This window comes from Magnolia sinica, chromosome 1 (genome assembly GCF_029962835.1).
Source record: "Magnolia sinica isolate HGM2019 chromosome 1, MsV1, whole genome shotgun sequence".
NCBI classification, from domain to species: domain Eukaryota; kingdom Viridiplantae; phylum Streptophyta; class Magnoliopsida; order Magnoliales; family Magnoliaceae; genus Magnolia; species Magnolia sinica.
Genome location: NC_080573.1, coordinates 117146648 through 117218736, shown reverse-complemented (window position 1 = coordinate 117218736; position 72089 = coordinate 117146648). Strand labels below are relative to the sequence as shown.

Sequence of the window (72089 nt, the reverse complement as noted above, 5' to 3'; positions counted from 1 at the left end):
GGTGTGGATAGAATTCATACATCTTGTTGGCCCCTTAGTGGCCCATCGGAGCCTCATTCATCTCATCCCCCATCCAACCATTGCATCCCCCATCAAACCATCCATTCATCTCATAAAATCATCCAAACATCCATCAATCCATCTATCCAACCATTCCATCCATCTATATATCCAGTCATCCAAACATCCATCCATACATCCATCCATCCAACCATACTATCCATCCATCCAACATCCGACCATCTCATTCATACATCTGATCATCCCATCAATCATCAAAACATCCATCCATCCATGCCATCTGTCAATCAAACATGGTTGATCTTGTGATTGTCGGTGATGTGCAACATTCGATTGTTGATTGGAGACTTAATGAAGTGATGCACGATGATTTCCACCATCCGATAAAGGATTGGAGGTTGATCGGATGGTCAACAACACTTTCTATATATCGTTCGATTGTTGATTGGAGGTCGATCAAGCGATTGTCGATGTGCACCATTTTATCGTCAATAGGAAAATTGATAACAAGATTTATGTTGGTTTGTACCGTTCAATCATTAATTGGAGGTTCATCAGATATTCAAAAACACTTCGTGTCGTCCGATTTGTTGATTAGGAAGTCGATCGACCGATCATTAGTAATGTGCATTGTTTGATCGTCGATCAGGAACTTAATGAGGCAAATACGCTGGTTTCCACTGTTTAATTGATGAGCACACAGACAAATGAAGGAAAAGTATTCATAAAAGTACACATGCAGATAATTTAAGAAGTTATTGCAAATACTCTACCCTTTCGCAATGAAACTACATTCGTCGTAAAAAGATTTAGTTGGTATTTGTCGCAACGAGTTAACCTCGTCGTCATTAAAACAAACTATTTGCAGCGACTTTTGTATCGTTGCAAAAAATAATATTTTGCCACGCCACTCAATTCGTCGTATAAAGTGGACATTAGCGACGATAATGGAAATGCGTGGTGAAACGTCTTTCCCACTATAATTTTCTCGGGAGAAATTGGTGGGAAATGTTTTAATGACGATAATTATAACTCGTCGTAAAAACGTCAACTATTTGCGATAATTTAAAATATTGTTGCAAATGCTCCAATATTTCGCAATGAAACTATGTTTGTCGTAAAAAGCTTCAGTTTGTATTTGTTGCAACGAGTTAACCTAGTCGTCGCTAAAACAAACCATTTGCAGCGACTTTTGTGTCGTTACAAAAAATAATATTTTGCCACGACACTCAATTCGTCGCATAAAATGGACATTAGTGATGACCATGGAAACTCATGGCGAAACGTCTTTCCCACCATGTAATTTTTTTGAAAAAAATTGATGGGAAACGTTTTAGCGATGATAATTATAGTGCATCGCAAAAACGTCGACTATTTGCGATGATTTACAATGTTGTTGCAAATACTCTAACATTTTGCAATGAAACTACGTTCGTCGCATAAAGTTTCAGTCTGTATTTGTCGCAACGAGTTAACCTAGTCGTCGCTAAAACAGACTATTTGTAGCGACTTTCATGTCGTGGCAAAAAATAATGTTTTACCACGACACTCAATTCGTCGCATAAAATGGACCTTAGCGATGACTATGGAAACGCGTGGCGAAACGTCTTTCCCGCCATGTAATTTTTTCGGGAGAAATTGGTGGGAAACTTTTTAGCGACGATAATTATAGCTCGTCGCAAAAACGTCGACTATTTGCGATGATTTATAATGTTGTTGCAAATACTTTAATATTTTGCAATAAAACTACGATTGTCGTAAAAAGTTTCAGTTTATATTTGTCGCAACGAGTTAACCTGCTCGTCGCTAAAACAGACTATTTGCAGTGACTTTCGTGTCGTGGCAAAAAATAATATTTTGTCACGACACTCAATTCGTCGCATAAAGTGGACACTAGCGATGACCATGGAAATGCGTGGCAAAACGTCTTTCCCGCCATGTAATTTTTTCAAGAGAAATTGGTGGGAAACGTTTTAGCGATGATAATTATAGCTCGTCGCAAAAACGTTGACTATTTGTGATGATTTACAATGTTATTGCAAATACTCTAACATTTCGCCATGAAACTACATTCGTCACAAAAAATTTCGGTTGGTATTTGTCGCAACGAGTTAACCTAGTCGTCGCTAAAATAGACTATTTGTAGCGACTTTTATGTCGTTACAAAAAATAATATTTTGCCACGACACTCAATTCGTCACATAAAATGGACATTAACGATAACCATAGAAACGCGTGGCAAAACGTCTTTCCCGCCATGTAATTTTTTCAAGAGAAATTGGTGGAAAATGTTTTAGCGACGATAATTATAGCTCGTCGCAAAAACATTGACTATTTGCGATGATTTACAATGTTGTTGCAAATACTCTAACATTTCGCCATGAAATTACATTCGTCGTAAAAAGTTTCAGTTGGTATTTCTCGCAACGAGTTAACCTAGTCGTCACTAAAACAAACTATTTGCAGTGACTTTTGTGTCGTTGTAATAAATAATGTTTTCCCACGACACTCAATTCATCGCATAAAGTGGACATTAGCGATGACGATAGAAACGCGTGGCGAAACGTCTTTCCTGCCATGTAATTTTTCGGAAGAAATTGGTGAGAAACGTTTTAGCGACAATAATTATATCTCGTCGCAAAAATGTTAACTATTTGTGATGATTTACAATGTTGTTGCAAATACTCTAACATTTTGTAATAAAACTATGTTCGTCGCAAAAAATTTTAGTTTGTATTTGTCGCAACGAGTTAACCTGGTTGTCGCTAAAACAAACTATTTGTAGCGACTTTCGTGTCGTTGAAAAAAATAATATTTTTCACGACACTCAATTCATCGCATAAAGTGGACATTAGCGATGACCATAGAAACACATGGCGAAACGTCTTTCTCGTAATGTAATTTTTTTGGAAGAAATTGGTGGGAAACGTTTTAGCGACGATAATTATAGCTCATCGCAAAAATGTTGACTATTTGCGATGATTTACAATGTTGTTACAAATACTCTAACATTTACAATGAAACTATATTCGTCGCAAAAAGTATAATTCAGTATTTTTCGCAATGAGTTGAACTAATCATTGCGAAAGCTACTATTTGCGACAACTTTTGTGTCATCATAAAAAACTTTTTTTTACGACACCTAATTTGTCACAAAAAGTGGATATTAGCGACGACTGGTTAAGATCGTTGTAAAAAATTCACACGAAAACTTTTTGCGACAAGTTCTGCGACAATAATTGAAGCTCATCGCAAAAAAGTTAACTATTAGCGATGATTTAAACTGTCATCGTAAATAATCAATTTTTTGCAACGACTTGAAATGTTGTTGTAAAAAATTACATTTCCCAATGAAATTAGACTCGTCACTAAAAAAATCATTGCAAAAAGTCTAATTTGTTGTAGTGCAGGTTGGGTTAGACTAAGCCCAAGCACAACTAGAAACTTAAGAGCCAAGGCCAGAGCTCAAGCCAAGCCCATCATAAGCTTAACTGTAGACACCCCACCTAAACCACAAAGACACTACTCTTAAACCAATTGGTTATACCCTGATAAAGTTGCACACAACCCTTCAATCAGGGCCATTGATCAACACTGCCAAAATCCGGTGTCTTAGCTACATTCTGCTAAAACTATACTTATCCATCAAAGGGAACTTTGAAAGTCAGGCAGAAAAGAAACATTGGGCACAAACCCCTTTTCAAAAATAGTAAACGTTTCAGATCACTCGATTTATAACCTTATAGCTTAAAATCAACCGTGAAATGCTAAGAAAAAGAGGAAGGAATGCCGCTTCTAAACCAAAACTAAATATTAGCATATCGTTAGCCTGTTGTGAGCCGACGACCACCTAGCACCCTTTCTCACCAACCAGAGATCTTGATCCCCTCTAACAGATCCTGCATGACCGAATTTTGACAAATATCCACTATTAGCTCACCAATACCCAATAGTTTGGTTCTATAAATTTGACCCCCAAGTGCTTGGTTCAGCAACATTAGAAAATCCTTAGGGACCAAGGAAAGGTCAAGAACAAGCCTGTAAAGTGGGTCTGCCATCTAGAAAGTTCAAATTGCCATATCCATACGTAGATCCTGCTCAGCACAGTGAAAGCAACTATGGAAAGAAACCTTTCAGGGAAGGTCAACTTATTCAAGAGTAGGGTCAAAATTAGGGATGTCCACCCATCCATTTTGATAAAAAGGTGTCTAGTTTCCTTTTTTTTTTCTTTATCACATCTCAATCAAACTCAGAACGCAATCCATTCCTTATATTCCAGCATATTGTCTGCCATCTTATGTATTTCTAACCGCATTTATTTATGTCTACTTGTCTATTTATATTATTCGACTATCCGATGTTGCTTGATTTTATGTAACAATGTTAGAAATCATGTCATTTTTTGCCTGTCCTGTCCTCTTGTGAGAATATGCGAAGCATGGCTAGACATATAATATCATTACATGTAACACCTTGAATTTTCACGGACAAAGTTTATACTCGTGCCTGAGAAAGCCAGATGTTAATAATGTATAAATTGGATGCTTTAAAAATCGTACCTTATATATATATATATTAGATCAGATCTAGATACATTCTCGAAGGTAACATTCACGAGAATAAATTTGACTGTAATGATTATTTCATCAAAGTAAAAGAAATCAAATAAATAATCAAATGCCCTCTCAATGAGAGTTCATTACATTTGTCGAGTTCGCAGCAGAAGTATAAAACTAAATCATAAAGCTATCTTCTTATTCTTTCAGCATAATCTTCCATAGGGAGATGGTGACCCGTATCCTAGCCCATACCATTCCATAAACTTTCGCGGTCCTCCCAGTGGAATTCCGACGACCCGCAATGCATGGATAGCATTGGCGCATGCTCTTGAGTCACATCCTGTAAACCCGAGCCGACTCAAAACGGGACCTATGTCATTGCAACCGCGCCGTCGCCGCGGTTCCGACGACGCGTCTTGTGCGTCAATGCGACGCTCAGATTATGAGATCCGACCCGTGCATTATCTCGGTCGTTGATCGCTTGATCGTGGGACCCACCTATCCCTGTTGTTGTACTTTCCTAGAAACATAATTACTATGATGTCACCCTAGGGGTGACATCACCCTACCCTACCCCTAGCCCTAACCCCTTACAAGCAACCACCCCTTCCCTTTTCCCCACAAGTCAAACTCATTAATTGCCATCACATCTCTCTCCCTCCCTCTTTCTTTCTTATTTCCTAACAAGAGGGAGCTCCCCACGTCCATGAGAGCTCTCCATTTCCAACCCTTTTGCAAGCTTTCCACCCCCCAAATCCAACCCTCCAAAATCAATCCCAACCATTGAATCTTGTTCCCTTGGAGCTTTAGATCGCGTTGGCGGAAGAAGTCTAAGAAGATCTTGAGGTGGGTGCTTCTCTCTCTCTCTTTCTCATTTTTGTGTGATATGTGGCCCACTCGGATGGACTCCCCCTTGATGTATGTCTTATTTAAACCGTCCAAGTCATGTAGACCCTACCTTATGGTGGTGGAAACACACAAGTATCAGATTGATTTAAATCAGGTGGGCCACATTCATGTGAGGACCCACCTTGATGACATGTGGGCCACGTCCGCGTGGGACCCACCACTGTGTTTATCCATGCTGTCCAGCATCCAGGGACGCTGGACGTGAGGGTGGCTAACGTGAAGTGTGTGTACTGGCATGGGCGTGTACTAACAGCTAACAAAAAAAAGAAATTTCTTTTAAAGTTTAGGGTGGGTCACTCATACAGGCCCCACCTTGATGTATAGAACTAATCTACATCGTCCACCCATTCTTAGCCTATTTTAGGCGTTGAGACGAAATTTGAGACCGATCTGATAATCAAGCAGGTCATACCATAGGAAATAGCGGTAATACCGTTAAAACCCACATTGAATCTTCCATTCGCCTAGAACACGTTACATATTGGTCTCATTTGGTCGATCATGGGCCGTAGAATCCGATGGCTGGGTCGGATCGAACTGATGTGGGCCCTACCACAGAAAAACAATAGAAAAACTGTTTTTTTTTTAAACAAAAAAAATGGCAGCGCTGACGCTACTGCAGAGCGTTCGCAGGCAGCGCCTGCGCCTGACGCACGGACGACCGGGCTGGGCCTCACGGCCACAGCTGTGGGCCTCACCGTGATGCGTTTCGAACATCAACGTCGTGCATTGGGTGGGCCCTTAGGGCAGCGGCCCCCCTGCCAAAAATCAGCCGTATACGGAACTCAGGTGAGCCATACCAGCTAAAATCATGTGAGGACATGCCTAAAACATATAAAATCACACGGTGGGGCCTACCTGAAATTTGGATGCGGCTGAAACTTGGTCTGAACCCTCAGTCAAGTGGGACACACATAATGGGTGGGCTGGATTTGCGAACCACATTACAGTAGGCCCCTAGTCAGTTTAGATGGCAAATAAATATTACAGTGGGCCCCCTGGTCCACGTGACCTTATGAACGGTCTGGTTGGCATACAAACATTGCGATAGGCCCTAGGTCTATGTGACCTTGCCAATAGGTTGTGTGCAAATTAACGTTAGGGTGGGTCCCACCAGCAGTTGACGTCACCAAATTCTGTGGGACCCACCTTGAATTGCTTCAGACCGTCCATATGCTGGTGCGGAGCGCACCATGATATGTGGGTTTTAACCCACCCCACGTGTGGAATACACATTGATGTGTATGTGTGTGTGTGTGTGTGTGTTATATTATATTTTATATATATTATATTATATTATATAATATATACGTGATGGTGGGCCCTACGTTGGACCCACCTCTGCCTTTTTAAGTGCAGCAAGTTGCTGCCTTTTTAAGTGCAGCAAGCTGCATGAACATCAGCTATATTGTTGCTCCTCTTGATGGCAGTAGGCCGCAGGCCCCACATTGATGTATGTATTTCTCCACCGTCCACTGTTTGGACGGTGGGGCCCACCATAATGCACACGTTGTATCCATACCGTCCAACCACTTGTGAGATCATTTTATGGCATGGGAAAATGAGTGAGTGAGATCCCAAAGTTCAAGTGGACTCCACCATTTAAATAGTGGACAGCGTCATCCACCATTCAAAATTCCTAAGGGCTACAGTAGTTTCCAATTAAGTTGATATTTGTTTTCACTTCATCTATCCATACGTTAATTTATGAATAGGTTGGATCTCAAAATACATCAATGTGGGCCACACCATGCAATTTCGCTGTGGTATGGTACAGATGATCTGTCGACTTGATATTTTGAGGGTCATGTACAGGGTCCACTTGTTATGTAGTTGTGACCCATTTAATAAGACCCATTGTGATATATTTTCAGTCGATTGGAGGCCCACCTGTAATTTATATTTTAGGCCCACCGGTAATGTATATTTGAGGCCCATATAATGGGGCCCACCTTGAATCTGATGCCTATGGGCAAGGCCCATTATGATACGTATTAGGTCTATGGGCAAGGCCCATTGCGCTATGTATAAGGCTCATTGTAATGTATTTGAAACCCGTGAACAAAGCCCACCACATATGTTCCACCCTAACCGTCCAGGTCATATAGGGCCAGCCTCGATGTATGTTTTACTCACACTGTCCGTGGGATGTGTGACCCACTAGATGTATGCATTCTATATCCACACTAACCATCTGGTGGGCCCATCTGCTGCATGTGCAAGGCCTACCTATTGTGCATTTGTGCGGCCCATTGATGCAACCCACTTGATGTGCATGAGCCCCATTAGTACGGCTCATTGATGCAAGGCCCGTTATGATATGTTAGAGGCCCATGGTTGAGGCCCATTAGGATGTGTTTATGGCCCATTTGGTAAGGCCCACAGAGATATATTTTTGGCCCATATGTCGAGGCTCATTGCGACGTATTTTCGGCCCATATGTCGTGTCCCCTTATGACATGTTTCCAGCCCAGTTATCGAGGCCTGACTTGATGTATATAAGGCCCATTAGTGCGGCTCATTGATGCGGCCCACTTGTTGGATTGACGCCCATTGATGCGGCTCAATGGTGCGACCCACCGTGATGTGCATATTAAGCTAATGGTGTGGCCCAATGTATCGACCCACCGTGATGTGTAGGCCCACATGCTGCATTTGTAAGGCCCACCTATGATGACTATTTGAGGCCACCTGTTGGATACTTGGGCCCACCTTATGTTTGACTCTACATAGGCCACTGTTTGTGAGCAATGATGGTTGAATATCCACATTGATGGGCAATGACGGTTATATGTCCTCATTGTAACCTTCCCTTAGGCCTTGTTAGGCTTATTCTCTTCGTGGGTTAATCCAAATAAGTGGGCCCCATTCGCCATAGACAGATGGCTCCATACTATCGGATTGATATAACCACGATCGAGAGCCGATCTTTACATTATTGTTGATTAGTTGTCCATTTATGAACCCCTCCTTGTTTATACATGTTGATTATCGGTACCGATTATCGAGGCTGATCCCGAGTGTCGATTCCGAGTATTGAGGCTGAATATCGAGGCTGATTGTTGAGGCCCAATGCGATGTATATGCGGCCTGTATTTGAGGACCGTTGTGATGTGCATTCAGGCCATGTTTAAGGCCTAGTATGATGTATATGAGGCCTATGCGATGAGGCCCATTGGGATGCATTTGAGGACCAGGCTATGGAGCCCATTACGATGTATGTTAGGCCCATGAGAAAGGCCCATTGTGATGTATTCATGGCCCATGATGCATGACCCATTTAATGTATTCGAGACCCATGTGTAGGGCTCACATGTCGTCTATTTGAGGCCCATGAGCAGGGTCCGCCTGTTGTGTATATGTGACCCTTGAGTAAGGCCCACTGTGTTGTATATCAGGCCTTTATGTAAGGCCGTGGGCCCATTGTATGTTTGGCTCTATGTGGGCCATTCCTTAAGGGCAATGTTGGTTAAATGTCCACATTGTCGAGGTCAATTGTCGATGCCGGTTGTTGATACCGATTATGAGTATGTGATAGCTTAGCATCATGATACATGCCCATACGCATCATCTGCATGTTTGTTATGAGATGTGGTTGATCATTGTATATGTCATTGAACATGTTATTATGAGACTCCCTAATAGGCAGAGGTTATCTCACATGAGTACGCAGTATATGCAGGATTGATGCATGACTGGATTGTATGATTCATGCATCTCGCATTATGATTACTGTACGCCCTAGCGACACCAGGGCCGTAGCCTCCACAGGCATATCGTGGATGGCCAAATGGGACATCAAAAATGTTTGGTTCTAGCATACGGGCGCCATAGATGTCCCTGGGTGAAAGTCTCTAAACCTCCATGGCCAGGAGACGCCCCAACGTTGAAACCAAGTGGATACATGAGCGCCCGAGTACCGAATACCAGGAGGCCGCGTCTCCCACTGTGTCGTGGTCGGTTGGGAGGGGGTGTGGCCTTACCCGCCCGAGGGTAGGTGCAATACTAGGCTGAGTTTGATCAGCTCGTGAATGGGTCCGCTATCGACGTGCCGGATAGGTATTGGCAGACTATTGGCTAGGCGGATAGTGAGGTTTCTTACTCTCACTTGGACTGTGCGGCTGAGAGAGCGACAGTGCCATTTGGAGTGTACTAAACCTCGATGATGATCCCAGAGATGAACTGTACTGATATGTGGATTTAATGAGCAGGAGTTGCATACTCATTCATGCATTCATTCATTCACTATCCACTCGGGTTGGTGGTGCGCAACTATTTGTTATGTGTGCCTTCGCAATGGCCAGGATTTCGGTTGGGGCGCGCGACTAACCTGAGATCAGGAGTTTACCACATTGAGTCTGACTATCCAAACTTTTGGTATGGGACTGGTTTGGATAGAAGTCCCTTGTGATAGACCCTATAGCCTGCGATACTACGTACTATCATCCCGACTTCACACTCCAGTATGGTCATTCCATTCGCACCGCATATTGCATAACATCTGCGGCATACAACATTTTGAGTTATTGTGTCTCTGCATTTATATGGCCTAGGTACGGGTGACGCTATTTGTGTTACTCATCGGAAATGTATATTGTATTGCATCTGATATTTGGCTATCTATGATTCCTCATTTGCATAGTTGTTCTACATTGCATATTCTGACATTGATTGACTTATGGAGTTGTCCATATTTTCACTTACTCTGTTATCGTATGATTTATGATCTTGTCAATATTCTGTTTACTATGATAATTCATGCTCTTATCAGTATTTCTGCTTATTTCAACATTATACAATTTATGGATTACTAGTACTTTCGATATTGTGTGATTTATGGCATTGTTTCCTCGGCATCTAATATTTGGCTCGCTTTGACTCCTCATTTGCATAGTTAATTTGTGTTGTGTACCCTGATATTGTATGATCCATGGACTTGTTAGTACTTTCGCTTAATCTGATTACTCTGATATGAAATACTCTAACATTTTGCAATGAAACTATGTTCGTTGTAAAAAGTTTCAGTTTGTATTTGTCACAATGAGTTAACCTGGTTGTCGCTAAAATAGACTATTTGTAGCGACTTTCATGTCGTTGAAAAAAATAATATTTTGCACGATACTCAATTCATCGCATAAAGTGGACATTAGCGATGACCATAGAAACACGTGGCGAAACGTCTTTCCCATCATGTAATTTTTTCGGAATAAATTGGTGGGAAACGTTTTAGCGACAATAATTATAGCTCGTCGCAAAAACGTTAACTATTTGCGATGATTTACAATGTTGTTGCAAATATTCTAACATTTGCAATGAAATTATATTCATCGCAAAAAATATAATTCAGTATTTTTTACAATGAGTTGAACTAATCATTGCAAAAGCTACTATTTGCAACAACTTTTGTGTCGTCATTAAAAATTTTTTTTACGACACCTAATTTGTCACAAAAAGTGCATATTAGCGACGACTGGTTAAGATCATTGTAAAAAATTCATACAAAAACTTTTTGCAACGATAATTGAAGCTCGTCGCAAAAAAGTTAACTATTAGCGACGACTTAAACTGTCATCGTAAATAATCAATTTTTTGCAACAACTTGAAATGTTGTTGTAAAAAATTGCATTTTCCAATGAAATTAGACTTATCACTAAAAAAATCGTTGTAAAAAGTCTTATTTGTTGTAGTGTGGGTTGGATTTGGGTTGGGTTAGACTAAGCCCAAGCACAACTGGAAAGTTAAGAGCCAAGGCCAGAGCTCAAGCCAAGCCCATCATAGGCTTAACTGTAGGCACCCCACCTAAATCACAAAGATACTACTCTTGAACCAATTGGTTATACCCGGATAAAGTTGCACACAGCCCTTCAATTAGGGCCATTGATCAACACTGCCAAAATCTGGTGTCCTAGCTACATTCTACTAAAACTATACTTATCCATCAAAGGGAACTTTGAAAGTCAGGCAGAAAAGAAACATTGGGCACAAGCCCCTTTTCAAAAATAATAAACGTTTCAGATCACTCGATTTATAACCTTATAGCTTAAAATCTGCCATGAAATGCTAAGAAAAAGAGGAAGGAATGCCGCTTCTAAACCAAAACTAAATATTAGCATATCGTTAGCCTTTTGTGAGCCGACAACCACCTAGCACCCTTTCTCACCAACCAGAGATCTTGATCCCCTCTGACAGATCCTGCATGACCGAATTTTGACAAATATCCACCATTAGCTCACCAATACCCAATGGCTTGGTTCTATAAATTTGACCCCCAAGTGCCTGGTTCAACAACATTAGAAAATCCCTAGGGACTAAGGGAAGGTCAAGAACAAGCCTGTAAAGTAGGTTCTACCATCTAGAAAGTTCAAATTGCCATATCCATATGTAGATCCTGCTTAGCATAGTGAAAGCAACTATGGAAAGAAACCTTTCAGGGAAGGTCAGCTTATTCAAGAGTAGGGTCAAAATTAGGGATGTCCACCCATCCATTTTGATAAAAAGGTGTCTAGTTTCCATTTTTTTTTCTTTATCACATCTCAATCAAACTCAGAACGCAATCCATTCCTTATATTCCAGCATATTGTCTGCCATCTTATGTACTTTTAACTGCATTTATTTATGTCTACTTGTCTATTTATATTATTCGACTATCCGGGGTTGCTTGATTTTATGTAACAATGTTAGAAATCATGTCATTTTTTGCCTGTCCTGTCCTCCTGTGAGAATATGTGAAGCATGGCTAGACATATAATATCATTACATGTAACACCCCGAATTTTCACGGGCGGAGTTTATACTCGTACCCGAGAAAACTAGATGTTAATAATGTATAAATTGGATGCTTTAAACATCGCACCTTATATATATATATATATATATATATATATATATATATATATATATATATATATATATATATATATATATATATATATATATATATATATATTAGATCACATCTAGATACATTCTTGAAAGAAACATTTACGAGAATAAAATTGACTGCAATGATTATTTCATCAAAGTAAAAGAAATCAAATAAATAATCAAATGCCCTCTCAATGAGAGCTTATTACATTTATCGAGTTCGCAGCAAAAGCATAAAACTAAATCATAAAGCTATCTTCTTATTCTTTCAGCATAATCTTTCATAGGGAGATGGTACTCTAGGTCTTCAATCTGTACATCACCTGCATCATTTGTATGTTTGGAGAGGGTCAATACCCTACTCGTAGTGATGGTTATCCTTTAAGATTAACAATAATTAAAGAAATTCATAAAAGTAATGTAAGGGTTCTGATACATCCCATACTCCACTAATACGAGGGTATTATCATGCGTAAACCACCTACATGAGATGCATGCCTAGCAAAGCGTGTGCGGCGCATCATACATAGTATTCATTACAATATGGAATACAATTCATAGAAAACCTGGATCGCCCCACATTCTCACACTACGGAGATTCACCCGCATGTCCAACGCTGCCATGGATTTACGTGAACACCTCAAGGAGCACAACACATAGTCAGATGAATTACGTGACACGATTTGTTCATGGAGTGACTATTTGCGATATCCAATCCCGGAAGTGATGTGACACTGCATTTGCGAATTACACACATCAATTGTGTACCACTACCCAAAAACCCATTGAATTACGTGACGACTAAGAAGGTCTCTACCCAGAGCGCATTACGTCCATGATAAAATATTTGAATCACTACTTGTGATACCTCTTAACACATTACTTGCACTTATAGAGAACATAAGCCAAATCATGAGAGTTTCAAAATATCAAGACACATACCCAAGCTTCAAAGGTAAATACACGAGGCCAATAAAGTAAGAAAGAGAGTAGTAATTAATGGCTAACTTACAAAGAGAAGAGTGACAATGGTCAACTCAATAATAAAAGGATAGTAGCAATGGCTAACTCAACAAATACAAGAGTGGCAATGGCCAACCTGAATATGAAGGAGAGTGGTAATGACCAACTCAATAAATAAGAGAGTGGCAATGGCCAACTCAATAAAGAGAAGAGTAGTAAGGGCTAACTGAACAAATTGATAAAGGCAAGGGCAAGGCCTGTATCCATCGCTCCATATAAATTTATAAAGATTACTTGTAATTGACATCATATCATAATTTCCAAAAGGGTAGATAATTGTTGATGATAGATTAATTGTATAAAAAAATCATAGCATCGTGAAAACATAGTATGTAACAGGTAAGATAAAGTATATCAACTTAAATTTTCATAAGCTTAAAGGATAAAACCCTCACCTTAGGTTGTTGGATCGTCTCCTACTAAGTTAGGAGCTCAAAGATGTAACTTAGGGCCAAATTCTACTCTAACTCACCTGGTTTGGATCATTTGTGTTAGTTTATGATTAGGTTTAGTAAGTCTTAGGAAATTGGATTTAAAAGAAAAAGGAGGAGGGATCAACTAGATTAGATCCCAATCTTCAGCCGAGTCTTCTCATCGAGTTGACTCGTTTAGGCTCGATCTAGATAACCTTTACGGGTTTGTCAGAAAAACTAGCGATTTACATGGAAAAGATCAGGAGATCTTTACCTTAGGGCATTAGATAGACCTGGTGTGTGCTCAAGAAACTAGGCGATAGCTGAACGCTCCTCCTTCTTCTTTCTTTCATTTATTCGTTCATTCATTCTTGCTCTCACATTTCTTTTCTTTTCTTTCTTTCTTTTGCTTTCTTTCTTGAGGATAGAAGACCGCCGGAGTTAGAGCTCCCTTTCTCTCTGCTCTTTATTCCTCTCAGCAATGTCCAGTTAATGGACTTTGGAGTCAGAAGATCGATTCAGAGAGTCGAACCCGACTCTCTCTCCCTTCAAAATCCTCTGTCACTGTGTTTTCTCCCATCATCGGATGGGTTGTAACGACCCTCAATTTTTATCGTGAATTTCAACTTGAAATAGGATCAACCACCCCACTTAAAACCAACAGTCCAAGTAAAAGCAATCAAACACTCATCAAGGATAAATCTCTAAGTATGATCCCTTACAAGAATAGAAGTGGGTTGGTCCTTAGTTCAGGGCAATTCATAAACCCTATAAGAGGAACAGACAGCTCAAATCCCATTCACAAGTAATCAAAACTTACTAGAACTTCGACCCTTAGCCGTTTAAGGACCTTTCAAGACTGATGGACGGTGTTGATCGGCCTAGATCTTGATGTGGACCCCACATCGGATATGTGCGTGTGCACAGATAGTGTGCACACGCCATGCACAAGACAAAAGTGTTGGGTCAAACGAGCGTTGACCCAATAGAAAACCAAAATTTCAGAAATTCTCCCACCCGTTGCGTGTTCAAACCTGACCGTCCATTTGATGATGTGAATAACCATCCATTCGATCCCAGTAACGAGATCCAAACCGTCCGTCTTCTAGACAGGGTCCCACAGACCCTAACCATGGCGAAACCCACGGTCGGAAGACCACTTAAGCTCGGTCAGCGACCAAGCAGGCGTTGCAAAGGGGAGAGTGCTGACGAGGAGGAAGAATCCACGTCCGTTGGTGCACTGGCAAATCTAGTCGTTGGAGAGCGGCGGACGACAGCCACGCACATAGCAGCAACCTTGTCACCCCTACCATTTTCGGTTTTAGTTCCCTACTCAACAAAAAGCGAAAAGAATCCTTTCCATTCTTAGCAACTACCAATCCCAACCATCACTCGCCCTCTGGAAGCTTCATCCGAGTAATCTGGGGCGTCCAATCTAGGGCTGCTCGAAAATCTCGTAAGGAGAGCCGAGATATTGGCAAGTCGCAGCCACGTCTTGAACTGATGCCACTATTAGCAAGATGTATAATCAACAACCCTCCTTTCACCGTGAGATGGACCCCACACTACTTTTAGACCATATTAGGACCGTCCAGACGGCCCTGATCTGATCTAAGAATAAGCCGCCCAACTAGAAAATGCCATTATCGTCTACCATCTTCTTCAAACCGACTGTGGGACCCACTCTCTGTGATAGCAACCTCCTCCTTGATCCAAGCCGTTTATCGTGTGGCCCACCCCATTTAAAGTCCATCAGGGATGAATGTATGAACTTGTGCACACATCCAGTCGATAGAGAGACGACTGATGATGGGTTTCTTAGCACCTTTTTCGCTAAAAGTGCACAACCCATCTGATTATCCGTGGAAGCGTCTGGAAATAGAATGACTATATATAGTCGTGTGTTAGGGCGAATCCCAAGGTAGAAAAAAAGAAGAAAGAAAATAGTAAGATATCGAGAGAGATCGTTCGGGCGTCGCTGGAGCGAGTTGCAGGCTTGGTAGCAACTCAACTCACTTGAGTCATTCCTTACTAAGGGAAGACCGTGAAAGAGAGAGAGAAGAAAGATAGGATCGAGAGGGAAGAAGAAGAAGAAAGTTGAGAGAGAAGAAAGAGATACTAAGAGACAAAGAAGGCGGGAGAGAGAGATAGAGAGAGAGAGGCAGCTGCTGGCACCGATTTCAAGCTGCTGTTGCAACTTGTGTAAGACCCGTATCCTAGCCCATACTATTCCGTAGGCTTTCGTGGTCCTCCCGGTCGAATTCCGGCGACCTGCGACGCGTAGACAATAGTTGCGCGTGATCCTGAGTCGTGTCCCGTATATCAGAGTCGGCTCGACTTGAGACTTGTACCATTGCAACCGCACGGTCACCGCGGTTCCAACGCCACGACTCGTGCACTGATCCAATACCCTGGCAGGGAGATATGGGCCGACATTTAGTTTAAGGAAAACGCCGCGCGTTTGCAATCCCAAGAGAATCTCTACAACATGTCAAATCAATCAATCAATCAATCACCTCATGTCAAGTACACACACCCATGCTTTTTTTCTCCACAAGTCAAGCAACCACCAAGTCAACTAACCTCTCACCTCACCCATCACTCACCTCACATCACCCATCACTCCTCTCCTTACATCCCATTCTCCCTCTCTTTCTCTTCACACTTTCCAAGCAACCAAAGAGAGCAAAAAAAAAAAACCCCACGTCCAAGCTTCTCCATGTGAGAGAAATGTGATTTTGGTGGCCCACATTCCCATTCCAAAACCCATCATCCTAGCCACCCATTTCTCATCTTCCACCATCAAAGAAGAGCACAAGGAGATAGGTATTCCAACGGACCAAGAAGATCGACGGTGGGTGCTTCTATAGGCTAGATTTTGTGTTTTTATGATGAGCCAAGTGAGGCCTACCAATCAATGGTATGGATCTCACTTTGGACCATAAGATGTGGCCGATGGCCCACCTTGATTATCGTTTGATGTATGATTGAATGCAAGGGAGGGCCCATAGTGTCGGGGTGCCTCCGTCACACGTGTGTCCCACTTTTTTTTCTCTCTCTCTCTGTCCCTCTCTCCTTTTCATTTTTTTCCTTTCTTGTGATGATGTGGCCATGTGGCCCACTTGGATGGACCCCACTTTGATGTATGAAATTCCCATGCCCTCCAACCCCTTCTTTGGTGGCCCATATCCATAGGTGGGGCCCACCTCAATGTATGTATTATGTCCAAGACTGTCCAGCGTTAAGGGATGCTGGACGTTGGATGAAAAACACAAATATAAGCTTGGTTTAAAGACATTTGGGGTGGGCCACTTGTATAGGCCCCACCTTGATGTATGTATCCAATCTACGCCGTCCATTCCCTTCCCAAGCTCATTTTAGGCGTTGAACCAAAAAAAAAATGAAGCTGATCCAGATTTCTGGTGGGTCGTAGCAGAGGAAACAGTGGTGTTAACTGTTAAAATACACCCTACTACTTCTGTATGTCAAAACATGCCCAATGTTGGGCTTGATGAATTGGTAATGGACTGTAAAAGCTATTGGGTGAGTCGGATTCGCCTGGTGTGGGCCCTACCACGGAAAAACCGCAGAAAAATGTGATTTCAAATATATATATATATATATATATATATATATATATATATATATATATATATATGCATGCCTAGTAAAGTGTGTGCGGTCCATCATACGTAGTCGGGCGGACGGACAGGGTCCCACGGCTCCAGCCGTGGGCCCCACCTTTGATGTTTACTTGTCATCTAATCCATTCATATAGTGGGCCCTTAGGGCAGTTGACCACCCTCCAAAAGTCAGGTCCATCCAAGACTCAGGTAGCCCACATTATAGGAAACAATGTGAATTGAACTCTACCATTGAAACCCTTTTTGGGTCCACAGAAGTTTTGGATCAAGCTGAAATTTGTTGCTACTCTTCATCTAGGTCTGCGTGACCTTATGGACAGAATGGATGGCATATAAACATTATGGTGGGCCCCACGTGGGACCCACCATTGATGCATGTGTTGTGTTCCCACCGTCCAGGCGGACGGTGGAACCCACCATGATATATGTAATGTATTCACACCGTCCAGCGGACGATGGAGCTCACTTGGACATATGTGTTCTGTCCACACCGCCCAAACCTTTGGCCGTGTTTGGACCGGCCCATTCCATGGGATTAGATTGCATTTGGGTGGATGGCATTCAATGATGGCTGCGTCCGTGGATTGCTGGCAATCCCATGGGATTGCTCCAATCCAGGCAGAATTTTAATGTGCTTGATTGGCACGCCCGGCCATCCCAGGATTGCTCCTTCCAATCCCTTCCAATACAATCTAATCCCCTCCAGTCTGCTCGGCCAAACAGGCCTTTAATGATGCATGTGTTTATCTGCACTGTCCACTGTTTGGACAGTGGGACCCACCATGATGCATATGTTACCTCCAAACCATGTATCCGTTTTGAAAGATCATTTTATGGCATGAGATAAAAATAAGACATACCTATAGTCCAAGTGGACCCCACCTTGGTATATATATAAGGCCATAGGATTATGCCCATCTTGATGTATTATGGCCCGTTGTTGGGGCCCACTTGAGTATAGACATAGGGCCCAATTGGTATGGCCCATCTGATGTACATAAGGCCCATGTGATTAGGCCCATTCGATGTAATTGTGGCTGTTGTTGAGGCCCACCCTGATATGAATGTGAGGCCCATGTTATAAGGCCCATTTTGATATATTTAAAGGCCCATGGGTTATGGCCCATTGCAATGTACATAAGGCTCGTTGGTGAGGCCCATTAATGCGGCCCAGTTGATGAATGTAAGGCCCATGTGATACGACCCATTTGATGTATCTAAGGCCTATGGGTCAAGGCCCAATGAGATGTATATAGGTCTATTGCAATGTGTGATTCCTTATGGTTTGTGTAATGATGTTTTATGACGGGCCATGCCTAGGGAACAATGTTGGTTTGACGTCCACATTGTAATAATAATGTTGGTTAAATGTTCGCATTATGACTCTCCTTAGGGCCCATTGATAGGCCCATACTTGTTAATAATTCATCACTTTGTAACATGCTTAGTATATCTCCATGATTCATGCCCATACGCATCATATGTATGCTTGATATGAGGAATGTTTGATTATAGCATAAGCCATTGGGCTGAGACATTTACGGGACTCCTTATGAGATGGAGTGCCTCACATGATCGCGTGGTACGCGCAGGATTGCTGCATGACTGACGGTGTGACTCATGCATTTCGCATTGTGTGTCGTGATCACTGCAGGCCCTAGCGACATCAGGGTTATGACTCTACAGACACATCATGGATGGCCGTATCAGATACCGAAAATGCTTAGTTCTAGCACTGTGGGCACTTAGGATGTCCTTGGGTGAAAGTCCCAAAACCTTTTTGGTACCAGGAGATGCTCTAACGTCTAGACCGAGTGGATACACGAGTGCCCGAGTGTCGAATACCAGTAGGCCGCGTCTCTCACTGTGTCGTGGTCGGTTGGAAGGGGGTGTGGCCTTATCCGCCCGAGTGAGGGGGCTATAAGCTAGGCTGAGTTTGACCAGCTCGTAAATGAGTCCGCTATCGACGAGCCGGGTAGGTATTGATAGACTACTGGTCAGGCGAATAGTGAGGTCTATTCCACTTGCTCGACTGTGCAGCTAGGGAGGAGGTAGTCTGTGTGGAGTGTATTAGACCCCGGTGATATTCAGAGAGGAACTGTATTGATATGTGTACTTGATGAGGATTGGCATGCTTGCTTTGTATCTCGCATATGACATTTGGTTACATAAGCCTCGCATCGCATGACCTTGGTATGGCCAATAGCATTCATGCCTTGCATCACATCGTTTTGGTACAGCTGATTGCATTCATGGACTTACCGCATACTTCCGCATTACTCTGATATTGTAGACTTGGCACTTGCCTTGCGCACACACTTACACCACCCTCTAAGCTTTTGTAAGCTTATACACGACCGTTGCGTGCAGGTGTCGTTGGACAGCAGTAGCGTTGAGGCAGGAGTGCGCATTTGATCATTTTGGAGCCTTTTGATCACTTTGTATTTCTTTTTTTGCATTGTACTTAAAGTTTTTGATATAGTGGATATGTGGTGTTATTGTTTTGTGACTTGGTTATGCTCGTGGTTATGCTCCATTACAAAAAAAAATTAAAAATTCATACTGAAAATTCTCCTTGTAAGATCCCAGGATCGGAATCTGGCGTATGGGCACTGGGAGCCGAGAATGGGGTACTACGGAGGCTGTCGGCACCGGATTCGGTGATCGAGAATTTTGTGAGCCCGTTTTCCAAATTTAGGGCGTGACAACTTGACTCGACCATCCTAGCACGATCGGACAGCTCTAGCAGCGTCCATCTATCGAGAGTCGGAGAGAAATCCAACCAGCTCATAGAATCTCTCCAATCCGCAAGCAATAGCAGGTAACCAACTGCTATTCTGTCCATTTTCTTTGTAATCGAGTCATTAGCGAGTCATTTGTTTACTGACTCAGCCAATCTCGAAAATGTAGGATAGGATTCTGAGTAGCAAAATTAGTCTGAACCTTCTCTACTCTACCGGTTTGCCTCGATCTCCTTCACTATCATGTAAATTCCAACAGTTGGTAATTATACTGCACTCAACTTGTTCACAAGTTAACTCGAAAAATACCCAACCGAGTCAAGCTCGTGTTATCTCCAAGAAGCCACGTTTGAAACTGGCCAATAAGGCCCTTGGAGATATCACTGATTCCCTGGGTTAGTTAACCCAGGGACTGATCGCAAACGATCCCAACCGCCCTCTCATCTCTATGCTCAGTGTCTAGACTGAGTTGACTCAGTAGTGACTCACTAAAACCCGGGAATGACTTATCCAGGTATCACTTACAACAGCCCTCCTTAAGGAACAACCGTTCCTTCAACTGGTTTTGAAACAGGCAAACTACCTAAGGCCGTACCCAACTAGTTGAAAGTTGAGAAGTCCAACCGAGTTAACTCAGTTGTGACTCGCTAGAGTCTTGTAACACCTTATTCATGGTTGCTTACAACCAAAATCCTAGAAGGATACTTACCTTCTATCGGTTTCAAATCAAATAAGTGAAGAAAATCTCAAATCACCCATAGTCCATGCATGAACTTGAATGGTATTTGATGTTCATTTACCTTGAATTAGGAACTCATAAACTCGAGATTTAAATCAAGAAGAACGTCCGCTCAAGGTGAGGGATATCCCACATGGCTTCCTAATTTCATTAAATCCTAAGACAGTTTAAGCTTACATGTGGAAATACCTTATGATTGTGCTAATATTAATCTTGTTTCCTTTAACCTTGAATTGTCATTGATAATCATGTAGAAATGCTTTAAATCTTGTTACTCTAATCCATTTTATAAGGATTGTACCACACTCATTATGCGACATTTGAAATTGTTTACATACATATACACTTCCACTAGTAGTTCTAAGAGGTAATAGATCTTGTTTCCATGAAAAGTTTGCTCCATTAACTCCCTTTATATGCTGGATTAGTTTCAAATCGAATTTAATGAAGTATTTGAATATTACAAATAATAACTTGGTTCTTTAGTTTCTCATGTGGATGCGGTGAACGTGAGTTATTTCATTAACTTCTATCACTCAAGACCTATGATTAATAATCATGTGGTTATGATTTAGAATTGCATTCTTTATGCTATCCTAGCAATTTCTCAATTTGTGCATGGTTTTATTAGTGGAGGAAAGAATCATGATACCCATACTCCTATCTCATACGATGTACAATGAACACCAGGAGTGGGATATCTCCTTTCTTAAGATGTGCAACAAGTTTATTATAAATCTAGTATGCTTGAAAAGTCTTATTTATGGGCCTTCATTTGGACCTAGATAAAGTAAATGTATTTATGTTATATTCACACTTGATTGTTTGATATCCTATTAAAAGACTGTGAGCTTTGACCACGTTTATGAAAACATTCTTGTTACTCTTATGAAGTGTACATGTGTATCATGGTGCATGACATATGAGCTTTTCCGAGTGCTCAATGTAAGCCACACTCTGTTTAATTTGTTGCAAGTCCTACGACTTCAGTTAAACTCCCAGAGCATGTGCATTTGTGCCACTTTGGGCACTCTTACTTTACATGGTCTTTTTCGGGTGGTTAGTTTTCCTTGGGCGTACCTTTGTGTACTTTTTCGGGTAACTAATTCTCCTTGGACGATCTATATTACATGGTCTTTTTCGAGTGATTAGTTCTCCATGGGCGATCTATATTTATGGTCTTCTTCGGGTAGCTAGTTCTCCTTGGGCGTACCTTTGTGTACTTTTTCAGGTGGCTAGTTCTCCTTGGGCGACCTTTTATTTTGACAACTGGATGTGCATCCCCAGATCTGTAACTTGAGCATACATTCATACATCTATACATTTACATTCAAGTTTATATTATCCTCATCATGATTGAATATGTGTGGTTTAAACTACTTTGGAATGACATGATATGCATGAATCCTTGCGGGAAATTTCCAACTGAGTTTTCACTCACCCAATTGTGCGGTTGCACCAAATAGATACAGGTATGATGGAGGAAGATGGTGCCTATGATGATACCCCTAGCGCAGCTGAGGAGGAGTATGGAGAGGAGGAACCATTTGCTGAAATAGTGAGCTATTGGGGCTCAACTGATAACATCGGATATATTTACTTTCATGTTCCAGACATTACCTCTGTTTTGCTTAGTTTGAGAATCGTAATTAAAAATCTACTGCTGTGGGATCTTGCTTGCTTCTTTATTTCCACTCACATATGTTGAACACTTTTTAACAGTTTATATAGTAGTTACATTTTGATGTTATGAAATATGTTAGACATTAGATGAATGGTAGTTACATAGTATGACGTAATCCTCGGGATTCTCGTACTTGGGCGATCATCCTCGGGTTATGAGAATCAGGGTGTTACATGAGAGGAATTTATAAGTGCATGAGTCTTACACTTCTTTTGCGAAATCCTTACACGGTCTCTGTCGCGCAGCCAAGAAAAACGGAATGAATTTCCTTACGCAGCCTTCGTTTTTGCGCAGCAGAACAACGGCTTGCGACTTTCCTTTTGGTCTTTTCTGTCAACATGGGAGGAATCAGATCGTTTCTTGGAGGGGGTCGGAACTTCTGCTTGTGTATGTTGGATGGTTGGGATGAGGTATAGGATTGTGTAGAAATATCTAAACATGAGGACAATTAGCGTCGGAAATCCCGGACGCTAATATAGCGGGTTTCGCACGTTGCGACCGAGCAACACGACCTTCTTTCTTTTCTTCCTTTCTGGCCAGCTTGGGAGGGATCAGAATCTCCCTTAGGGAGGTTTGGACGTTTCTAATCAGGTCCAAATTATCTTTTCCAGACTTCTTACGCAGAGAAGTTTGAAACCGCGTTAGTTTCTTGGCACCGTTTGCGGACAACTTTTGCTGCGTAATTCTGTTTTGGTTGTTCGGTTGGCTTGGTGTGACAGGGATTAGGTTTTGGTTGGACTCGTCCCGTGAACACATTGGACGGTTTAGATCATCTTAGATGATCATGATGGTGGGCCACCATGGCTCCCAAAGGACGTTGTCCGTTCAAGCCTCTCGCCGCAAAAAAATAGGGAGAATTGTCGGGTTTTGATTGGTGGAAACTATGTGGGATTGGTCGGGCCCATCGATCCAACATGATGGTTGGTTCAGATCTTCTAGAGGAACGATCATGGTGGGCCACCACTCATCCCAGCGGACGATGGTTATTTTAAAAACCGCTGTTCGTGGGAAATCTAAAGAAAAAGAGGAGATTTGTTAGGTCAAACCAACCTGACTTTCCATTTAGTGCACCGCTAGTGCATGTGTACCGTGCACATGCACTACAAGTGGGGTCCACTTGTGATGTTTGCAAGTGAATCCACTCCTTTCATATGAAGGAAAATATTTGACTACGACTATCTACAAGGTTTCTTCACTCAATTGTCACCAAAATCAATGGTTACAGGCTGATTTGTCAATTAGGTCATTTTTTGTCACGTCCCAAACTCGGAAAACGGGCTAACAAAATTTCGATCGCCGAATCTAGTGCCGACAGCCTCCGTAGTGTCCCATTCTCGGATTCCGGCACTCTCATGCCAGATTCCGATCCTGGGATCCTACAAGGAAGATTTTCAGTAGAATTTTTTTTTGGTAATAGAGCATAACCACAAGCATAACTAAGTCACAAAACAACATCACCACATATCCACTAAATCAAAAACTTTAAGTACAATGCAGAAAGGGAAATACAGTGTGATCAAAAAGCTTCAAAATAAACTGATGCGCACTCCTGCCTCAACGCTGCTGCTGTCCAACACTACCTGCACACAACGGTCGTGTATAAGCTTACAAAAGCTTAGAGGGTGGTGTAAGTGTGTGAGCAAGGCCAGCGCCAAGTGTACAGTATCATAGTAATGCGGAAATATGCGATAAGTCCATGAATGCTATCAGCTGTACCAGCTATATGATGCAAGACATGAATGCTATCGGCCATACCAAGGCCATGCGATGCGAGGCCTATGTAGCCAAATGTCATATGCAAGATGTAAAGCAAACATGCCAGTCCTCATCAAGTACACATATCAGTACAGTTCCTCTCTGGATATCACCGGGGTCTAATACACTCCACACAGACTGCCTCCTCCCTAGCTGCACAGTCCAGCAAGTGGAATAGGCCTCACTACCCGCATGCCAATATCGGCCCGACTCATCGATAGAGGACCCATTTGTGAGCTGGTCAAACTCAGCCTAGCTTATAGCCCCCTCACTTGAGCGGATAAGGCCACACCCCCTTCCAACCGACCACGAAACAGTGGGAGACGCGGCCTACTGGTATTCGGCACTCGGGCGCTCGTGTATCCACTCGGTCTAGACGTTGGAGCATCTCCTGGTACCAAAAAGGTTTTGGGACTTTCACCCAAGGACATCCTAAGTGCCCACAATGCTAGAGCCAATATTTTCGGTATCCGATACGACCATCCACGATGTGCCTGTGGAGGCCACGGCCCTGATGTCGCTAGGGCATGCAGTGATCAAGTCACACATATGCGGAATGCATGAGTCACATCGTCAAATCATGCAGTAATCCTGTGCGTACCACGCACTCATGTGGGGGCACTCCGTCTCATAAGGAGTCCCGTAAATGTCACAGCCCAACGACTTATGCTATGATCAAACATTCCTCATATCAAGCATACATATGATGCGTATGGGCATGTATCATGGAGCTATACTAAGCATGTTATAAAGTGATGAATTATCCCTACAATGCAGATGGGCCTAGAAGGCCTACACACCACAAGTACGACCTATCAATGGGCCCTAGGGAGAGTCGTAATGCGGACATTTAACCAACATTATACTTGCAATGTGGACGTCAAACCAACATTGCTCCCAAGGCATAGCTTGCCACAAACCATGGAGAAATCATGCATTGCAATGGACCCTAAGGACAACCCGTTGGGCCTCGATCCATGGGCCTTAGGTACATCAAATGGGCCGTATCACATGGGCCTTACATTCATCAAATGAGCCACATTAATGGGCCTTACCAACGGGCCTTATGTACATTGCAATGGGCTATAACCCATGTGCCTTAGAATATATCAGAATGGGCCTAATCACATGGGCTTTACATTCATCAATTGAGCCACATTAATGGGCCTTACCAACGGGCCTTATGTACATTGCAATGGGCTATAACCCATGGGCCTTTGAATGCATCACAATGGGCCTTGTAACATGGGCCTCAAATACATTGAATGGGCCCCATCACATGGGCCTTACATGTATACCAAGGTGGGCCACACCAAAATACAAGTGGTGATGATGATTTCCACCATTAAAATCCCTAAGGCCCACCAACAAATATATATTATATAATATATACAATATAACATGTATAATATAATATATATATATATATAAATATAAATATATATATATATATATATTATGATATATATATATATACACACACACCACACGCACGCACACACGCACACACACGCGCGCACACACACGCGCACAGCAGGGGGTCCCACCGTCCAGGGTGGACGGTGCGGACGAACACATATAGCAAGGTAGGCCCCACCGTCCGTCTGGACAGTGGGCAGCAACACATACATCTCTGTGGGTCCCATGTGGGGCCCACCATAACGTTTATCTTCCATCCAACCCATTCACAAGGTCGCACGGGCCTGGAAGAAGAGGAAAAAATGAATTTCAACTTGATCCGAAACTTCTGTGGCCCATAAAAGGGTTTCAATGGTAGAGTTCAATCACCGCTGTTTTCTTATGGTGTGGGCTGCCTGAGGTCTGGATCTGACTGATTTTTGGAGGGGACCCACCTCAAGGGGTGGTCCACCTCATGGACGGCGTGGATACAAAATATACATCATGGTGGGGCCCACATGAGGGGCCGTGTGTAAGACCCGTGTCCTAATCCGTACCATTCTGTTAGCTTCCGCGGTCCTTCCGGTCAAATTCCGGCAACCTTCGCACCGAATTCGGTGTTTGCGCACGATCCTAAGCCAGGTCCCGCGCACCGACGTCGGCTCGATCTGAAACTTATGTCTTGACGATCGCGTCGTCGCCGCGGTTCCAACGCCGTGACTTGCGCACCGAACCGATACCCAGGTAAGAAGATGCCGATCAGCGTTTATTCCGAAGAAACACCGCGCGTTGCGGATTTCGAGGGAATCTCTACACAATAAGTCCCATCAATCATCATTAAATGCAACCTTATCTCAAGTACAACAACCCATACCTCTTTCTTCACAAAGTCAACTCTCTCTCTCTTCACCCATCCCTCCTTTACTCACTTTTCAAACAAACCCATGCCCCATTAATTACACCCATCACTCCATCACCTCATATCACTCCCATCCTCTCATTTTCTCTCTCATTTTCTCATATCTCTCCAAGCAACCCCAAGCCCCAAACGTCCAAGCCTTCTCTCCCAAACCACAAGTGTGGTCCACCTTCCATCATCCATCTACACCCTCCCATCTCTCATCCCCACCATCAAGAGTTCATCATCCTCCATCAAAGTTGAAGCTGAGGGGCATTGGAGTCTAAGGGACCAAGAAGAAGGAAGATAAGGTGGGTGAATTGTCATTATTTTAAATTTTAGGGCCCACTTGTTGGTGGGACCCATTTGGATGTATGTGATGTATTCAAGAGGGCCCATAGTGGCGGGGTTCCTCTATCTCACCTTATATCTCTCTTTCTATCTCTCTCTCTCTCTCTTCCTTTGTGATGGTGTGGATCCCACCAATATGTGTTACATCTACCCGTCCATCTACATTAGACGGTGCGGCCCATCTTATTGTAGGTGATGATCCACACCATCCACCGTTTAGGTGGGTCAAATGCTTTATATATGTAAATATATGTTATATTTTATATAATATATATAATATATATAATATAATATGTATTATATATATAATATAATATAATATATATATATATATATTATGTATAAGTATTGGTGGGCCACATCTACGTGGGACCCACCACATTAATGTATTCATGCATGCCGTCCAGCGTCCCTGGACGCTGTGATGGGCTGTGCTCTCGGGCTAGCCAAGAGGAGTGGTGGCCACTCATACAGGCCCCACCTTGATGTATGTATGTGATCCACACCGTCCAATCTATTCTCCAGTATTCTTTAGGCGTTGAGCCAAAATTTTAAGGCGATCTGATCATCAGGTGGGTCATACCATCTAAAACCATGTGAAGACATGCCAGATCATAAAAAGGTACTCGGTGGGACTCACCTGAAGTTTGGATGCAGGTGAAACTGGTTCAGAACAGTGGGATACACATAATGGGCGGGCTGGATTGTGAATCACATCTCTGTGGGCCCCAAAACAACAAAAAAAAAAAAAAAAAAATTTAAAGCAGCAGCGCTGCTGCTGCTGAGTGACGGGCGGACGGACGCTGGGGCCTCACGGCTCCAGCTGTGGGCCCCCACGGTGATGAATTTCGATCATCAACCCCGAGCATTTGGTGGGTCCCCACGGTTCATCCGTTCACGCCAAAAGTCAGCTGTATATGGAACTCTGGTGGGCCACATCATTTGAAATCATGTGAAGACATGTCTAAAACATATAAAATCGTTGGTGGGGCCTACCTGAGTTTTAGATGTTGCCGAAACTTGGTCTGTACCGTCATTTATATGGGACCCACATAATGGGTGGACTGGATTGTGAATCACATCTCGGTGGGCCCCAAAACAAAAAAAAATATAAAAAAAAAAAATAATATTAATAAAAACCAGCAGCGCTGCTGCTGCTGCAGCGACGAGGGGCGGTCGCTGGGGCCTCACGGCTCCAGCTGTGGGCCCCACGTGATGTGTTTCGGACATCAACACCGAGCATTTGATGGGTCCCCTTTGATTATGGTCTGTCCCTAAAAATCGACCGTATACTGATCTCAAGTGGGCCACACCATCCAAAAAAAAAAATAAAATCAGGTGAATATATGCCTAAAACATATAAAATTGTTGGTGGGGCCTACCTGAAATTTGGATACGACTAAAACTTGGTCCGTACCCTCTGCCAAGTGGGACACACATAATGAGTGGACTGGATTTGGGGACCACCTCCCAGTGGACCCCCTGTCCATGTGAATATAATAATAGTTATTATAATAATAAATATATATATATATATATATATATATATATACATTTATAAACATGCATTACCATGGGCTTCCCTGGCTGTGTACACAGCTCCCCAGTCCAGTGGGCCCTACCCCAGTACCATAAGACCCTTTGAACGGTTGAGTGACAAATAAATATTACAATGGGCCCTACCTTGGTCCACGTAATTTTATGAACAATTGGGGTAGAAAATAAACATTGTGTTGGACCTTAGTTGGGTGGAAAATAAACATTATGTTGGGTCTTAAGTGGGTGGAAAATGAGCATTTTGGTGGGCCCCACTTAGGTAAGTATTGTCAACCGCACCCTCTATTAGTGTGGGCTCCATCATAATGTATGTGTTTCATCCAACGGCCCAACTATTGTGGAGATAATTTAAGGCCCATTATGGAGGCCCATCTTCATGCATTAGTGGTCCTTGTTGAGGCCCACCTTCATTTGTATTAGGCCCATATTATGAGGCCCATTGAGGCCCACCTTGATATAGATATGGGGCTCATGTTAGGTAGCCCATTTGATGTATTTGGGTCCTTGGGTCAAGGCCCAATTAGATGTATAAAAGGCCCATTACAATGTGTACTTCATGGAAGGCCATTCGTTGGGAGCGATGTTGGTTTGACGTCCACATTGATAATGTTGGTTAAATGTCCGCATTATAGCTCTCCCTAAGGCCCACTGATAGGCCCAAACTTGTGGTAAGTAGGCCGTCTAGGCCCATCTCCATTATACCTAGGACCCATCTCTTATTACATGTTTAGTATAGATGCATGATTCATGATCATTCGCACCATATGTATGCCGATGTGAGGAATGACCGATCATAGCATAAACCTTTGGATAGACGTTTATGGGCTCCCCGATAGGCGGAGTTGCCTCATATAAGTGCATGGTATCTACAGGGTGCATGAGTGATAGTATGATTCATGCACTTGCATTGTGTGATTGTAATTCTTGTATGCCCTAGCGACATCGGGGATGCCTCCAGAGATACATCGTGGATGGCGGATTGGATCACAGGAAATATTTGGTTTAAGCATACGGGCACCATAGATGTCCCCGGTGAAAATCCCTAAACCCGATGGTACCAGGAGGATGACTCCAACGTCGAGACCGAGTGGATATACGAGCGCATGAGGGCCGAATACCGGGAGGCCGCGTCTCCCACCGTGTCGTGGTCGGTTGGAAAGGAGTGTGGCCTTACTCCCGAGGGTAGGGGCAATACTAGGCCGAGTTTGACCACTCGCGAATGGGTCCGCTATCGACGTCGGATAGGTATTGGCGGACTATTGGTCGGGCGGATAGTGAGGTTTCTTACGCTCATTTGGATTGTGCGGCTAGGAGAGCGGCAGTGCCATTTGGAGTGTATTGAACCGCGGTGATTATCAGAGAACTGTACCGATACATGATGAGGATTGGCATGCTTGAGTTGCATCTTGCATCGCATGGCCGTATTATGGCCGATAGCATTCATATCTTGCACCGCATAGCCTTGGTACGGCTGATTGCATTCATGTGCTCACTATCATGTTTCCGCATCACTCTGACCTTGCATTTTGAGCACGTTTATATTGCGCACACACTTGCACCACCCTCTAAGCTTTCTATAAGCTTATGCACGATTGATGCGTGCAGGTGACGCCAGGACGCAGTCGCAGCCATAGTCTCGCCGTAGTTGGACCGTGCAGACGAGCTTCTGGAGTTTTGTTTCTTTTATCACATTGTATTTTCCTTTTCTATCGCATTGTACTCAAAAGTTTTTGATCTTAGTGGATTTTGTGGTGGTGTTCTTGTGGTTATTGTTTGTGGGTTATGCTTTTGTTATGCTCATTATGAATCAGACTGATGACTTGAAATCCTCCTTGTAGTATTCCAGGATCGGAACCTGGTGAATGGGTGCCGGGATCCGAAAATGGGGTTCTACGGAGGTCATCCTGGGGGGGCCCACATGAGGGGCCGTGGGTCCTTGCACGGACGCCCGCCTACACGCGCAGGCAGCGCCTGCGCCTCTGGCGCTGTCAGCGGCAGCAGCGAAAGCTGCTGCCCTTATATATATATTTTTATTTTTTTTTAAAATCACATTTTTGTGTGGTTTTTCGGTGGTAGGGCCCGCATCAACAAAATCCATCCCAGCCATTGGACTCTGTATCCTGTAACAAGTCCATCAAGTCCAATATTGGATATGGTTTGGGGTACAAAAACATCAGGGCGGAATTCAACAGTAGAAAATACCGTTTGTTATGCTAAGGCCCGCTAGGACATCGGATTGAGCCCATTTTTCAGCTCAACGCCTGAAATGATTTAAGGCATGGAATGGACGGCGTGGATTGACCACATATATCAAGGTGGGGTATAGACCAGTAACCCACCCCAAAAGCTTGTGAACCAAGCAATATTTGTGTTTTCATTTCAGTCCAGGGACGTCCCTGGACAGGGACGGCCTATGCATAGTACATGCACAAGGTGGGCCTTGCTCCTGTGGGCCACCAAATGGATGAATGGTAAGGATAAAACATACATTAAGGTGGGGCCCATCCAAGTGGGTCACATGGCCACCCCATCACACACAAAGATAAATAAATAAATAAATAAAAGAGAGGGAGAGAGAGAGATAGAGAGAGAAATGGGACACGCATGATGGAGGGCTCCGCCACTATGAGCCCTCCCTTACAAGTAATCATACATCGAGTGGGTCCCATTGCATGTGGGCCCACCAAATCAAGGATCAACGGTGGAGATCCCTTCTCCACCAAAATGAAAGGTCTAGATGACCCTTTACAAGCTAGAAAATAAACATCATGATGGGGTTCATAGAGAATGGCCCCATCACGGAATGATCATGAAGATCAAGGTGGGCCATCGACCACATCTTAAGGTCCCAAGTGAGATCCATACCATTGATCGGTAGGCCTCACTTGGTCCATCATCAAAACATGAAAAACCTATCCTATAAGGCACCCACCGTCCGATCTTCTTGGTCCGATGGAAAGCCGACCTCCTTGTGCTTCACTTTGATGGTGGGAGATGAAGATTCAAGGGCTAAGATGGAAGATTTTGGGATGGAAAGTGGGCCACACTACTCACTTCTCTTTTTCTCTCCTTGGAAAAATGTGGACGTGTGAGGCTTATGGGTTGCTTGGAATTGGTGTGAGAAAAGAGAAAGAGAGAGAGAGGGAGATAAGGAGAGGTGATGGGTGTGATGGGTGAGTGATGTGAGGTGAGGGATGGGTGAAGTGAGAGGTGGTTTGACTTTGGTGGGAAAAAGCATGGGTTGCTTTACTTGTGGAGAAAGGTGATGTGTACTTGACATGAGGTGATGGATGTGATTGATTGATGGGATTGATTTGACACATTGAAGAGATTCTCTTGGGATTGCAAACGCGCGGCGTTTTCTTCGAAATAAACGCCGGCTCACATCTTCCTGCCAGGGTATCGGATCGGTACAAGAGACGCGGCGTTAGAACCACGACGACGGTGCGGTCGCAAAGGTACAAGTCTCGAATTAAACCGACTCAAATCTACAACATACGACTTAGGGTCGATCGCAACGTCGATTATACGTCACAGGTTGTCGAAATTCGACAGGAAGGATCGCGGGACTCGATGGAACAGTACGGACTAGGATATGGGTCTTACACTTTTATAACGATCTAAGGGCTGAATTTTGATGCGTATATTTAATTTATGATACATAGTCATGGTGTAAATTTCACATTAGACAGATCGTTGGAAACATGTGATTTAGACTTTAGGGGTCCAGGTTAATGACATTTTCGTAATTATTGTTGATTTAAGAGTTTTGTGAAATTTAATGGTTCTACATGGCTGCATGAGGTTTCCTAAACGTTTCTTACAAATGAATTTATATCTGAATCATTATGGGTAAAGAGTTATTCGTTGATTTATTTAAGGGAAGGTACATATGTTGAATCACTCGATGGATGATCTTGTCTTAAAATCAACGGTCAGATGATTTGATCTATAAATGAAGATTATTTGCAACGGTTATATTTGTGTCAGGGAAAGGATGTAAGGTTAGGGTAGTTGGATTGGTATTGTACAAACATATATATTACGTTAAATTTCATGGTAACACTCGAGAACTTTCAATGCTTTGTATTGAAAAGTTCAGGGTGTTACATTACAAATCTAAAATTTCCTTCAAAGTTACATATCCCTCAAAGTAAAGACTGCATAGAGTGTGAGCAGGAGCGGGTACCTAACCCCTTACTCTTCTGTAACTGAGACTCTTACTTAGAACTTTGTAGTTGCATGCCAATCGCCGGAGTCTTTTTTCAAGTTAGGGGTTTCACTACCCCTTTTTCCCAAGGCGGGTTCGTGGACTCTAGCTGATCATGGACACATGTAACTAATGGTGACTAGGAACGGTCAATTATACCCATTTTCGCCCTTGAAAAGGTATTGCACCAAGGAAATAAAAACAACTCAACGTGTGTGTGAATTCCCTCCCTCTCTCCTCACAATGGACTGTGTCAGGAAAATGAGGGTTGAACCAACGAGCGCCCGTATTCACACTAACATAATAGCTAGGCCCAAGCCCAAACCCCAACCCCAAACCCCAAAAAAAATAAAAAAAAATGGTTGGGCATATACCCGACCCACTCCAACTTGACTTAACCCAAAAATTGATAAAATCCTCATTTACTCTTTGAATTTTCCTAATTTACCTACTTATTAAATGGGCCACACATGCACAAAGTAGTAATCATTTTAAACGAACCAAAAAATTAAAAAAAAAAAATTGTTATGCATTCAATGTAAGATCGTTGTGTAAGGATTAGAATACCACATATTCATTGGACATAATACAGTACATATAAAGTATAGAGTTGAACATGGGGCTAGGCTGTGTTAGCTTGTATTAAGCCATGCATGCAAGCTAGTAGGTCCAAGCCAGCCCAATGGGCTTGTTGGGTTGGGAGGGCTACCCAATGCATTGCACTTAACCAATACAATGGGTCCAAGTCCACTTCAAAGCCAGGTTGAGTCAAGCCATCTGGCTCATTGTCACACCACTCATCTACTGGCTTATCAAATATCTTATAAATACTTGGATGTGAAATGCTGGTGAGTGGTAACAACATAAACTCCTGACATTTTCTAATAAAAAGTAATATGCATGTGCTCTGGAGAAGGAACTGGAGTGAAATGGACAGAAATGTCCTTTACTTTTTAACCTGCTATCTTGACAAATACACATACAGCTTTTTCCTACTCCAGCGCGTATTCAATGGGATTGCTGTAGCCGCTGGTCACGGACAAATGGACAATTCCGTCCCCATTGCCCAGGCCATGCGCTCTAAATTATTTCACCAACTTGTTTGGTAGCCAGTCACTTTTGTTTTGCTACGTACGCATGGTGGGCCACCAGTTAGCCGGCCAATCATGATACTGACAGTCACACTCAATGTGAAGCGTTGGATCCACACAACCTTGGGACCCTGGTTCAACCCTTTTTTTTTTTTTTTTTTGGTCCTTTTTACTCGTTCGATGAATGTATCATGGCTAGGGTTGAAAGTTGGGCGGGTTCAACTAGACCGACCCGTGACCGTGACCGACCCGACATTGGGTTAGGTTTAGGTAAGATGTATCAAGTCCGGTCTTAGGCTTGGGCTATATAGACACCAACGCAATAAAAATTGGGTCAAGCTCAAGTTGAGGTCTTGGGTTGCCCGACCCAATTCAAACCCGATTAATACGTAAGTTACTTATAAATTATAATTGAGTGTAGATCATTTGTGTTGAAGGCATAAGAAATTCTAGTGCTATCAAGTTTCATTCGTTCACATCATTTTCGATGACTCAAGCTAATAAGATGAGCTAGGTCTCTCTATTCTAAATAGATTGTGTGCCACATAACATGACTTTTAAAGGAATAATTGTCCTATATTTTAGCTTGTTTGTTTAGAAAAAATGAAATTATCTATATGATTAATAAAATCATATATAAAAAATAAATGTGTATTGAAATATAATAAACTAATATAATAATAAAAATATTAGTGTATCGACCCGACCAACCCGACTAACCTGACCGAGCCCGCTTGGGTTAAGAATTTCCAACCAAAGTTCAGTTGGATTAGGTTCTAGGTACAGGAACCTTAGGTTGGGCTAGGGTTGAGCACCAACCGGACCGACCGGACCCATCTCAACCCAACCCAACCAACTTTCAGCCCTTTTCATGGCCACGCTATGAACTTCCTAGCACGTGATGGGGGTTCATATATCAATCAGGACCGTCCATTCATCATTTGGCGTTGGGACAGACACATGAACCTATAAATCAACTGAAATCGTCAATTAGGCCCAGCCCAAACTCGTTGCGCCAGCAAGCAAACAATGCACTAAATCCCATCCATACAAAAGTTAGCAATTCTTTCTACAACCGCTCATTTTCCATGCTATGGAGTCTGATGGTTAGATTGCCTGATTAAAAGGATTACCTAGAATCATAGGCAATACACAATCCGCTTTATTTCTAAAATAATCGTGTCCGTCCACTTTAACGCCGTTGATAAGACAGATTGTTAGAAACATCGTATGATTTTTTTTTCCTTTTGTTTTGTTTTTAACGGTGACCATGTCTGATCCAGATAGACTGATGGACTGTCCAAGAATGCCTCTGTCCCGAGCGAAATACAATAGGAAACTGGAAAAGGGACAACTGAATCCAACAAACTAAATCATGGATCTTCCATCCAAACAATCCAAATCTATTAAATTAAAAAAATGAAACCCTAGCTGCCGTACGGTACGCACCCCAGCGCAATTTATCGACAGCCACCTCAATCTTCCGTCCCCTTCTAGACTGTACTCGACTCCGTTTGTGGCCGCGCGTGAGATTCGGATCCTTCCGACGGATGCTCGGTCGTCGACTTATCCTTCCCCACATCAGCTTCCACGTGGCTGATTTCCTCTATCCTGCGCACCACCTCCTGGATAGCAGGTCTTTGATCCGGTACGGTGGACGTGCAGGTCAACGCAATCTGGAGAGCCTGCACCATCTCCTCCTCCACCAACGGCCCCTCCCGCACAAGCTCCACATCAAAAACCTCGGCCGTCCATTCCTCGCGGACCACCGACTGAACCCATCGCGGCAGATCGAACCCATCCTCCCCGATTATGGCGAGCGTGGGGGCCTTCCCAGTCAGAAGCTCCAGCAGCAGGACGCCGAAGCTGTAGACGTCGGACTTGAAGGTGGACTTGCGGGTGTCGACGAGCTCCGGCGCACGATAGCCTGGAACGCGGTTGGGAGGCGTGGGGGTGCCACAGAGGGTGTGAAGGCCGTAGTCTGAGAGCCGGGCGGATTGCAGACCTGGGGCGAGGAGGATGTTGGAGGACTTGAGGTTACCGTGCACCATCTTCCTCGATACGTGGAGGTGGGCCAGGCCCTGGCCTGCCGCGATGGCGATCTTTAGCCTGTGGGCCCAGTCAAGGGGTGTACGGCCAGCGCCCTTGCTGCCTGTAGGGAAATTGAAATTTCAAAATCATCAGTGGATCAGGTTCAAAGTAGCGGGGCCCCGCTAAGTGGTCCGGCGTGTGCGGACAAAAGCAGAGATCCGCCCCACGCGTATTTTAGAAATGACGCGGGAAGACTTGTGGACAGGTAGAAAGGGAAACGGAACACTTTTTACTAGGGCTCTAATGGGCCGACTTCTGTCTAAGCCCGCCGGACATTCAGCCTAGCCCGTGACGGGCTGAAATATCCAGCCCGATTCGGCCCGGGACATTTACACAAAGCTCGACGCGAGTCCGCCCAAGCCCGAGCCCTGAGTATCTCTGTGAATAGTGATACTTTGGTGTGCCAAATGAGTGAGAGAAAGAAAAAAGAAAAAAAAATGATACTAGGCTTAAAAAGGCCTATCAAGACGGGCCGGGTTTATTGGCATTTGGACGCTAAGCCCGATTCGGCCCAATTAGCTGGAGCTCGAGTGTCGAGCCTAATAGACCTCTCAAACCCGGCCCAATACAAGCCAAGCCCGAAGGCACTTCGAGACTACGTTGTCCGTTGACAGCCCGCCCTACTTTTTCCCAAAAAAAAATTGAGAAAGAATGCAATCCTCTACAAGAGGATATATAGCTCAACAAGTAGGGACCACCATGAGTTACTGATCCAGATCGTTGGTCTGATGGGACCCAGTGATCATATACTATAACTCTAGCCAATGAAATAATCCCAACCTTTCAATTAGGACCCGGAACAGAGACGTATAACAACGGTCTGAATTGGTAGGTAAGAATTTCCAATCAATGCAACTTTTAGTCTAGGACCCATTGGAAGTGGGTTTTATCAATCCAACGGTCCGGATCAGTCGAACATTAGCCCCCGCTTGCACAACTGAAAGCTCGAGCATACTGTACACCACTTAGGAGGAAAACACCAAATGGATAACGAGAAAGCACTTCTTCAATCCTCAGCCAATGGCATGGTTGGGCACAATTGGACTTGGAAACGAACGGAGTCCGATCAATTAATCAGGACCATTGATTTAGTTCCAGTGTATATAAAAATTCAATGTCCAGAATCATCCATTCAGTAATCCTGCCTTCGATTGCTTGAGCATCCTGTTAAGGAGACCTAGGGCCATTCACTTGGTATGATTTTTTAAGTGGTGATCCCTCAAAAGTAGGTTGGAGTGAATGGACGGTCCAGATAGATCGATTGAAGTGTCCTCGAACCTAAAAACAAAGGCTGGCTTTCATACTCGGCCGAGTGTCATTTTCGGAATAGGTTTCCATCCTATTCAAAGAGGAATCCGATGTGGAAGTGTAACGCAAAGGCGTTAGCCCTTTAAGACAATGTCAAGGCAGACAAAACTGCTTTCAAAGGGTAGTTTTATATTTTTAGTAGAAAGATGGAAAAATCAGGGTATAGTGGGAGCTCCTAAGGGCCATATGGGACCTGGAAGGTAGAGACAGATTGATGAAAGAAACCGTCTATCTTATGTGGGCCACACACTGGAGTGTGTACACTTGAATATGTACCGTTGAAAAGAATTTTTCAACGGTATGGATTAGTTCTTTCGAGTTACATATGAACCTACTGGTTAGGTGGGCTCCACCACCATGGCCCAAAAATCTACAAGAAACTGGAAATTCCTAAAACTTTACCGTCCAAAGATGGAAAGGACAGGATCTTCCAATCGCAAGATTTTCGGGGCCTCGATCACTCCCATTGGGCCCCACACGTACGGAATCTACAGGTAGGATGTTGAAAAACTGCCTCTCTCTGATTGAAAACGCGTAAATGTATCTAATTTCATCACTGAAAACGGCCATTATTTTTAATTTTTTTTTTTAAAAAAACGGAATTTCCATGACTGCAACTTCAAACCAGAAACAGAGAGAGAGAAAGAGAGAGTTCAACACAAGAATCGAATTCAAACATACCATGTAGAAGAGAAGACAAGCTTCCTACTTCCATGAAATCGAAAACCAGCAACTTCTCGTCCTTGGAAAAGTAAAATGCTCTCAGCTGCACCAAATTCTCGTGATGCACCTTCCCCAACATTTCCATCTGCAATTCAAATTCCCTCTTCCCAGCAATAACCTCCTTCAATCTCTTCACAACAACCATCGTCCCTTCCTCCAAAACCGCCTTATACGAAGTTCCCATACTCCCTTTCCCTAAAACCTCGGCCGACGCCCGCAACAGATCCTCCAGATCAAAGCTACGAGTCCCACCATCGAAAAACACTAGTTTGTTCCTCTCCGCCAATCCTCCACTCACCCCGCTCTCGTCTTTCGACGATGAAGTGCCGGTGTCCGGCACCACCCCTGCTGCTGATCTTTCAGCAATCTCCTTTGGAGGTTTTGCAGGCCGTTGCCGACGCCAATGCCGCCTAAAACAGAGGAAGAGAATAAGACCCAAAAGAAGAAGAATTGCCACTCCGCCCGCAGAGGCCGATATTGCGATGATCGCCGCTTTCGAGAGCTTTTTGGAGGATTTCTGATTTGGGTTTTGTGGGGGATTCGAAGCTGGAGACGGAGCTGGCGGTGGGGGTGATGGGTTGCAGGGAATCAATGGCCTGCCACAGAGATTAATGTTTCCAGCGAACGACGACTTGTCGAATCGTTGAAGGGTTATCGGAATTGAACCACTGAGATTGTTATTTGAGACATTGAATTGTTGTAAGCTCGTGAGATTGATGGAAGGGAGATTGCCGGAGAAGCTGTTGTTTTGTAAGAAGAGGCGGGCGAGTCTGGTCAGATTGCTCACGGAAGAGGGTATTTTTCCGGTGAAGTTGTTGAAGGAGAGGTCCAACCTGTTCAGACGGGTTAACCCTGTCAGACTCGGAGGGAATTCGCCGGAGAAGACATTGTTCTGAAGGTAGAGGTTGCGAAGAAGCTTGAGACCAGAGAAGTCAGCTGGAAGGGGGCCTGAGAGGCGATTGGAACGGAGGCTGAGGACGCGGAGCTGGGTGAGCCGGCCTAGTGTGCCGGCCGGAATCTGACCCACGAGGCCGATGCCGGGGAGACGTAGAGAATAGACGAATGAGCGATTCAAGTCGCAAAACACGCCGACCCAGTTGCAGGCGGAGTCAGATGAGTTCCATTGCAGACGGTTCTCGTGGGGTGTCTGGTTGAGGAATGACAGAAGAGCCTGTTTGTCCTCAGTCGGCTCCGAGTCGACTCGGTTGCAGAGAGAAAGGGAGAAAATGAAGAGTAAGAAAACAGAAGGAAACGCCATTTTGTGTTTTTTAAGAGCTAGACGGTTTTTTATTAGAGGGAATGAGAGAAGAATGGCTTTTCAAGGCAGTTTTTGTAGACAAGGGAAGCGGTTTCCAAGCAAGAGGCCATGAGAGAGAGAGAGGGGGAGAGAGAGAGAGAGAGAGAGAGAGACGTATATATCATAACGCGGAATGCTTCGTTTCGGTCTCGTCATCAGATCGTAACAGTTCCGAGTCGGAAGTGTGGTACGTGCAAGCTCGCATCTTCGCAAACTTGCTCTTCTGCCCCATCTACTTAATATTCTAGACCGTTCATCTGAAATTTCTCCTACCACATGTTCATATTAAAAAACAAACTCACTTGATTCTGATATCTTTATCATCCATCCGTAAGCGTCCTACCAACTTCCTTTATAAACCGTTCTTTAAAGTTCATTTTATTTGAACGATTTAATCTCTAATGAATGGAAATATTTTCATATGGCGAATCTAAGATATAAAAATCTACTTGAACGTTATGGATCATCACAAGGTAGGGAAAAAGGGCAGAGTAGATTGGGCGAGCATACACAGGCGAGCGTTTATATCAAACCTCCAGTTATTTTGTGAAAGAACATCGGACCATCACACATCAAAGTCATGATACGCGTACTTATTGTTTTCTAAGAATGATAATTTCGACCACTTCACGCGTATGGACTTGACGTACGTGCGTGAGGTTGAAGGGCTCATCGAAACCGGTCCATTGCTTATGGTGTCGTTGTACCAAAATTTCTAATTCGGGAGTTGCTTAGGTGTTACCCGGACAACACGTTATTGGGTGTTTTTTCTGACCGTGGGGCCCACCTTGATGTTTGTGTTCTATATCCATACCATTCATCCGTTTTGCCAGCTCGTTTTAGAGCGTGGATGAAAAATGAAGCAGATCCACATCTTAAGTGGACCATATCATAGGAAAGACGGATGGTTGACTATTAAAAGCTTTTCATGGGATTTAAAAGTTTTGGATTGAGCTTATATTTGTGTTTTTCCTTCGTATTCAGGTATGTATGAACTTATCAAGAGGGTCAGATGGCTAATAAACATTACAGTTGGCCTTAGAAAGTTTTAACGGTGGGAGTTCAATAGCACTGTTTCCTGTGGTGTGGTCCACTTGAGATTTGGATCTACTTATTATTTTGGAACCTGTCTTTAAATGATCTGGAAAAAATGATGGACGGTGTGGATATACAACACAAATATCAAGGTGGCCCCACGGCCAGGGCAACACCCTCTAACATGTTACACCTGTAACACCTAATCGGCTCCCCCAAAATTCAGGTCGAATGTATCATCAGGCGGCTGCTATTAGACAATAAAAATGGACAGTTATATAAGGGGAGTTATTTTATAATGTGACGAAGTATGACGTGTTACACTCTAGCGCTCAGAAATTGTACACATGCGATTTCTTAACTAAAATCAAAACGACTAAATTGTGAATTCATTCCCAAATCAGGTTGGATTATAGGATCGGTTGGCTCTTGCCTTAGCAAACAGGACCATGGGCAATTTTCACTTTTAAACGTCCAATACAGCAATGGTTATGATTCAACCAATAAAAGGCAAATATTCTACGGCTAGGATTTTCTCACTATATTAATTGTTTTGGATCTGTTGACTTTTGGTTTAGTTTTGGTCACGTGTGGTGTGTGCGGGCGTGCTAAAATTGATTGTGCAACTCAATTCAAATAGAATAACTTGACCTAAGCCCCCCATTCAGACACTCGTGAATTAATTACAGAATAATTAGACGATCGTAAGAGGATAGGATTCTTCCTTCGAATATGGATTCCACGGTGCGTTCCGTATAAAAAGACTTTTATAAGTGAAATCAGTCAAATAAAAAGAAAATACTTATGGTCGAGGATAGTAAGCAACTATAAGATGCCTTTTATGAAAGGTGAAATGATTGTGTTAATACTGATAATAGTCCATTGAAAAAGGATAGACTTGGATTACCGCTAAAGATTACCACTACTCCTAGGATAGACCTTGGCTATAATAAAGAAAGATAAATTTAATTAGTTCATTGGATTAGTACGAGACAACTTGCTTTGTTGAATTCTTCCACTATTTATAGATCTTTGTTGTGGCTTCTCTTCAAATGTTTCTTCATTTATTTGATAGTTATGACAGTTGAATTATTGCCACGTCAGTCTTTTAGATTATTCCTTCTCTTTTTGACATGTGTTATTTTAAGCTTTTTTTTGCTCGACCTCTTTCTGCCTCTTGGACTTCTCGATTGTGCCTCATCATCAGATGATGTGTATCATCCAGCTCAACGCCATCTGTACTTCCATAGAAAGCACTCCAAATATCTTTAAAGATCTTTTACACACTATACATTTTTCGTGCACCAACACGTGTCCTTTGTTAGTGCACTTATTTGTCAATCAAGTGAGTCTGTGTGGTAGTGCGTCGGTTAAGTCATTAGAAGTTGAAGACCAAATACACAATAGGACATGCAACATCAAGAAATGAAGAACATGTAAATCATGAATTGCCTTGATGACTTCAACGTTAAAATCGAAACAACATAACTTCTAGATGATCAGTTCCTTAATAGGTAAATCTTTGTTTGATCACCACATAGCCTTAGGAGCTTAATTAGACCATGATAAATAAGTTAAAAGAGGTTAATAGCTGGTGTAAATGAAACTGTCAAAAACAACAAACTCTTAGGGGACCTCGATCGATCTCAATTGATTGTGTCGATCAATCGAACATGGGATAAACTGCACAGTAAATTTACTGACCTATTTCGACAAAGCTCCATTGATCGAAGGTGGAGCTCGATCGATCGAACATGGCCAAAACTATCTGGTGAGTTTACTGATTGAATTCAACGAAGTTCGATCGATCGAAGGCCCTCGGTCAATTAATCAAATGTGCCGTTATTTACCTATTTTATAGCCGTTGTAAAATGTTTTTTATATAAAGGGCATTCGGCATATGGATGGGTTTTTGGTGTAACAGAAGCCTAGATGATTTCTCACCCATATCCCTCGTAATAAACCTCTATACCAATGAGATCTAAGTCAATTTATTTTATTTTATTTTTTGCGTTAGCGCTTTAATGAGGATTCCAACCACCATGATAAAGATGAACTCAATCTCCTCCTATTTCTAGAGATTAGACACTAAGCTTTTATATATATATGTCTAAATCTTCTTGAATCTCATATACGTGAATCTCTAATAGGAATCAACTAATTAAGGCCATTAGTAATAAGAAATTCAATCATCCTCTCATCACCTAGGTCACATCATCGGTACATCTCATGAAAGGTGATTATTCGTAGAGCTGAACCAGCAACATCGACAAACATGGGAGTAATTAATAAGCATATTCAAGTACGGGAGAGCATTGAAAAAGTATCTTAAGAAGGCACTACAAAAGGAACTCAATCCAACAAGTAATTTGTCATTGTAGAATCCATTCACATTCCTTCCTTATGTAGGATTGAGTGTAGAATTTGTAACACAAACTCGAATAGGTTCTTGTGTAGGACCTAGGCTCTTGTATATGGCCGAATTCAGCAAACACAAGTGTGTATGTGTTAGTCTCCATAAGGAGCTTTCGACAAGAGTGTATATATAGCTTTGGATTAGGACCACTAGGATTGGTAGTTAGCTGATAGAAAATCAAAGAAAGTTTCTTACAGGAGCCATTGACACGAGTGAAAATGTGTTCCTCTGACACAGGAGTGTATGTGTAGGTTAGTGGTTAACTTAAGAGAAACTATCGTAAAGGTTAGAGGTGAACATATTGAAAACTCCTAGGATAGCAAAATATCATTATACTCAAGGAGAGTGTGTCCATTAGGAGTAGAGTAGAAAAATCAAATCACTATATATGCTTCTGTTTATGATTGTCATTTAAGTACAATTATATTCAAACTTATGTGTTTGTTTAGTTAAATTATATGGATGCTTAATCGGATTGTATGTTAGGCACTTAACTTGTAAGCACACACAAGCTCACTATCTCTATAGATTAATTGTTTATTGTTGCATCATTTGTAGTGTATGTAATTGGACCCATTGGCTTGAAAACTTAAGTTTATTTGCCTTATTATTTTAAATTGGTAATTTTTTTAAGTAGGCAAGAATTTTTAAAATTGTCATATTCATCCCTTTAGGTTTTAGTCGTAATTCTAAGCTCTTTTAAGCTTTCGCACACACCATGGTAGATAATCCATGCAATTTCAATTGCTATCAGAACCGGTTTCTCTTCAAGGACTTAATTGTCTACAGTAAGATCTGTAAGAGCTTTATAATTATGTCTACCTATGAGGGGAGTGCCTTCACACGACTACTATATTTTGATAGGTCTAACTATGCCTATTGTAAGAATAAGATGAGGGTATTCGTGGGATCTTTTGGCTATATGGTTTGGGCAATTGTTGAATAAGAATGGACTATACCGATAGAACAAGTTGTGATTGATGGTATAACTATTAGCACTCTCAAAGATAAATCCAAATGGAGTGAAGATGAGAGAGCTCGGTATACCTATAATGCCAAAGCTCTCAATGTGATTTATTGTGTGGTTTTCTTCAATGAATTCAAATGCATATGTACATGTGAAACGGGTAAGGAAATGTGGGACATATTGGAAACCGCCTACGAGAGAACAATCACAGTAAAGCGCTCAAAGCTTCAGATCTTGACCACCCAATTTGAAAATATTAAAACACAAGAGTTTGAAACTTTCATGGGGTTTTATAGCAAATTAAATGACATTTATAACTCAATATGGAGTTCATAGATCCATTTCAGACAAGTTTACTCTCAAGATAACCTCAATAGAATAGTGTAAAAATATAAATGAGACGAGAGTAAAAGAACTTATAGGTTTTCTATAAACATATGAACTACACTTTAAAACTCCCCCTAGTAAAAAAAAAAACTTACTGTCTTGAAAACTTCACGTAGGCAATCACATAGAAAAATTGAGTATGAAAATAATAGTGATGAAGAAGAAGAGGAAATGAATAAAAAATTTAAGAAATTTCTCAATGATCGAATAAGAAATTTGCTATGGCATGGCCTTTTACTGCTCTTTGAGGCACATATTTAAGATCAAACTCAGATAGTGCAAGCACCCATTTGCCAATTTGACCATTAAGAATTAGTCGATTCAACATGTATTTGATTAAATCACTTATTACAATTACATTGATGGATTTGACAAATAAATAATGACGTAATTTAATGACTGCAAAGTACAATGATAAGCATAATTTCTCTATTGCAGAATACCGTCTTTCGGCATCCAACAACGTTCGACTAAGATAGTAAATCACATGCTCTTTTCAATCATCATTGTCTTATGCTAGTAGGGCATCAATCGACTTTGCATCAGCCGCAACGTTCAAATTGACCGGTCCACCTTTGACTATTGGCATTAATATCAATAGTTTCATCAAGTATTCCTTGATCTTATTGAAAGCCGACTAATGTTCTTTTTTCCATTTGAATTCATCTCATTATTTTTACTTTACCAACGGAAAAAACATGTTAGTCTTTTCTGCACAATTAGAAATGAATCTACATATAAAATTAACCTAACTAAGAAAACGTTGTAATTCTATTTTGTTTCTCGGTGGTCGAGCATCTATAAATGCTTGAGCCTTGTTTTGATCTATTTCAACTCTTCGTTAATGTATCAAGAATCTTAAGAAATTTTTGATCGATACTCCAAAAGCCATTTGAAGGGGTTCATCTTTAACTTATGGACCCTCATTCATTCAAATGATTTGCACAAGTGAGTGAAATGCTCTACCACATTCGACAATTTCACTACTACATCTTTAATGTATACTTCTATAAAATGGCCAATCATATAATGAAAAATTGCATTCATGGACCGTTGAATATTGTCTTTGGTACATCCGGCATTTTAAAGCCCAAATGGCATTACCACCTAACAAAAAATTTCCAAAACTACAGGACATTTGAAGGCCGTGTTTGGTACATCCTTAAGCAAAATATTTATTTGATTATATCTTGAATGGTCATACATAAAGGAAACTATTTTATGTCCAGCTGCTCGGTCGACCAATTGGTCAGCCATGGGCATTGGATATTCATCGTTAGGTTAAATTTCTTAAATCAATTCAAACTCAGAATTTACCATTTTTCTAATGACTAAATCACGTTGGAGATCCATTCGACATATTTGATAGGTTTAATGAATCCATCTTTTAGCAACCATTTGATTTCTTCTTTTATTTTTTTGGGTAACTTCGGTCATCATTTTCCTATGCAATTGTTTATGCAGTTAATACCCTTCTTTTATGGGTAACCTGTGCTTGAGCAAATTTTGATCTAGTTCAGTCATTTCATGATAATCCTATGCAAAACAGTTAGCAAACTCTCAGAGTAAATCAATGAGTTCAGCCTGAACTTGTGGCTCCAACAATTCGCTGATGAAAGTAGGCTTAGGGTCTTGTTGTCCCAAAGTTTATTTCAATCAATGGATCTTGAACTTGGGCATGTGAATGGTTTAACTTTTCTGGGGCTCGTTTCATATCTTTCTATGTCATCTTTGTTACCTCGTCGGCCAGTATTGTGATGTCGACCATGTCGACTAGATATCTATCACTATATTCTTTCAAGCTGTCCTCGAGATACCTTATTCTAGCCGTAAACTCAGTTGTTCTTCTCTTAATTGATGATTGACTTATCACATGATTTTTTCTATAACACAGTGTGCGGCTATCCGACATGGCACTATAGCCTTTGGTAGATCGTTGTTTAATCGTAACATAGTAGCAATATCTTACACTATGATATCCGGATTGATTCCGTCGTCTATACTAATTAGACGTCCATATTTATGCTTTCCAGTAAAACATATCGGCCCAAGCTTGTCTCCATAAAAATAAGCTTTAGCCGTATTGGATATGACTAAAAATAGTTTATTATCTAGCAACACCAATTTGACTTTGTCTTGATTCCAGAAGATTACGAATTGGTGCAAAGATGATAGGATACATGAAAAAGAATATATCATCATATCTTTTTCCAATAAGGTTTTGTAATTTGATGAAGTGTAGACCACAAAAAGGCAGCCAACATTTTCTTAGTTCCTGAAATTACATGTGGAATAGTTCACCACGGCACGTGCGAAAGCTTAGTGGAGCTATATAATTATGCCTAAGTCTTTGAGGGGGGTGATTAGGATCGATTAAAAATTCTTTTCTAAAATAAACTAATTTACCAATTAAATTAATCAAGACAAATTAACATAAGGCTTTCGAGTTAAAGTGGGTCCAATCACATAGACTATAAAAGATATACAAATTAAGCAACTAGTCTAGATAAATAATGAATTTGCGTGTGCTTAACAAGTTAAGTGCCTAACATACAATCTAACTCATATATTCAAATAATTTAACCAATCAATCACATAAGCATAGATAGAAATGTATGCAATTCACAATCGCAAACATAAGCATATATTAGTAGTTTTGTTTCCCTACTTCACTCTTGGTGGATGCACTCTCCTTGTGTATAATGGCATTCACTATCTTAAGAGTTTTCAATAGGTTCACTCCTAACCTTTACAAGGGTACACTCCCACCGGAGGCCCACACATTGTCTTACAAAGATACACTCTCGTCGAAGGCTTACACAAGGACTTGACACACATACACTCCTGTTGGAGGCCTATATAAAGATTTACACATACTCACCCGTGTTGGTAGCGATACAGTACTACATAAGAACCTATAAGAGTTTGGGTTACAAACTCTATACTAAATCTTACACAATGAATGAGTACGTTGACTTTTACAATTGATAACTTACTTGTCAAATTGAACTGCTTTGTAACGCCTTTTTGAGAATTTGAGTGATGCTCTCCCGTGCTTCAATCAGCTTCTCTTGCGCTCCCCTATTCTTTGAAGTTAGTTTTCTTTTGCTTTCTTGAATCGACTACCTTGCACTTGATGCTCCAATAAGGCTACCAAGGTAATGAGATTGTTTTAGTTGAATCTCTTACAACTAAAGGCTTAATTAGTTTCCAAATGAGGATTTACTTAGATATGCATTATAGAGGTTTGAAAGATAAGTGATTTTTCTATTGGATTTGTGCTATCCTCTAAAGAATGCAAGGAAACAAAATCATCTTCATAAGGATCTTAGAATGCTCATGAGAGTGATTAAACACATGCAAGATGACTTGTATCCCTTTGGGTGAGAGACTATAAGTTTTGGGAAGTATTGAGATACACTAAGGCTTTTAACTCACTTAAACTCATTCCTCATCAAATATTTGAATGCAATATTGATATAAAAAAATAGCTCCAATGGATCTCTAACAACTAGCCTTGATCGATCAATCGAGGGTCGCCGATCGATCAAGCTACGCCAAAATAGGCCGGTGAACTCACTAGACTATTCTGGTCAAGTTCGATCAATCGAGGAATCGCTCGATTAATCGATTAAACACATATATGAGTTGGCTAGTTTGTACAATTTGTTTTCCAGCACCTCGGACCTCTATAGCCAAATTAAGCATGTTTTAAAAGAGCTCCTAAGGTTATGTGATGGTAAGGAAGGTTTACCTATTAAGGTTATAATTATCTAGAGGTTATGGTTGTTTTGGATCAAGGTTAGGGTCACTAAGGCACATTAATATACTTATTCTTTACATCCTTGATGCTCCAAATATTTATATCTCTTTGGTCTTTAGCTTTCAAGGGCTTAATCAACATACTAACATACAAATGCACGTGATTGACAAACAGGTGCACAAATAAGTACACTGACAATCTCCTCATGACAAAAAAACTAACCTAAATCTTATCATAGTTCATATTAATGATAAACCAAAACAACTACAAATATTATACGTCAATTACATATTTATCTATCCAAAAAATCTGATACTTAAATTTGGGTAACTTTAAAACTAAACTATAAAAAAAGAATGAGGCTGTAATACTCGAATTTATCTATAAATTTTACAAAAATTTGAGGATCAATTATTCAAATTTAAGTATTAGCCCATATAGATCTATATGAATCACTTATCCCTCTTCACCACCCACATGGGTGTGATTTTTCTAAAACTTGGATCAATTTTAGAAGAGAAGTTTCTTTTCTTGTATTATATTCTATTAGGTGCATTTATAATATGAGATTTATGTTCGGTAGAAAATTTCATTCTTTATATCTTACCCTTATGGTTGTTGCCCTAACTAAGGATTTTCTTAGTACGTTCAGTTAATATGACAACCTGTTTCATTAACTCCTTCATTTGGTTGTTTATTTTTTGACAGGATATGAACTTTTTCTTTTCCAGTGATCTTCTAAGAGAACTCTTCTTAGAGTATGTCATTTTTCTGGTCATCCCCTTAGGTCTGGCTGAGAATTTAAGGTGACTGACCCTCTTCCAGACCTTTTCCCTAGTAGGGCGAGATTTAACTATTCTACGTCTCAGCATTGGGGTTGGTCGAGGGTGATTAATGAGATGTTAAAGTCTTTATTGTTAATAAAAGTGATTTATTTTTGACCTTTGTGTGAAACATGACTTAGTTCATCCATTTGGTCAAGAAAATTGTCCATTCGACCGGATCGGCCGTGCATATTTGCTCGCACAAATATGACCTGTGGTGGCTAGACGCAGTTGCTTTCGGTCACGCTTTTGTGCTGATAATAGCTTGTAAAAGTATCTTGGATCATTTTCTAGATTATTGTATCTTGGCTTGGTCCTCATAAGGCATAAGGTCAACTTTTTGGCGTGATCGAACCAACTTTTAAAGATTGACTGTGGCCATATTAATCTCCACGTTTAATGAAAATGAATCTATGTCAATCAGCATCACTTCTTTTTTCTTTTTAGGAAATTTTAGCAACTCTCAATCAATGTTGTCCTATATGACTTTCATGAAAACAACGCGTTTGTTAGTAGAATGAAACCTAGTTGTATGCCATTTATAATACTCCGTCTTTTTCAATTCTTTGACAGTAGGTATTTTATGATTGATAGAGATTTTAATAAATTTCTCATCCAACATTATATCAAAGATCTTATTGGCCTGAGTAATATCAAACGTATATATCCATTAAGCTTTCTATGCGGCTAACACTATCGCTTCTATTTTAACCAACGCTGAATAGACGAATGACTGTTTCGCTACTACTTCAATGATAATCATATCATAGTCAGGATCATAATAGTATGTACTAGTTGATGAGTTCTTCTGCCTCATTTCTTTTTGAAGAAGGGATTCGTACCGGGATACCTTTTTAGTTAAATCATAAAGATCGGCAAACTCAGTTCTGATAAACTTTTTATGAAGTTTGTATTGTAAACCATCTTGGGCCAGTTGGATAAATTTGGCCTCAGTCGTAACTACTTTACATCATATTTTAGTTATTTTAAACTAAGAGACATAATTTTCGGCCGATTCTCCTAGAAACGTGTAAGGCCTGCCATAAAAATCTCCCTCTCCCTATAGAAGAATTGGGCGTGAAACTTCTATTCAATTTCTTGCCAAGTTTAAATGGAATTCGGTAACAAATTAGAGTATCAGGTGAAAACTATTAAAGTTAACGAACGACTATATTACTGCAGTTTGTAGTAATCATTATTGGCCAATTCTCCACACTGCATAGCAAGTCGACATGTGTTATGTAGTTAATTGACCAATGTGACTTGAAAATAGTGAGAAATCAAGTTGGTAATTTCTTGGTGATGAATATTGCCGATCGATCCATTCAAGATAAGGTTTTTAATAGACGAGAGTGGTAGTTCGACCAAGAACTTGGCCTGCTACCTCTTGGACCAGTTGTAAAACTTGGTCACGATTCAAACAGCAAGGTCTGACTACATAAGGTGGCTCAGGATCTACCAGGTATTGTTTCCCATTGTGAGAGATATTCCTCAGAAAAGGTTGCCCCTGAGTATTTCTTGATTTCTGACCCCATGAATGAAATTCATGTTTTCTCATTCGAACCATCCGAACTCACCAAGTGGAGGAATATTCTGCAGTTCTTATAATGAATCAGGATGTGTATTTCGTTGTTCAATAAGCATTGGCGGTGTTGGTGGTATCGGAGTTAGATTTCTGACAAAACTACTCTCAACAGTTTGTTGATGCACTGTTTACTAAGGTACGACAGATGCTGTTTTAACAAAAATAGACATCATCTGATTTAAGCTCTGAGTCCGATTGGCCATTTACCTATTAAAAGTTTCAGCTTGAATTCGAGATTGCTCGGCCTGAGCTCATGATTGCTCTACAATATACTAAATCCCAATTTGCATATCGCGTATCTCATTTGACATTATCTCGAGTGAATCAATCGGAGATGGTGATGCCCTCTCATGATTTGGAGGATTGGGTACCGAGTTTGGCAACAACTCAGGTGTTGGCTGCACCTGCATCTCCTCCTCTAGTGATAGAGATTCATTAGCCCCAAAAGTATTACGAGCATCTCTTTGACTCATATTACCCCAGTATATATACATAATATTTTGAGTCTCTAAAATCTAGTATCTCACTCGACGTGCCAAAAATTGTTGTGTTGCACGGGCAATGCACAATGGATATTTATGGCATCCAAGTAGTTTTTAGTTCCACCAAAAAAATGATTAGCTTTTGGTTTGGTTTTGGTCAAGTGTGGTGTGTGCGGCCGTGTCAGAACCAATTGTGCGGCTCAATTCAAACCGCACCACTTGCCCCAAGCGTCAAGATAGGCAAATACGTTGAATGCGATCGTATATGATCAAGACCTGAGAAGATCAGTCACCTATTCAACACCTCACAAAATAGTTATAGGATAAGCAGACGATTGTCGGAGGGTGTGGTTCTTTCTTCGAAGAGACTTTTATAAGCAGAAACAGTCAAACAAAAAGAAAATACTTACGGTCGATCACATGAAGTAATTAGAAAATACCTTCGTGAAAGATGCAGTGATTGTATTGATAACGAAAATAGTCCAATGCAAAAGTATAGACTTAGATTACAACTAAAGATTACCGCTACTTTTAGGATAGATCTTAGCTATGATAAAAAAAAGATAATTTGATAAGATAAAATTAATTAATTTGTTAGATTGGTATAAGACGGCTTTCTTTGTTGAAATCCTCCACTATTTATAAATCCATGTTGCGGTTTCTCTTCAGGCATTCTTTTCCCTTTCAAATATTTGAAGGTTATAACCACATCAATCTTCCAAATCTTATTTTCTCTTCTTTACATGTTTTTTTTTAGCGGTTCTTTTTTGTTAGGCTGCTTTTCGCCTCTAAACTTCTTAGTCTTGACTTTCGTAAAAAGTGCTACAATTATCTTTAAATATCTTTCTCACGCTACACACTTGCATTTCCGTACAATGATACAGGTAAGAAAAGACTATCCCAGGGACGGTCAACCGGATCAATAATAGATAGGATAATTAGTCTGAGCTGCTTGGGTCTTGCCACATGTGCCAAGCTGCCATGCCCTCAATGGTGGGTGCCAAAAGAAATGGAATTGCTCAAGATTCTGTCTGCCGCCGATTTCTGCTTCGGGGAATTATTTGATACGCCGGAAGAGTATGACGGTTCATGCACAGTCACACAGAAAATGAGTATTTAGGACGCATTACTTCAAATTCAACCGTCCAAAATTTGGGATCGAGTTTAGATAATTTATCATATGGGAGACTTATCGGTTAAATAATTCTAACCTCTGATCTTGGACTCTTGTTTGCTGCATTTCAAACCGTTGGTATTTTTATTCAACCTTTCGAATAATCTCCACCAATCGGCTAGATATTGTGTCAAATTGGCGGTTAGGAATTCGCACGCGTGTGACTTGTTGCAACATATGCACTTCCCAAAGTGATCTTACCACCCAATCATTCTTGTAGGCCCCAACATGGCCCCAAACAAACAACTAAGACCAGAAACACCGACTATTCACTTCATCAAGGAAGAGTCCATTAATTGGACGGTTGGGATCATCTATCATGGTTTTTCAATTGGTTAGATGGGTTATTGACAGTGAGCCCAACCGGATGAAGGGTCCTGATCACCATTAGATGGACTCATTTCGTTGTAGGATCCAACTACTATGATTTGGATGATATCGCGAGTACCATGGATCCTACCATGGGTGGGCTATGACACAACGGCTCCTTGATAGGACAATCTCTACCCTTAGATTTTTGGTTGACGGTAGATCGTTGAGAATAGAACTACAAGGTCCTAATATTGGTCCATCTAAAAGAATTTTGGGACATTCTCCATCCACAGTTGTACTCAGCAGATGAATGGTCTGGATTACCAACTCAACTCTCGTTGTTGGAAATCCGTGATATGGGCCAGTAATCATATAATTACTCCCCAAATATTTGACCAAAATGGTCTAACATGCAGGACATGCAACATGCACGGTGGGCCTTCCTGATGAACGAACCAGATCTTGCACAAACATCCATACTGCACGTGTGGGGATCTTAGGTTTTGGATGGCGTAGCCATGTCCTGAATCTACGAAACTCAGTAATAAAACTCGCATTTGCTTAAAGGAGGCGCACCTACAACCACGTAACGCGAGCTCAGTACACGTGTGAAATCATTGCACACGAGAGAGATCAGATCCGTTCAAAAGTTGGGCCCCTTGGTTAGAATTCAAATTGATGGATGGATTGATTAATGTAGAATCATTCACTTGGTGATTTCTGGACATCCAGCCCTTCTGTTTGGCGCTTGAAGATAGTATCTGATACTGAAGATTGCTGGCTTCCTGGAATTGTTATACGGTTGGGGGAGTACAGCTTTCTGTAATCGCTTCTTAGACGTTGCCACGTGGCAGATATCCAAGGAACGAGGATTGCGTCCAGCCCTTGCCAGGCAGGACGGGCTCGGTCATGGCAGGGGCTCTGTGGGGCCAGTGGAGTGTATGTGTTTTATCCATTGCCCAAAAATGAAACATTTTTAGGGCCACCTGCAGCTACTAAGAAGTTTCTAATGGTAGCCGTTCGATCCCCCATATATGGTCCACTTTTTTTTAATCAGACTCTGAAATGATTTTCAAAATGGATGAACGGCATGGATAAAATACTTACATCACGGTGGGGCCCACAATCCAACGGGATGCAATTCACGTCCATATCCAGGTTTCTCATGCAGTGGATTGCGTGGAGGGGCGCCATTTAGATGAGGCAAGGGCAGGCCTTGACCGTGGGGCCCACCTAAGTGTATGTGTTGTATATCCACACCATCCATCCGTTTTTCCTAGATTATCTCAGGGCAGTTCCCAACACTGAGGCAGATCCAAATCTCACGTGAACCACGTCATAGGAAAATAGTGGTAATTAAAAGCTCACCATTAAAAACTTCCTCTGGCCCATTATAATATTTATTTTTTCCATCAAAGCTGTTTATAAGGTCATGATAACCGAGATAAAGGGACCACCTGAGCTCCAAATCTCTCTAAAATGAGCAGAAAAAAATAATAATAATAAATGGATAACATGGATACACAACACATATATTGAGGTAGGTACCAACCTTTATGGCGGCACCTACTAAGCTGGCGCCCTTGCTTTCGACCTAATGTGGGGGGGGCTTGATTGGGCGTGGGCCCTGCCACAAATAATATTTGATCCCTTGCTTGCTAGATCTAATAAATTTCAAATAGACGTGACAGGATTTGATTGGGACATGTGATGATGCACCAGTGAGCCCTCATAAATGTATTTGAGGACCTACCCATTTAAACTTATATCTCACCTTAGCACATGACTCAATTAAATTAGATATAGATTGATTGGTGGATTTGATTCATCCTGGATGTTACTGTTAAACATAGAACTTTGTAAAACATGTTTGAAAGTTATTAGGTTTAATCCATTTCATTTATGACAGTAGCTTGTGGCTTAATTAAATCCCACGACATCAATGGTGGTAAGATCACTATACATTTGGCATCCATTAAATCCCCCATGTTGGGTTACCATAGACGATCGGTGGTGATAGTGTCACTATGCAATCCACATCCCTTTCAAACATGTTTTGTGTGGCCCCCCATCGTTTGCGGTATCACTTTCTTTCTTTTTTTTCTTTTCTACACACACATTCACACCCCCACACGCACCTGAACCCATGACCTTGTGTTGAAACTCATGTGAGTCTACCACCAAGGCATGAGTCAAGACCCCACCAGCGCCACCTCACCTGGCCTAATTAAATTCTGCCATGACAGGTGCCCATGGTTTGGTAGGAGGGTAACTATACTATCTATATCTGCGTATCATTATTTACCTTGTCTCATAAATCAATCCCATCCAATCATCGGTAGACCCCAGATGTACCACAAATTTAGAAAGTTGGCCCATTTCTGTTAACCATCTATATATTTTCTAGAATCCTAAGTTGTGTTCAAATGATCCAAACTATTTATTGTTGCAAAATGTATTGATTTTAAAATATATTTTAATAATATATATATATATATATATATATATATATATATATATATATATATATATATAAAGTTTAAAAAATAACTTTTTTGTGGGTTTTGGGAATAGTTCCACATTGGAAAAAGAGGAGGAAAAAGTAGTTTATATGAGAGTGGTGGAGTATTATAATACTTACCCACATGGTCAAAAGGAGAATGGAACTTACGTGTTCCAGTGCCGCGCGCTTGGTCTCAGGCATGGGCTTGGTGTGAGGGCGTGGGCATGTGAGGCAGTGTGGCTGTAGAAGCGCTAGTGGCGCACTTCGCACGTCCGCATCGTGTCGTAGAGGGTCGCTCCTTCGCAACCTTGAGCGAACCGGAGCGAGACGTGTGTGAGTTACGGTGCAACTAAGTGGCTAAGACAGATGGATGGCTAGACGAAATCTAGAGGACTAAATGAAAGTCCCTCTAAATATATAGAAGCTAGAAATATCGTTGTTACACAAATGTGTCACAGCTATGGACTTGATTGCAGAAGTCATACAGAAACTGTTGCATGGCTAGCCCAACAGCTTGCCAGCTCTCACAACAATCAGCATGTAGCTGTTATAATGGGCCATGTACAACAATAAAAAACGGCCATAAAACGGCTAATTTCCCAATAGTTAGAAATTGTATTAATGGGATTTATGTCCCTGGACCATAACCCCCAGCCACCATAGCCTATAAAAGGAGGGCCTGGATGGGTTTCCAAACCATCTCTCAACCCACTCCCACAGACCTATACGAACTAAGCCTAAGCCACTCTTCTCATATACACCAGTGATTCCAGCAATATAGCAAGGTTCGTCTGAACTATTGCTTGAAAATTAGACCAACGGTGTGGTCTAGAACGTTCAACTGAACCAGTAGCTAAAGATCAGTAAAAACAAACCAGTGCAGTGGTTTAAGTTCCAAATATTCTTCTTCTCTCTTTTCTTCTGGGATTTTTCCTTTTTTCTGCATTTCTATCAGATTGTGTAACAGAGTTCCATTAGTGAGCCTTTGTGTTTGCTGAACGCAGAGCCATATCAGGCTTATCGTATCCCTAGAAGTGGTTTGCTTATAACCTATCAGCATACTCAACTTACTTGAGTAGGGCAAATAATGCTTTAAGGACAGCGTCTCAGACGTGCTTCAGCCTGTCCTTATTTCAGATCATCCTGATTTTTTGGTTTCCATATTTTACAGAAATATTTTTATTCTGTATAATTCTCAACAATCTTCAAGCGTTATTTGATGGAAGCCGACAGTGTTTCATCCATCAAGTTAATGAATCAGGACTTGATATGTCTTGATCTGTTCCATGGAACCAATTTTACGAGATGGCAAGGCAAGCTCAAGTTTCTTCTGACGGCCCTGAAGATCTACTACATATTAGATCCAAATCTGCAAGTACTACCTAAAGCATCCGACAAAGACACACCTGAACAGGTAGCTGCCCGCACCAAACGAGCTGAAAATGAACTCTTGTATCGAGGACATATTTTGAACGCGCTCTCCGACTGCCTGTATGATCTGTACCAACAGACGTCATCAGCAAAGGAGATCTGGGCCGCTCTGGAGTTTAAATACAAGGCTGAAGAAGAAGGTACCAATAAATTTCTCATCGCCAGGTATTTTGACTTCAACATGGTAGATAACAAACCACTGCTGCTCCAAATTCAAGAACTGCAAGTAATAGTTAATAAAATCAAAGCCATCAAAATTGATCTTCCTGAATCATTCAAAGTCGGGACTATAATCGCCAAATTGCCACCGATGTGGAAAGACTATAGAAAGAAGTTGCTACATAAAACTGATGACTACACACTAGAACAAATCCAGAAACATTTCAGAATTGAGGAAGAATCCCGTAACCGCGACAGAAAGAATGATAACGAGAATGCCTCGTCTAAGGTACATGCAGTAGAGAACACTAATAACAAGAATCCCAATAAGGACGATTCTATGAAACCCAATAAAGGGAAATTCAAGAAAAACGCCTAAAAGAAAAATGGAAAGTTCAAAGGCCCATGCCATGTCTGTGGAAAAATCAGGCACTATACTCGAGTGTGCCAATATCGCAAATCTAAAAAAGAGGCAAGTGCAGTAGAAGAAGGCGATATTGTGGCTATGATCACTGAAGTGAATACCATCCAAGACAAAGTTTCAAGTTGGTGGTATGATACCGCCACTACAGTACATGTGTGCTACGATAAATCAGCCTTCAAAACCTATGAGGAATGAAATCCGATCGAAGGTTGTTGGCAAAGGAACTGTCGAACTTATATTCACCTCTGGGAAGAAAATGATTTTGACTAATGTACTGCACGTTCCAGACATGAAAACTGATTCTGTCAAAGAATGAGAATTTTGTCGAAAAGGGATATGCTTGTAACGGGATGGTTAAGTTTTCTTTAAATGAAAGTAGCACTTCTGCGTATATGGTTGAATCCGCTGAACTGTGACATGATAGACTAGCTCATATAGAGTATAATACCTTGAAGTTCATGGTTAAGAATGGTTTAATCTCATACATAGATAATGAGATAGATAAATGTGAAGTATGCATACGATCCAAAATGACGAAGAAACCTTTTCTAAGTATTGAAAGATCGTCTCAAGTATTAAATCTTGTGTACAGTGACATCTATGAGTTAAACGACATTTTTACTCGTGGAGGTAAACGGTACTTCATAACCTTTATAGATGATTGCTCTAGATATGTGTATGTTTATCTATTAAAGAGAAAAGATGAAGCATTGAACATGTTTAAAATATATAAAGAAGAAGTAGAGAATCAACTAAATAAGAAAATAAAAATTTTCCATAGCGATAGAGGAAGAGGATACTTCTCTAATGAGTTTGATAACTTCTGTGAAGAACATGGACTAATATATCAATGTACTGCGCCATACACACCTCAAAAAAAGGAATAGCTGAAAGAAAGAATAAAACATTAGTAGAGATGGTCAACTCAATGCTGATAAGAGCAAAGTTGCCACTAAGTCTATGGGGTGAGGCACTGCTTGCAGCGTGTCATATATCAAACAGAATTTCATAAAAAAAATACAAAATATCTCTATATGAAACATGGAGAGGTATAAAACCTAACTTAGGATATCTAAAAGTGTGAGAGTGTCTTACATACTGTAGAACTCCTGATCTAAAAAGAACTAAGTTAGGACCAAGTGCTATTAAGTGCACCTTCGTAGGGTATGCACAAAATAGTAAAGCTTATAGACTTCTAGATATAAAGTGTAATACAATAATAGAATCAAGGGATGTTGAGTTCTTTGAAAACTTACTATCCTTCGAGTCAAATGATAATGAAGTGTAAACTCCTGATAGAGAACCAGTTAGTATAGCTCCAAAGATAGTGGAAGCTCTTGTTGAACCTCGTAGGAGTTAAAGGACAAGAATAGAGAAGAGTCTAAGAGATGACTACATAGACTCACAACGTATCATTTTCTATCTTATAGAAGGAGATAGAGAAAATGTTATAAGAAAAATACCTATACTAATGACTATAAAAGATAATCCTAAAACATATAAAGAAGTTGTATTCTCTAGAGACTTAGCATTTTGGAAAGAAGCTATAAACGATGAAATGGAATCCATAATGTCAAATCAAACATGGGAACTAGTAAATTTACATCCAGGTTCTAGACCCATAGGTTGTAAGTGGGTATTTAGAAAGAAATATCACACTGATGGGACTATCCAAATATTTAAAGCTCGACTAGTAGCTAAGAGTTTTAGACAGAAAGAATGGATAAATTACTTTGACACATACTCTCCTGTAACTAGGATAACATCCATTAGGATATTATTTGCGCTAGCTTCCATACATCATCTTCACATCCACCAAATGGATGTAAAGACTACATTTCTTAATGGTGACCTCAATGAGAAGGTATACATGGAACAACCTGAAAGATTCGTTCTATCAGGAAATGAAAATAAAGTATGTAGATTAATCAAATCTTTGTATGTATTAAAAAAGTAACTAAAAACTTAGGACTATTTTATTCAGAATTTTCTGTCGTATTGGAAGGATATACCGATACGAGCTTGATATCGAGTGCAAGGGACAACAAGTCTACTACATGGTGGATATTCACCCTAGGAGGTGCAGTTGTATCTTTAGGATCCAAGAAACAGACTTGCATAACACACTCGACTATGGAGTCTGAATTCATACCCCCGTCTGCAACGGGCAAAGAGGCTGAGTGGCTAAGGGATCTTCTATTAGAAATCTCTTTCTGTATAATGCCTATATCGGCTGTGTCACTACAGTGTGATAGTGAAGCCACATTAGCTAGAGCCTATAGCAGCACATATAATGGTAAGTCTAGACATATCAGTCTTCGACATGATTATGTCAGACAATTGATTCGAGACGGAATCATTGCTATTTCCTATGTGAAATCAAGCAATAACCTAGCAGACCCATTCACTAAACCTCTACCGAGAGAGGTAGTAAAGGCTATATCTAGAAGGATGGGGTTGGAACTCTTCAACCAAAGTTCCACTAGTGATGGTAACCCAACCTAAAGTCAGAAAATCTCAAATTTTGGGTTTAATGGATAAGAATAAGTCACTGATATGTGAAAAGTTTTCAGTACTAAATTATAAAACCTCATCCATAATAGATAAGTGTTGAGCATTACAAAAGAGGGTTGAGTCTTAGAACTCTTAATGAAATCTAATCTAAAGGACAAGTGTCTTATAGTAACGAAGACACTGGAAGAATTTCACCTATATGAACGTAGAGATGGTGCCGTCTCTCATGAGAACTAAGAGTTTTCTCTCGGGATTGTTCACAAATTAGGATAAGTACATGGTCATTAATTGTGCTAAGCAAGATTGTGGGAACTCTAACAAACATATAGCGAATATGTGTGTGGTTTTTCCGACTCTGTTATCTACGAATAACTGGTTCAACGCTACGGCTACCAGTCATTTTGACAGAGTTTTGAGATACTTACACTAAGGAAAGATTAAAATTGAAAGATATATTTCTTTATGCATATAAGTTGATTATTCTGGCAGAAATGTTTAATCGAGAAAAATATATTTTAAAAAATTAAGTGGGAGATTGTTGCAGAAAATATTGATTTTAAAATATATTTTAATAAAATATAATATATATATTATATAAAAAGTTTGAAAAAATACCTTTTTTGTGGGTTTTTGGGAATAGTCTCACATTAGAAAAAAAGGAAAAGGAAAAGTAGTTTATATGAGAGTGGTGAAATATTATAATACTTACCCACATAGTCCAAAGGAGAATGGAACTTGCGTGTTCCAGTGCGTACCCGCGCTCGCGCTCGGGCTCGGGTACGGGCTCGATCTCGGACTCGGTTTCGGGCACGGGCTCGGTGCGAGGGCATGGGCATGTGAGGTAGTGTGGCTGTAGAGGCGCTAGTAGCACACTTTGTATATCCGCATCGTGTCGCAGAGGTTCGTTCCTTAGCGAACTTGAGCGAACCAGAGCAAGACGTGTGCGACTAAGTGGCTAAGGCGGATGGATGGCTGGACGAAATCTAGAGGACTGAATGAGAGTCCCTCTGAATATATAGAGGCTGAAAATATAGCTATTACACAAATGTGTAACAGCTATGGACTTGATTGCAGAAGTCATGCAGAAACTGTTGCATGGCTAGCCCAATAGCTAGAAAATGGGTAGCTAGCTCTCACAACAGTTAGCATGTTATTGCTGTAATGGGCCATGCACAACAGTCAGAAACGGCCATAAAACGGCTAGTTTCCCAACAGTTAGAAATTGCATTAATGGGATTTATGTCCCTGGATCATAACCCCCAGCCACCATAGCTTATAAAAGGAGGGCCTGGATGGGTTTCCAAACCATCTCTCAACTCACTCCAGCAGACCCATACGAACTAAGCCTAAGCCACTCTTCTCATATACACCAATGATTCCAGCAATATAGCAAGGTTCATTTGAACCCTTGCTTGAAAATTAGACCAATGGTGTGGTCTAGAACATTCAACTGAACCAGTAGCTGAAGATCAGTAAAAACAGACCAGTGCAGTGGTTTAAGTTCCAAATATTCTTCTTTTCTCTTTTCTTCTGAGATTTTTCCTTTTTTATGCATTTCTGTCAGACTGTGTAACAGAGTTCCATTAGTGGGCCTTCGTGTTTGCTGAATGCAGACCCACATCAGGCTTGTCGTATCCTAGAAGTGGTTTGCCTATAACCTATCAGCATACTCAACTTACTTGAGTAGGGAAAAATAACGCTTTAAGGACAGCGTCTCAGACGTGCTTCAGCTTGTCCTTATTTCAGATCATCTTGATTTTTTCGTTTCCATATTTTACAGAAATATTTTTATTCTGTATAATTCTCAACATTTATAGAGTGGATCTTAAGAAGGATAGAGGATAACATATTTAAAAAAAAAAAAAAAAAAAACTAAAATTTCAACCCTTTCCATCATTTAACTCTTTTTCATTAAATATGGACCATTTCCTTCTCTTTGTTTTGCATGCCTTGGTCATGATCTTTTGCTCTTTAAGATTTTTAGGGAAATTGTCATAAGTTATTTATCTAGTTAGATTAATAATATGAATTGTTGAATTTGTTTACACCTGACCTAATACAGTACCGATAAGTGAACGAGAAGCCACCCCATGTTGGCATACACATACAAAAGATGGGAGAGAAACATACTGATAGCTAAAGAGACTATAAGCGACTGCAAGCGTGTATCTTTCAAAGACATCTTGTTAAAAGAGTCAAATGCTCAAAATCATACGTATGGCTGAGACTTAAAAAGTCAGTCATCTCTTGCATAACATGTGACCAATGGACGCTGAGCACACGCGATCCTTAGCATACGCAAGAAGTTCATCCAAAGATCCGATGTTGCAAATTCTTTATAACCAACATATGCATGGTATGACCGTCTCAATTTAACTAAAAGATAAACTTCGTTAAAAAACATTCAAGATTTTCTCATAAGTCCTAAATCGTAAGAGTGCAAACAAAGAAAAGCCATTCAAAAACAAAAACAAATTTGCTACAATGCTAGAACACACAAAAGACTCCAGATTCAAGTAAGATACTGCCACTATGCAATTGGAAAATTCATAAGTGAGTAATAGTTTTATGTACGGTCACCACCTCTCAAAAGCTATGAAAGTAGCACTCAAAGAAGAAATATAAGTCATGGCCAACACAAATCAATCAATTCTCTTTTCACCTCTACATTGATGATCCATTTGCCCTCTATGGACACATTATTTTAGCTTTTTAACTTAATTCCTTTAATTATTTTCAATCATGCTGTAGCAAATTCAAAACCATTAGTTCCGAACTTATTTTCGTTGTTGTTCAACACATCACTGCAATACGCATGTAGGTTAGTTTAAACATTCACAACCCAGTTATTGAAAATTCAAATTACTGAGTTCTTACTTGATACATCTTAGGTTACATTCTACTAAACTTAAGTTATGATTGTCTTAGAACCGTTTAGTATTTTTTTGGCCGTCTGGGTCCAGCATTGTCAAGGCCACAGTTCCTTTTGTCAGTACGGATCACTGTAGGCATCATCTTCTACTTATTTTCTTTTCTTTCATAGATTATACTACTCTAATTAATAAAATTATCTTTTAGCTTTTAATTTTTTAATTTATCTTTCTATATTATTTTATTGAGAAATACAATTCAAGTTATCACGATGAAATTTTTTTATTATATTATTATATTTAAAGTTTTTTAAAAAATTCATAGAAAATGATTAATCTTTCTCCTTTAAAATTGCATAATTACTGTAACAATTAGTAATTAAACTGTTAAACCAATCTTCATAGATCTAATACTAATACAATCAATTAGGCATCTAACGTCATAAACTTTTAGTTTGATCTGAGTCCAACGCAACACTAATATGCCGGACACTAAATTAATTTAATTACACACACTTAACTGAAAATCAAGGCCATTAGTAATAATAAGTGAGGCTACATGTCCGAGCTGAGCAGCAACGGAATCATGAGTCGGATCCAACTCTGTAGACCCCACATATTATTTATAACATTACTTTTTACTCTGGAGTGCACTTGCTTCACTGGCCTAAACGAGGAATTCTTGTCCAATTTGATCAGAGCCATTCATCAGGTTAAGCAGATTTTGCTGGCCGGTCATCAGGTGGGCCAGCCTCACCTCCCAAAATAAAGAACAGCTAAGAAAAATGACAAATGGCCCACTTAAGAGCACAACTAAGATAATGTTAAATGACGAAAGTACCCTCGGGTTTCCATCCAAAGAATGTCCCAACCAATGGCATTTTCGACCTCCACTCCACCCCACCCCAAATTTGCGAAAATGACATAGTTGACTACTATATCTATCAAAATATTTATAGACAGAACTGACCTCCCATTCACTACGAAAAATACTGAGAAATCAGACCTATCTTGGGGGCATATTCGGCAATTTATTTTGTTAAAATTAGCGATGGATATGAACTCTAGGTACAGTTGGAAAGTCTCGATTTTGATACAACGGATACGCGTAATTGACTAGGTCAATTCAATATCTGTCAGTTTCACAAAAAGCACATGCAACACGGTTACACTGATCCTAGACGTTCATCTGCTGGGCCCCACTGCTAATCGACCTAAAAGGTTTGAGGTGCTGACTAAAACCTTACTATCTTACCACATGGAGGCAAACAGTCCTTATCTCTCGGCCTCCATCCAAGTTGGGATGGTCCAAGTCACTCTACAACGTGCCACGTGTACGCTATAAGTGGGCCCCGTAGAACACATGCATAAGGTTGTGTGGCCCGCACTCCATATACAGGACATAAGGAAGTCGGCAGCATCGATCGATAATCCAAATTGGACGGACGGGAAATGCTTGTGCTCCCGCCAACAGAAAGTTCCTGTAGGCGGGAGCTATGTGGGGTCCACCGAAATGTCATTGAGAAATCCACTCCGTCTATCAGCTTAGCAAACTAATGATAGGACAGGAATGCAAAAATGATGTACATATAAGCCTCAGGTGGTCCACAGGACAGGTACTAATATTCCATCCAAACCGTTCATAAGGTTATTCCCACTGGGATGAACTGAAATCATATATATTAGCCGGATCCAAAATTTTTGTGGCCACACGAAGATTTCAATGGTGACTGTTCAATCCCATCTGTTTCCTGTGGTGTGATCCGTTTGAGTACTGGATGTTCCTCATGTTTTGAATTTCTGTCCTACTGTGAGATTTACAAACGGATGGACGGAATGGATTTATTACCGACATTTCGGTGGGCCCCATATAGCTTCTGCATACAGTAACTTCCTGTTGCAGAAGTGTCGAGTCTGAATTTGACTCTATTATCCCGTGAGAAGCTGCCGAACGTACGCAAGGCCGTAAATGCGACTGCGTGGTACGCATACACGTGACGCATTTACTCGCCCGTATGGTGTAATGGCTTATGCTCAAACGGTCAGAAACTGTACACGTGGCATAGATTAATTAAAATTAAACCGTTAGAATTTCAAGGTCATATTACATGTCGGATTGTTTGAAGAATTCAGAATTGGACCGTTGGATACTTTTTATTTAAACGTCCAATTAATGACAACTCATCAGCTAGTTGAATAATCAATTAAGTGAGTTCCATTGTTTATGAACCATCGGAATAGGGACCCAGAAGTTTGACGGTTCGGTTTAAGTTACTCATATGTCAAGTGTAAAATTCATCAATGCTTGCGTATAAACCATCAGACTCTGCCAGAGTATCAAGTGCGAACAGTGTTTATGCTCGGATTTCCCCATGAGAGGTTTCCATTTTGGATAAATGGATCAATAGTTCATTGATCCGGACCATTAATCTGTTGGGATCCACCTTGATGGATGGACCATGATACAAAAATTCCCCAGATCTAAAGATCCTACAGCATTCCAAAGTCTTTTACAGTCGAATTGGAGCCATTGTCGTCTTATGCTTCTTAACCGTCTGCATGCAGGCACTTAATTGAAAGGTTAAAATTGTCATGTCAAGGAGATTTGGGAAACGGATTGGCTACTCCCCCTGCCACCAGTCCGGTGGCTGGTGGTCGGTGCTCTGTGGGCCCCACCATGATGTATGTGTTTCATCCATGCCGTTAATCCATTTTTACAGATCATTTTATGAGTTGATCCCAAAAATGAAAGGGATATACATCTCAGGTGGACCACACTGTAGGAAAACAATAGTGATAAGATATCCACCATTAAAATCCACCTAAGGCCCCAAAAAGATTTTAATGGTCAACGTTCATTCAACACCTTTTCCTTTAATGTGGTCCAATTGAAATTGGGATACCTCATTTTTAGTCTCATACCTTGAAATGATCTAGAAAAATAGATGCTTCCATGGATGAAACACATACATCATGGTGGGGCCCACGGAGCACCGACCACCGGCCATTGGCCGGTGTCACGGGGGAGTAGCTACTAAACCTGCCACTAGCCAATGGCTAGTGGTCATTACTCCGTGGCTCCACCATGGTGTATGTGTTTCATCCATGCTGTCCACCTATTCTTTCATATCATTTTGTGGTATGAGCCCAGAAATGAGGTTGATCCAAATCTCAAGTGGACTGCACAGTGTTGATTGAACGCCCACCATTAAAAACTTCTTCGGACCACAAAAGTTTTGGATCACGCTGATATATATATATATATTTTTTTCCCTTCAACCGTTACAGTGTCCCATAAGGTTTTAAACGATGGTCATTCAATCATTACTATTTTCTCATGGTATGGTCCACCCGAGATTTAGATCTACCTCATTTTTAGGATCTAAGCCATAAAATTATCTTTCAAAATGGATAGACAGCATGGATAAAACACATACATCATGGTGGGGTCCACATAGCACCGACCACTAGCCACTTGGCTAGTGGCAATGTCACTAGCCAAATCGCCTCCAGTTTAGAGGGCATTTGGATCATAAGTTGCTTAAAATAAGCTACTTATTCTACAAGTAGCTTATCTTGTAGTTTCAACTTATTAAGAAGATAAACATGTTGCTAACAACATACTCTCCTTATGCCTCTCTTCATTAACCTATGAAAGGTAGAAAAGTTAAAAGAAATTAACTGTAGTGATTATGTATTTTTAAGGGTTATTTATTTATTTATTTATTTATTTATTTATTTTAAGTCGCTTATAACTAATCATAAACAAACATATATGAAATAAGTCACTTACAACTTATTTGGTGGTATCCAAATAGGCCCTTAATTTATTCACATGCCATAGATGTCGGGCCTATTTGGTACATGTAATAGAATGGTATTGAATTGTATTAGATGGGATTAACATTGTTATTGCACAATGATTGCATGTCTAGAAATACTATGGTATTTTAGCCATCCAATCTCATGTTTGGGATAAAATTCTTGTTATGGGAAAACATTGGATTAAGCAAAATCCTGTTTAGTGGACCATAGAATTGTAATCGAAGGACCAAATTCACAACGGATATTGTTCACTTGTAGACATATATAACCAAAATGTCACGTGTAAATGGTGTATATGAATGGATGGCATGGATAAGTGCGTGCATCAATGTGGGGCCCATATGTTTAGTGGATTACAAAATCCACAAAAATCCTCATGGGACCAAATCAAATTCCATGGGACCAAATGCAATTCCATCCTACCTAATCCCAAACTTTCTCATCCTCCTCAAATGTTAGGTGGATTTTGCACGACACCCAATGCAATTCTATCCCCCCTAATCTCATCCAATGTATTATACATCACACTTTGTAGTGCACATGAACAATTTCTATTGACTGCGGAATCAAAATTGAGCTTTCAAAGCCAATTTTAAGGTCATCCACCAACATGTTGTTAGATGTGGCTCCAGTTGAGAAGGGTTACTCTTATCCTCATTTCATCTCTATGTAACGATGCGAATTTAGATCCTCTGCTTGCCACAAATAGAAAATTCTTGTTTGTTTCAATCTAATTGAGCCAGATCATCACACACTGCATTTAATACAATAGTGTTAACAACGTCAGTAATGACGTCGACCAATCATGGTGCAAGAAAAAATGAATTAAAATTTTGTGGTAAGCAGATGATCCAGATTCTAACCATGCTGGTGAGTCCAAAGGCTAATAGGGAGATACAAGATTATCTAATAGCCACCAACATAGTGGATGTATCCCTAAAATTTTCTAATTTGGAAGATTCCAGCCATCTCATTTGTTGTCGCCAATTCAATCAAACTAGGCCACTCGTGTGATCGAGGGCCTAAATTGGGTTTTCATGTGTGGGCATGCCGGAGTCTACTCAACTCAAATTTTGACTGAACCGTTGGTATCCCCGCGTTGAGCTAAACAAATTGAAGACCAGGATCAAAAGATCCGGAGTCCTCTCAACCACCAATGTTTATGCTTCCATTAATGTAATTTGCGGAAAGGTAGGGGTTAGCCATTCCGAATGAATTCTTTTTACCTTGAGATAATACATGAGTTTACAGTTTCAGGGATTTGTTCTTTTACCAACACTTTTAGCTCGATATTTCTCAAAGAAATAAGGATATACATGCAATTAAAGAAGGAAAAATGTTGTCGATTTTATTAATATTTGGAAATGATGCTCATTACAATCAACAAGTTGCGATACATCCAAATGAATAAATAAAAATAAAAAATATAAATACTTGATGAATCTATTAGAACAGACAAATGAGGCGGGTGTGATTAGCTAAATCGAAATTTAGATGATCACGGTCTTACAACTTAAAGTTGCAGAAATTTACTTACACTCCTAAAGTGTTATAGTGAGAGCCGCTATGTAGTAGATATGTAAAACTAGATTTGGATAAGGTATCCCAAGAAAAATAAATGAAAGATAATTTAAAAGATAAGTTGATGTGTTTGACTTAAGGCCCCGAGTTCTTCTTTGTGTGCTCCTTCTACAGATTATCAAAGCAGTGAAACCCTTGCTGGGGTTTCCTTGCTGATATTGAATCCTTAGCTCTTACGTTGTGAGCTTTTTGGATATAAGAAAATATTCTCGGCAAATCCATAACCTTTTGACCAGGAAGGTCTCTAAAAAGTTTGTACCCACTGGATCTCAAATTTTCACTCATATACGTAAGTTATCTCCTATAGGATCCTCATTGGTTAATGAAGGAGCAAGCCCTTAGATCCATCATGGCCATTCACCCAAGTGGTCTGGTTAGATCACTCAATTTCTAATAGAAAGAATGAGATTTGACACCTGATGTGAATCTGTTATCGAAGATGGGCCATATCCATAAGTTTGAGATCTCCCATTCTTTTTGTTCCAATGGGGCCACAGCCATGAAATCATATTGCCCCACATGGCATTTGGATGATCTCTTTATCTCAATCTCCTTGATTAGTGGCCCAGATTTGTCTGATACTAATCCATTATTGATTAGATCACGTCCTTCTTTGGGCCCCCTTCACGTTTTCCCTATTCTTATCGAGGCACGACTTCGGACCCAACCAGGTTGATGTGTCTATTTCTCCTAACGTAGGTTGGGTTCCTTTGGACATCAGTTCAATCTTCAAATCTTTAGAAACTTTTCGAACGCTATTGCCACTTTGAATATCTCTGGAGAGATATCTCATTTTGAAAGAACTATGAGAGACGACCTAACTGAAAACATCATAGTTAGATTTCTGATCGATTTATTCTCTCACTGAGTCTCTTATAAACATGCTGGGCACGTTGCCTCATTAATGGGCATGATAACCATGCATATGGCATGAGCTGTTTCTTTCTCCTAAAAGCAGCCTAAGGGTTTGCGCCTTCACATTTATAACTAAATGTATATCACGGAAGGAAGTTCAAACAACAATACTCATATATGAGAGTAAGTTTCATGCCATTTGCGGTCACATGGTGTCACACATTACAATCTTTGGTTAGTCCACGCTAGGGCACCGAAAATAGGTGTAAACACCATCTTTGACCTTTCATTCAATAAACATGGTTTGCTCGCTCGTTTCTTTTTAACCATGTATTTTCATGCTAACAATGGGAATGTTAGAGCCCATCAATTGAGAGGATATTCAGTCCATTCATGATGGGGTTGTCAAATCAATGGCTTAGATAGACAAACCATGGCCCTCTCCTCTAACAACCAAGTTCAACTTACCTCTATTTATAAATACTAAAGAGAAAAACTTTGCTACCATGAGCTAAACTAATGTATAAGGGGCCACCGATACGTTATTAGCACCCTCGGACTGAAAGAAGCATGAATAAAAGTAAAAGTAGTTCATCAAAACTGAGCTTAGTCCTACAAAAGGCATGATGTAACTAAGCTCCAGAGATGTCCAATTCAAGGAAATTCATTCCAAATATGGAGAAAATGTTGTTTGAAGTGTTAATAGTAAAGCAGGTATAACTTTTGATTAAGCATCATAATGCAAGACTGATCCATCTTTATATAACAGTGCATCCAATGTCAACCAACCTGTAATGCTGATCGAACTCATTCATTTTGCAAGAAAACATGTTTTGGATATCAAAATTAAAATTTTGGGAAAATTTTACTATTTTAACAATTTTTATTTTCATCTTTATTTCCCAAATTTTACAGTTTTAAAATTTTTGTTTTGTTTAGAAGTTGCCTGTAATAATACCAGAAATGCACCAACAACATCAATTTAGATGTTTTTATTCTTTGCAAATTTAACTTTTGAAGAGATTTTACCATTTCGGATAAATTTTAATCTCTGCATCACAAACCATTGATGTTACCAGTCAAGATGTTCCACAAACAATAAATTACATATATATTTTTTTATCATGGGACCACTGGCATGGTCGATATTTATTTGTAAATGTTGGTTAAATATGAAAAAATAACCCATTAATCCAATCCCACGAACAAGTGTCCACGAATCAAAGGCTTGTATACCTGCGTATCAAGACTAGCTCATAGACTGCCTGAGCATCATCAAAAGTAGAAGGAAAAAGTAGGTTGTACATGTCATTTGTGTTGTTTTTTCAATGACGTAAAGTTCCACACGGCCACTGCACATTTTCAATGAATGCACTGTAGTAAGACTCATTTCTTTTCTTTTCGTCTAAGATATATACAATGTAGCGTATGAAGCAACAGTCACATAAGATCGTGATTGTAATATTCCATCAGTCCTAAAATAACAAGCGCAAGTGGCTTGATGACATGGCCATTTCACACATGTTCCAATGTGGACCACGTGTTTGATATCTGGCCAGTCAGCGTATCCCTGGAACAAAAATCAGCCTGACCTACTCATCTGGTGGGTCACACTTACACGAGGAAAATGGACGGTTGGAAACAAATGGCCAATGGTCCATAATTGAAATAGGCTTTTCATCCCTCCTCAGATATTGGGTTTGCCTGAATTTTGTGTGAGAACATCTCCACCGTTGTCCCCACCTAGTTAACTGCCTAGATCTTGTACAAGTGTACTACATTGGCACGTGTGCAGCCAAGTCACTCGTGGTATGGTCCTGTCTACTCCCATCAGACTCTTTTATTATAATGGGGCTTTGGCTTCTCTGCTACTTCATTTATCATGAGGTATGATTTTTCTTGGATCAGATGCTCGTAGTAAAAGGCAGGTGAGACTCACGTGATGGGCAATGGAGTCAAAAGGTTGAGATCTACCGGCTAAGGACATTTCAGGAATGAACAGTTTGAAGTTGGGAATTTGTAAGCACTATTATGTCAAATTGCAAAGCTAGCATGCTCAAGATTTTATTATTTGTCCAAGTACTAGCCGCTGGTCTGATGGGTCCCACCATGGATGGACCATGCACCAAAAATCTATTTTGCAGGACATTTCTAACTTTCTTATTTGTGGCCTGCCAATGGATGATCAGTAAGAGGATTTCAATGGTCCTCATTTAACCAGGAAAATGCTCAGGATTGACTGGACAGTGTTGTATTTTAAAGTTTTTTTATTTTTTACAATAAATTGGAGAAATGCTCTATACCCTTCGAGCACATTAGTTAAAGTGCTCCTAGTTGCCAAGTTCAGTTAGACAATCCAATCAATTGATTTGAACTGTCCATTAAGTCTAGTCTAAGGATGGAATCGCATTTATGAGATGATCCAAACCATCCTTGATTTGACCATATTTTCTATACCCATCCTTTCTCTAGTCAATGGATTGGATGGCTATGATTGCCTAAAAGAGGTGAATCTTGAGATTCATAAGTAATCCATTATTGTCTCTAACAAATAGATGAATCAAATATTTATTGGACCTAATATTGTGTAATTTATCTTGACAATCCATATTAAAGACCATTGATCGGATGTTTAATATTTGTCAGATTAGTGTGATGCTTGAATGGTTGTCCACAAAATGTTCATTGGACCCCATGAATGGATTAGATCAATGGATTGGACAATCCAAGTATTCCAATGCAACCAATTGCAACTAAGATCACTGTAATTTATGGTGTTCTCAGACCACCAGAGCATTTCTCAGTAAATTATATCTTATAAATTATTATTTTTTATGGTGCACTTGATCGCACCAAATGTCTTAGAATTTTGAGATATTTTGGACCAAAGTAGACTGATTAATCATGAAATATCATGGTATCTGGTGCAACAAAATCACACTTTTATAAACATTTCGTTTTCTCATCGTGGTTGGGTGATGCTTTAGTGGTTAGGGTTACTTGGTTTTCACCCATAAATGAAGGGTGCAAAGCTTTCAAAACCTAACACCTATACCAGGCTGCACCTTGTGCACGTGGTGAGAATGGTGGGAATGACGTCTAAGTTCTTACAAGTTCTTACAAGTTCTAGAGAGATTCTCTGGACTTCTCACAGAGACTTCTCCAATCTACAAGGAAAAAATAAGAAATAAATTCTAGAAAATTCATAAATTGATTGATGATTCTAATAAACAAGTTTACAAACCTTTAAACAAAGATACTAAGCCATGGAAGAAGTTTCGGAATTAAACTACAACTAAAACTCCTAGAAATCGTGACTTACTATAAATAGTAAACTTACTATTTATAAACAGTCATGATTTCTACTAGACCTCATGGTTTTCGTCTAAAAATGGTAAGTTTCCTATTTGGCTTCACCATGCTATTCTCCTAGTTATTCCAAGCACTTTCCATGTTGAGCGCAACTCCTGAAGTCCAATGGATGAAGAGTTATACTTAAACTAAAACTTACTATAAAGAGTAAAAATGAAATTAAAACAGGAACTTGACCGTTGATTTGATGGTATTTCACAAATTTGGCATGCGCAACTCAGCTAATGTAGCTCGTCCTACCTCAAAATCATATATGGTACGTTGAATAACTCATTCTGGTTTGTAAGATATGTTCGTTTTAAAGTTTGGACGGTCTGGATCACTTCCGCTTCT

The 72089-nt window shown here is 40.7% G+C and overlaps 1 protein-coding gene across 1 annotated transcript; it reads right to left on the bottom strand.

The window, feature by feature from the left end:
- Positions 1–35205: 35205 nt before the first annotated feature.
- Positions 35206–39351, bottom strand: LOC131255393 (probable inactive receptor kinase At2g26730). Its single transcript, XM_058256098.1, has 2 exons — positions 37939–39351; positions 35206–36010 (listed from the first exon to the last, which is right to left on the bottom strand). The coding sequence occupies exons 1-2, from the start codon at positions 39236–39238 to the stop codon at positions 35352–35354; spliced, it is 1959 nt and encodes a 652-aa protein (XP_058112081.1). The 5' UTR covers positions 39239–39351; the 3' UTR covers positions 35206–35351.
- Between the last annotated feature and the right edge of the window lie 32738 nt (positions 39352–72089).

Coding starts and splice junctions, on each gene's coding strand:
- LOC131255393 (XM_058256098.1), bottom strand. CDS start 39,238: ATGGCGTTTCCTTCTGTTTTCTTACTCTTCATTTTCTCCCTTTCTCTC. Junction 36,011..37,938: donor CTTGTCTTCTCTTCTACATG/GTATGTTTGAAT, acceptor ATTTCCCTACAG/GCAGCAAGGGCGCTGGCCGT.